Source organism: Sus scrofa, chromosome 3 (genome assembly GCF_000003025.6).
Source record: "Sus scrofa isolate TJ Tabasco breed Duroc chromosome 3, Sscrofa11.1, whole genome shotgun sequence".
NCBI classification, from domain to species: Eukaryota; Metazoa; Chordata; class Mammalia; order Artiodactyla; family Suidae; genus Sus; species Sus scrofa.
In genome coordinates, this window is record NC_010445.4 from 7,899,698 (window position 1) to 7,960,645 (window position 60,948).

Sequence of the window (60,948 nt, forward strand, 5' to 3'; positions counted from 1 at the left end):
CCACGACCAGTGAAATCATGGAGGTGAGGGAACGTGTTGCAGAGCCACTGAAGCTTTCCTTCCAAGTTCATTGGTCCCTGCCTCCTCCTGAGCTCAACTCCCTGCATTCAAAGCATGTCAGCTCAGGAGTTCCCATCATGGTGCAACAGAAACGAATCCACCTAAGAACCATGAAGTTGCGGGTTCGATCCCTGACCTCGCTCAGTGGTTGAAGGATCCGGCATTGCTGTTAGCTGTGGTGTAGGTCACAGGTGTGGCTCGGAGCCTGCGTTGCTGTGAGTATAGTGTAGGCCAGCAGCTGTAGCTCTGATTTGACCCCTAGCCTGGGAAACTCCACATGCCACAGGTGCGGCCCTAAAAAAGCAAAAAATAAAAAATAAATAAATCAAAGCATGTCCACCTGTAGCCACTACCTGAGTTCCAAGTCCTGTCCCAGCTACTTCTTTCCAATTCTTTATCCTCCTTTTTATAACCCAAACCCATCCAATAAGCATTCTTCCCAGCTTCTTCCCCTTTCTCTCTATATTTTTGTCCTTCAAGTCCAGCTCCCCCATTCCATCCAAATTGCTTTGACCTTGAGATTGATAGGAACTTCTCAGCTCTGCTCCTACTACCCTCGGCCCAGACTTAGCACCTGACCGCCTCGCCTCCTGGTCTTCCCCACCAATGTCAAATCCTATTTCCCCCTTCTTCTCCCCAGTCCGTCCTTCATTGACCACACTTTTATTAATTTATTTTTTATTGAAGTATAGTTGAATTACAATGTTGTGTTACTTTCTGGTGTACAGCAATGTGACTCAATTATATACATGTATACATTCTTTTTTATATTCTTTTTCATGATGATTTATCCTAGGATACTGAATATAGTTCCCTGTACTATACAGTAGGACGTTGTTTATCCATTCTATGTGCAATAGTTTGCATCTACTAATCCCAAACTCCCAGTCCATCCTACTCCCTACATTCTCCATGTTTGTTTCTGTTTTGTAGATAGATTCATTGATGTCATAAAATATTTGTCTTTCTCTTTGTGACTTACTTCACTTAGTGTGATAATATCTAGTTGCATACATGTTGCTACAAGTAGCATTTTTCATCCTTTTTCATGACTGAGTAATATTCCGTTGTATATACACACCACATCCTCTTTATCCATTCCTCTGTCAATGGACATTTATGTTGCTTCCATGTCTTGTCTTGTAAATGGTGCTGCTATGAACATAGGGGTGCATGTATCTTTTTGAATTATAGTTTTGTCTGAATATATGCCCAGGAGTAGGATTGCTATATCATATGGTAGTCCTCTATTTAGTTTTCTGAGGAACCTCCATTCTGCTTTTTGTAATGATTGCACCAATTTACATTCCCATCAAGAGTGTAGGACGGTTCCCTTTTCTTCAATCCCTCTCCAGCATTTGTTATTTGTAGGCTTTTTAATGGTGGCCTTTCTGACCAGTGTGAGGTGGTACCTCATTGTACTTTTGATTTGCATTTCTCTAATAATTAGCCATGTTAAGTTCCTTTTCATGTGCCTATGGGCCATCTGTATGTCTTATGTGGAGAAATGCAGTGACCACCTTTCTATGACAACAAATGTGCTACTGGGTTTTGTAGCTTGCAAAGTACCGTTGCATATGTGCATATCAACAAACATTCCTGCAGAGTCTCATTCAGCAGATAGCTTCTGGAGTTCTCATGGTGGCTCAGCAGAAAAGAATCTGACTAGCATCCATGTGGAAGCAGGTTCAATCCCTGGCCTCGTTCAGTGGGTTAAGGATCTGGCATTGCCATGAGCTGTGGTGTAGGTCGAAGATGTAGCTCCGATCCTGCTTTGCTGTGGCTCTGGCATAGGCTGGCAGCTATAGCTCCGATTCGACCCCTAGCCTGGGAACCTCCATATGCCAACAGTTTGGCCGTAAAAAGACAAAAGAAAAAAAACAGAAGAAGAGGAAGAAGAAAGCTTCTCCTCCCTACTGGATCTCTATTCATCTCCTGCCTAAACTAACACTGGTTGTGTGTGTGTGTGTGTCTGTGTCTTTGCCTTCAATGCACCTGAGCAATGCCTGCCATCACTCTTCTAACTAACCTACATTAAGCTCTTCCTACCTTCCTAGTAAATTGCTACTAATAAGCTTTCAAATATTCATCCTCATGTGAAGGCCTTGCTTCCCCGCCTCCAAAAATTCTATTTAGCCTTCTCCTGTCTCTTTCTTTCTTCTCCCTCAACATTCAGAGCTTGTTGTTGATTGCTCAAATCAGACTGGGACTCCTGGACCCAGCAGCTCTAAGGATCAGGTGGCCATAAATGACACTTCACCCCACGACCAGCCACCCCGTGCTCCATGGGTGTGTGTACACGTCCAGGCCACACTTCCTTACCCTGCAAGCTCCTTGCAGCAGTGACCACTCCCTTCCTTTATAAACTATGCAGATGTTTAGAGGAAACTCTAGGTCAGTTCAACTGCTCTCCAGGTCCCAGCCCAACTCAGATGTGTCCTGTACCTTGTGTCTATTGCCTATAGGTTAGGTGAACACCAAAGGCAATTTGGGGGACATGCCATGATAAGTGATTTCCGGTTTGCCTCCCAATTCTGGGGAGACACCATAACAAGTAACTCTGACAATCAGAGAAGCCTTAGTATCATGTCCTAAGGTTGAGTCATAGAATTTCAAAGAGGGTCCTGCAGAATTTGGACATTTGGACAAGTGGAGGCAAGAGCTAGGAACACTCAGGTTCACGCTGGTAGGACTTCCTCCTGACTAACTCAAAAATATATGCACCCCATGTCTATTGCAGCATTATTCACCATAGCCAAGATATAGAAACAACTTAAGTGTTTATCAATGAATGAATGGATAAAGAAAATGTGTGTAATGGAGTGTTGCTCAACCACAAAAAGGAGGAGTTCCCATCGTGGCTCAGCAGTTAATGAACCCGACTAGTATCCATGAGGGCACAGGTTCAATCCCTGGCCTCACTCAGTGGGTCAAGGATCCAGTGTTGCTGTGAGCTGTGGTGTAGGTTTCAGATGCAGCTCAGATCCAGCGTTGCTGTGGCTGTGGTGTAAGCCAGCAGCTACAGCTCCCATTCGACCCCTAGCCTGGGAACCTCCATATGCCGCAGGTGCGGCCCCCAAAAGACAAAAAAACAAAACAAAACAAAACCTCACAAAAAGAATGAAATCTTGGGGATTCCCTGATGGTCTAGTGGTTAGGATTTGTTGATTTCACTGCCGAGGCCCAGGTTCAGTCCCTAGTCTGGGAACTAAGATTCCAATCAAGCCGCTGAACACCATGGCAAAAAAAAAGAAAAAAAAAAAGAAAAAAAGAAATCTTGCCATTTGCAATAACAATAACATGGATGAAACTTGAGGGTATTATGCTAAGTGAAATAAATCAGAGAAGGAAAATACCATACAATCTCACGTACATGTGGAATCTAAACAAAACAAAACAAAAACCAGGCTCATGGGTACAGAGACCAGAATGGTGGTTGTCAGAGGCTGGGGTGTTGGAGTGTCAGGGGGTAGCAGTGGAGGGGGTCAGAAGGTACAAATTTTGGAGTTCCCTTGTGGCACAGTGGGTTAAGTATCCGGCATTGTCACTGCAGGGGCCTCATGGCATGGGTTCAATCCCTGGCCTGCGAACTTCCATGTGCCACAGGTGCAGCCAAAAGAAAAGGTACAAATGTCCAATTGTAAAATAAATAAGTCCTGGGGTTGTAATGTGCAGCATTACATATTTGACCATGATATTTAATGATGTCACACTTAGTATATTTATCCATATCTGTAACTATATTTAATAATACTGCATTGCATATTTGAAAGTTGCCAAGAGAGTAGATCTGAAAAGTTCTCATCATGAGAAAAGACCATTTGGTATCTGTGTGTGGTAACCGATGTTAACTAGTGCTTGTTTCACAGTATATATATAAATATCCAAACACCATGCTGTACACCTGAAACTAATGTACAATTATATGTCGATTACACCTCAAGTTGAAAAAAAATGTTAAGGACAGAAGAAATGGTACCCCATTTCAAAACCATGACTTGCCAGGTCTGGCCTTCTGTCATTAAAGGGCAACATAAGAGATATTTTTGCAATCGTGTACACTTGGCATCAAAGAACCGCAGGCTGATAGATGCATATTAAGGGATCGTCTCATCTGCCTTTTCTTAGATACAACTTTCCCAAAAAGAGACCACCCACCCTCTTTGTGGCCATCTTTTTTTTTTTTTTTTGTCTTTTTAGGGCCGCACCCACAGCATATGGAGGTTCCTAGGCTAGGGGTCGAATCAGAGCAGTAGCTACTGGCCTATGCCACAGCCACAGCCACAGCCACGCCAGATCCGAGCCATGTCTTTGACCTACACCGAAACTCATGGCAACGCTGGATCCTTAACCCACTGAGAGAGGCCAGGGATGGAACCTGAGTCCCCATGGATGCCAGTCAGATTCATTTGCCCTGAGCCACCACTTGAATTCCTTTTTGGCCATCTTTGAAACCATCCCTCCGAAGGCTGAGCGCTTATCTTTCTTAACACAGGTTTTTCCTGTTGTGAGTGAGAATTGGCCTCCTCCACAGGGTCTTTGCTTTGTCTGTTGGGGTCACAAAGGAGAAATCCATTTCCTTTTCTGCATGAGGAGACCAGAGCCAGTCACTGTTACAGGCTCAACTATGTTCTGCCCCTAAAATGCATGTGTTGAAGTCCTAACCCCTGGTATCTCAGCATGTGACTGTGTTTGGAGAGAAGCTCTCTAAAGAGGTCATTAAAATGAGGTCACTAGGGTAGGCCCTAGTCCCATAGGACCAGCTCCCTAAAAGAAGAGGAGATGAGGAGTCCCCATGTGGTGCAGCGGGTTAATATCTGGCGTTGACACTGCAGCAGCTTGGGTCGCTGCTGTGGCTCAGGTTCAATCCCTGGCACTGGAATTTCTGCATGGCAAGGGTGTGGCCAAAAAAAAAAAAGAAGAAGAAGAAGAAGAGGACATAAATGCAAAGAGGGAAGGCCATATGAGGACACAGGGAGAAGATGGCCATCTAGAATCCAAAGAGAGAGGCCTCAGAAGGAACCCACCCTGCAGACACCTTGATCTTGGACATTCCAGCCTCCTGACAACACACTGTTGTTATGGCAGCTCCGCAAAGCCCCCTCTTCAGCCTAAGCAGACCCTGCTCTTGCTGAACTCAGTGGATCTCCCATCTCTCCTTCCCCGAGTGACTGCCTCTCCCCTCGCTGCCCTCCTGTTGGTCTCCGTGCCCAGAGGCAAAGCCCTGCACCCAGTAGACCTGACCGTTTGCAGAGGGAGACACGCCTCTCTCTTCGTTTGGGCTCTGTGCTGCTGCTCACGGAGCCTGAGATTTATTTAATTTTGATCGACTCACTCATGAAGAGCCCCAGGCCTTGTTCACCTTGTTTTGCTGTCCGAAAGCCACATCCACCACTCGCAGTCCTTCTATATTTATTTTTTCCAGGCTTATGTTCCATCTTGGATGGTGGCACAGGGATATTTTGTAGACTTTTCCACCCACATGCAGAACACTTGGCCCTGTTATAGTTTAACTCATCCATTCCCTCTTTGTGGATTTTCAGGGGAGGTGGGGGAGAAGGGGCAGAAATTGCTCTTCTGCCTTCAGCGTGCTAGTTAACAGTGTGAGCTTGGGATCATGCGTTAATCTAACTTTATGACACCACCGTTCTCGAGTATGACATTGATAAAATAGGAAACGGGTCATTAAAAACACACATCAGAGGCTCTGCGTTGAACAGGAAAGAACAGTACAGAAGCCAGGAGTAGCTGGCTCTGCAGACTCCATTCAAAGTTGATACGAATTTGTTAATATTACTTGAGTCTGGTACTTCAACCAACTAAAAAGTCCATCCGACTCTGCCCTTTCCTGCTTCCCATTCATACAGCTGCACTTCTCCATCTTATTCCAGCCTATCCCCTGGAATAAGAGCTATAAAATCACTAGCTTCTTTACAGAGCACTGTCTCCAGGTGTTGGTCCCTTTGTACTTTGCACGAGCCTCTTCATTCCAGCGTTCCAATATTTAATGATGAAGCCTGTTTTATTCCTGCTACATGATCTATAGTTTTTCAGACTCAAGTCCTAATGTAACATCCTCCTGGACTTCTCTTCCTGTCCATATGGCAGACAAGATGATCAGAGACACTCCCCTTAAAGCATACTGGAAAATCATGGGTTCCGTGAAAAAGACATCTTTTATTAATGTGTGAATGAGCTGCTTGGAAAGTAAGGGAATTCCTTGGAAGCCAGGAATGACAATCCAGAGGGATAATCACACACTTAAAAGACTTCCCTTGAGTTCCCGTCATGGCTCTGTGGAAACGAATCCAACTAGGAACCATGGGGTTGCAGGTTCGATCCCTAACCTCGCTCAGTGGGTTAAGGATCCAGCGCTGCCGTGAGCTGTGGTGTAGGTCACAGATGCGGCTCAGATCTGGCATTGCTGTGGCTGTGGTGTAGGCTGGCAGCTACAGCTCTGATTAGACCCCTAGCCTAGAAACCTCCATATGCCGTGGGTGTGGTCCTAAAAAGACAAAAAAAAATTAAAAATAAAATAAAAAACTTCCCTGAAGTGTCTGTTGAAGTCTGGTGTCCAGAGCATGGGTTTTCACAGGCCACACATAAGAGGGACCGGAGACAAAGCTGGGGGCCCTAGACCTCTGCCTAAAGCTAGGCGCCTCAAGGGACAACATTCTGAAGAGGGAATAAGAATAAGTCCACACCAAAGAAGACGATGGGGATGTGGCTCCTTAGGCTTTGGAAAATTCCCAACAACAAGGCCACCCTCACAAAAGTTTGGGGCCTGAGGTCACACCATCTCAGTGGCCCAAAAGCTCTCTAGCTAAATACGGTCTATAGTGACTCTAACTTATTAATGTTCCTGGTACAAGACTGAGTCAAACACAGATTCTTACTATAAACCCAGGGCTCAAATTGCTCCCTCTGAGAGGTCCCTGGGGAACTCACAATGAAACACCCCAAGGTCCCTAATGTCTCATGTCGGGCGACCCCTTCTGGGATGCGCCCCTTCGGGATGCATTCCACCAGTTTTCACAGCCTGGAAGTCAAACGTGGAAGCCTTCAGAGACTTTTCTTTGCTCAGAGCAGCCTGACAGTCCTTAAGCACAGAACCTCTTTGCAAGAGTAAATCGTTCCACTGAGTGGTACTCTCATCACTTTTACCATTGCGTTCTTTCAAAACTCTTGGCAGATGCCAGCTGATCTCATTCGCTGAGTTTGTTTGCCAACACGTCTAGAACTTTGGGGCTACCAGCACTGTTATATACAAGCCCTCTGACTATCTGTGGGACCAGGAATCAAAGTTCTTAGACTCTGTCCTTAGAAAATAATCAGAGGTGCCTTTAATGGCTCTGCACTAAAATGTTTTCTTTGCTCATTGCACCCCCATAAAGCTATCTTGTTATTTACTCGTTGCTTTTGCCCCGTATGGATGTTTAAGTTCCATCATTTCCTCTTTTAATTCAGATTATGACAAGAATAATGATAATGAGGAATTCCCATCATGGCGCAGCAGAAACGAATCCGACTAGAAGCCATGAGGTTTCAGGTTTGATCCCTGGCCTCGCTCCGTGGGTTAAGGATCCGGCATTGCCGTGAGCTGTGGTGTAGGTCACAGACGTGGCTCAGATCCTCCGTTGCTGTGGCTGTGGTGTAGACCAGCAGCTGTAGCTCTGATTTGACCCCTCGCCTGGGAACCTCCATATGCCGCGGATGCGGCCCTAAAAAGCAAAAAAGAAGAAGAATGATACCGATATGTAACATGCCTCGAGTGTTGATTGTGCACCAAGTGTTTTGTTCTTCATACATTATTTGCATAATTAGTCATTTAACTCTCACACAGACTTTACAAGGTTAGTATCGTGACCATCATTGTCCATTATTATCACTAATGATCAATTATTAATTACCACCATTTACGTAGGAAGGAACTGAAGGCTTAGAGAGGTTTTTAAAAAGCCCCCAAGCATATAAGTAGTTCGGGGTGAAGTTGAGACTTGAACTCACCTCTGTTTGACCTAGTTTTATGCTTTGAGTAAGTACATTGTGATCAGAACATCATGAAGCTTAAAAGGAATTCACCAGCCTCTTCAGTCTTTCCGGGAAATAGGAAAAATATCTCAGAGACGAGTGTTCTAGATACTTAAGTTTTTTTGTCTAGCGTGGCAGAATTTGATGGTTTATCTACTCAAATCTCTCATCCTGCTGCCCCTAGGATCTCAGCTGTCCCATTTTTCCCCTGTCAGCAGAGCCCTGGTTTTGCTTAGGCGCTCACCTTACATAAAACCCACAGGTACCATATCCTAGGTAGTTGAGTCTTCATAAGTCTTAGCCAGTCTGGGTAATTTCATCCTTTATGCTCTGATGGCTGAAAAGATGTAAAAGTCAACTGGGCATGGAGGTGGGGACAAAGAGTTATGAACATTTTATTACTCTTAAAAGGGAACAGAAGACAGCCCAATTCCTTTTACATCCTCTGGATATGGTATGAGGAGATGATTGGAGCTGTGGCAACCACCTTGGGACCATGAGGGGGAAATAGCAAAAAGTAACTCTCATCTATCTTGTCAATTTTTCTCACCAGTCTTTCAATTTTATAAGTATTTATTTCTGTTTAAAAAACTGATTTCGCACAGAACTGCTGTGTATGCAGTCTTTTAATTAGAAAAAAATAAAGAAAATAGCTTTCCCAATTGAAAGAAAGCCCCTGATTTTAACAGGATTTAATTATTTTTTAAAAAGCCTACCATTTTTATGATTCCTATTTCAGGAATCGTTTGGGTTGTAACTGACAGAAATCAAGTTAAAATAAGCTTAGGCAGAAAAAGAGAATTTTACTAATTCACATGACTGCAAAGGACAAGGGTGTGACCACATGACAGGAGGCAGGAGCTACGTAGGCACCACCTCTTTGCCTCTCAACCTGCTTTTCTCTCCTTATCGACTTTATTTTCTCATGATGGCTATATATCTATTTTCTCATAGAAGGCTAGAATCACCTCCAAAGGCAGTGCCAGAACACACATCTCCTCAGTTTCATTAACAAAGAGGGATATTCAAAGAATCTCAAGGCGACTCAGATTGGTGACCGGGGGAGTGATTAACCCAGCTTGGATAAGGAGCTCGCCTCTTGGCCAGCAACTCTGTCACATAAGGAGAGGATTCACATAAGGAGAGGATATCTGTTCCAACCGTATGTTGATGGCGGGGCAGGATGAGGTCAGGAATAGGGAGTGGGAGAATGGGGGGTGGTCCTCAGAGGAGGGGATGCTGCTGGGCAGACAGGTCAATGGCTGCCTACCTCAGGTGCCATGCTTAGTAATCTCCCACTCCCCACAGTGTACAAATAATCATACCTCTTTTCTTCTATTACTCATATGATTTTGTATTTTACATTTAAACTTCTAATCCATCTGGAGTTTTTTATTTTATTTTATTTTATTTTTTGTCTTTTCTAGGGCTGCACTCGCGGCACCTGGAGGTTCCCAGCCTAGGGGTCTAATCAGAGCTGTAGCTGCTGGCCTACACTAGAGCCACAGTAATGCCAGATCCAAGCCGCGTCTGCAACCCACACCAGAGCTCACGGCAACGCCGGATCCTTAACTCACTGAGCGAGGCCAGGGATCGAACCCTCAACCTCACGGTTCCTAGTTGGATTCGTTAACCACTGAGCCACGACAGGAGCTCCCTGGAGTTTATTTTGTTGTAAGTATAAAGTATCCACCTAATGTTTGATGTTTTCCAAATCGATAGCCAGTTGCCCCCCGACACAGTCATGCAATGAGCTATAGAAATTAGACTTATAGCAACTATGCATATTTTCTTCCCTGTTTGTATTATGTGTTTATTTCTGTGTATTCACTAATCATGGATCAAACCCATGTCCTCATGGGTACGAGTCAGGTTCTTTACCACTGAGCCACAACGGGAACTCCTAATCTGCCTTTTTTCTTCTGGGTCTCTTATTATTTTATGTAAAGAGTGTTATTCATTTTACATCAGAAATGGTTAACTTAAACAATTTAGATTTTGGGTTATGGACGTTACAGGTGAGATTGGAACTGAACGAGAAATTCACCCCCCCATGGTGAATGCAGTGACAGGTGGAGCTTTGTGGAAAAGGGGCGAAAGCATCTCATTTGTATCAGGGTTTGCATTGTCTTCAGAGAAAGCATACTGTGTTTTTGTTGTTGCTGTTGTTGCGTGGAAGTTAAACCTAGATGAATGGTGAGAATGGGTGCAGTGGACTTTGCCTGTCTGCTCTCAGCTCCCAACTTGTTTCTGTCCCTTCTGGGATCCATTCTGTGCTGAAGCTAAGACCATGTAAATTGCACTTTCTAGACTCCTTTGCCAACAGGTGGCTCTGGTGTCATTTCCTGTGGGGGTAGTGGCAATAGCAGGAGCTTTGGTGGTGGTGAAGTGATGGCCTGGGGGCTGCAGGTTGGTAGGTGCCCAGGATCTGGGAGCTGTATGTACAGCCTACAGGAAGGGTTTGAAGGATTCTTCCCTTAGGAAACCGGTGAGCAGAATAATCCCTACTCCCCCAGATATCTATGTCCTCATCCCCAAACCTGTAAATATGTTGTCTTTCATGATTAAAAAGGACTTAAATTTAGGATCTCAAGATGAGGAGGTCCCGATGTAATCATAAGGTCCTTATAAGAAGGAGGCAGAAGGAGAGTTCCCTGGTGGCCTAGTGGTTAAGGACCCAGCATTGTCAGTGCGGTGGCTCAGGTTTGACCCCTGGCCTGGGAACTTTTGCATGCCCCAGGCATGGCCAAAAAATAAAGAAAAAGAGTTCCATCGTGGCTCAGTGGTTAATGAACCCCACTAGCATCCATGAGGACACGGGTTCGATCCCTGGCGTCCCTTAGTGGGTTAAAGATCCAGTGTTGCCGTGAGCTGTGGTGTAGGTCACAGACACAGCTCACATCCTGAGTTGCTGTGGCTGTGGTGTAGGCCAGAAGCTGAGCTCCTATTCGACCCCTCGCCTGGGAACTTCCATATGCCACAGGTGCAGCCCAAAAAAAAAAAACAAATAATAATAATAATAATAATAAAAGAGATTTTTTTCTAGAGTCTCCAGAAGGAATGCAGCCCTTATGGCATCTTGATTTTAGCCCTACAAGACCCAATTCAGACTTCATACCTCCAGAACACGTGGACGTTCCTGGGCCAGGCATCAAACCTGCGCCACAGCTGCAGTCTTAACCCAGCTGACAACACCAGCTCCTTAACCTGCCATACCACAAGGAAACTCCAACTTGTCTTTTCTAAATCACTAAATTTGCCGTTATTTTTTACAGCAGTAATAGGAAACTAACACAGAAAACAGCCCCAGAGAAAAGTCTTCTATAGGAGCTCTTTTGTGGCTCAGTAGGTTAAGGATCTGGAGTTGTCACTGCAGCAGCCTGGGTGGCTGCTGTGTCCCAGCTTCGATCCTAGGAACTTCCACATGTCACAGGTGTAGCCAAAAAAGAAAGAAAGAAAGGAAACGCCTCTAGAAACTACCTCTGGAGATGTGCCAGCAGGAAACATTGGCTGACAGGCCAGTCACACTTTGGTGACAGCCACTAGCATTCAGTGAAACTGCTTTATCTAGTTTTATTTATACGTACATGCCCCAAGCGCTGTGAGACTGCAACAGGAGGCCACAGGGAGCCAGATCAAGGAATAAATCTGAGAGGCCATGTCACTCAGTGCTCAAAAGTGCAGTCCCCTCTGATGACTAAAGCTTTGTCACTGAGCCACTGAGCACGACCTGTCTGCCTGCCTCTCCGGTGATGTGGGCTCTGTCTCAGGAGGCTTTCTCAGGACAAAACGAGGAGGACACATTCCTCCAGCGCTAAAGGGCCATTCATGCCTGAACCCCGAGATGGATTCAGGTGAGACTCAAGGTGTTCCCTCCTCACCACCTGTACCCACGTTATCCTCATGATCACAAATAAGAACCACGGACCCCAGAACTGTATTTGGTATGGTTGCCATGACAAAGTACCACACACTAGGGGGACTTAACGATAGAAATTGATTATCTCTGGAGAACAGACCTGTGGTTGCTGAGGGGGAGGGGGAGGGGGAGGGAATGGGATGGATGGGAAGTTTGGAGTTAATAGATCCAAACTATTGCCTTTGGAGTGGATAAGCAATGGGGTCCTGCTGTATAGCGCAGGGAACAACATCCCATCACTTCTGATAGAACATGATGGAAGATAATAGAAGAAAAAGAATGGGAGTTCCCTTCATGGCTCAGCTGCTCATGATCCTGACTAGGATCCATGAGGATCCAGGTTCGATCCCAGGCCTCACTCAGCAGGTTAAGGATCCGGCATTGCTGTGAGCTGTGGTGTAGGCTGGCAGCTGCTGCTCTGATTCGACTCCTAGCCTGGGAACCTCCACATGCCATGGGTGCAGCCTTTAAAAAAGCAAAAAATAGGGAGTTCCCATCGTGGCGCAGTGGTTAACGAATCCCACTAGGAACCATGAGGTTGCGGGTTTGATCCCTGCCCTTGCTCAGTGGGTTAAGGATCCAGCGTTGCCATGAGCTGTGGTGTAGGTCGCAGACACGGCTCGGATCCCGCGTTGCTGTGGCTCTGGCATAGGCTGGTGGCTACAGCTCCGATTTGACCCCTAGCCTGGGAACCTCCATATGCCGTGGGAGTGGCCCAAGAAATGGCAAAAAGACAAAATAATAACAATAATAAAAAAAATTTTTAAATAAAAAAGCAAAAAATAAAAATAAAGAATACACACACACACACGTTTGATATGTATGACTGGCTCACTTTGCTGTACAGCAGAAATTGTACCGTCTCAAGGTGTCTGCAGGATTGGTTCCTTCTGAGGCGTCTCTCCTTGACTTGTAAATGGGCATCTTCTCTCCACATCCTCACGTGGTCTTCTCTTTGTATGTTTGTGTCCTAATCTCCTCTTTTTTTTAAGGACACTAGTCCTATTGGATTAGGTCCACCCCCAATGACTTCATTTCAATTTGATTTCCTCTGTGAAGACCCTACCTCCAAATAATATCACCTTCTAAGGTACTGGGGGTTAAGTACCAACATATCTTTTTCGGAGGACACAAGACAACCCACTGCAGAAACAGAGACTCAGAGAAGTTAACTAACTTGCCCAAATTCATACAGAAAGTTAGTATTTCAAAGATTCAAACCCTAGTCTGACCCTAAGAATTGGAATGCCTTGGTGGTTCAGCAGGTTAAGGATCTGGTGTCATTACTGTGGCGTGGGTTTGATCCCTGGCCCTGGAATTTCTGCATGCTGTGAGTGCAGCCAAAAACAAATTTTAAAGGAAGGATGAATCGAGCAGATTGTACACTGTGCTGCCTTCCATGTGCTACCACCAGACGTAACAGGAAAAAAAAAAAGTCATAGCTTATGTGTTTTTGCCTTCCAAGCTGGGGTTCTTAATTCCCTGTGGTTTCTGAGTAAGTTTTCCCATATCCTCAGGAAGGAGAAAGGTTTTTCTGTTTTCCACCAACCTGACTCCACCCTTCCCCTCATCAAACCCCCCGACAGGTGCTTCTTGGAGGCCTTTCTCAGTGAAACCAACATTGCCATGGTACAAATCAGTATTTGAGGCTTTTCCAGATGTTGGTTCATCTTGTCCTGAGTGGTGGCAAAGGGACTATGATATTTTTCTCATTTTTCAGTAACCCACTGCAGCCGGGAGACATGAAGGGATTGGGGAAAGACTTACAAATCAGAAAGGAGGGCCCCAATGAGGTCTCCTCAAATAAACCCCGGGCTTTGTCTGCTGTCTGGATGGCACATCCAAGGGCACCTTCTATGGCTTCCCCCTGCCCCAGCCACCGGCCTTGCTTGGGGAGCACCAGCCTTCTCAAAAGCAGGGCCAGGGGGCAGCTTACAGACTCCACAAGAGTATGTTCACAGCCATCACCCTCCCATGTGCTGAGGGCCACACAAAGAGTTAGAAATGTTGTTTCTATTCTAAGGCTGTGATGCTGCGGAATAAGAACACCAGCCGCATCCATCAATATCCTTCACAGAGGGCCTGATGGGCCCACCTTTGGGATGCACAGTTTCCTATGCAATGCAAAGGAAGACCATTCTTTGTTTTGGTTTGGTTTGGTTTGGTTTGGTTTGGTTTGGTTTGGTTAGGTTTTTGGCTGTACCCATGACATGTGGAAGTTCCTGGGCTAGGAATGGAACCTTCACCACAGCAGTGACAATGATGGATCCTTAACCTGCTGAGCCACCAGGGAACTCCAAAAGAGTATTTTTGGAAAGGGAAGGCATTGCAAGTGTTTCCACATTGTTGGGGAGAATAAGCATTCACTTCACCAGGAGAGAGCTCTTTGTTTAGAAAAACACCTTGAGAGAACTTAAGAAAGGGGAGGCCCTGGAGTTGCCTTGTGGCTCAGCAGGTTAAGGATCCAGTGTTGTCAATACTGTAACTCTGGTTACAGGTACGGTGAGGGTTCAATCCCTGGCTGGGGAACTTCCACATCCTGCAGCTGTGACCAAAAAGACAAAGAAAGAAAGGGGAGGTCCCTTGGCCATGGGACTCCTTAAACAAGGAGTAGCCCTCGGCCACCTACCAGCAATCTGTCTGCACTCAACTCAGAGGGCGAGATATGTGTGCCCAGCCTATGCAAGCACGCTCCTCGTTTGCTGAGCACCATGTAAGAATTAAGGAACTTCATCTAAAACTCCCAATGCTAAGAGTTCCCATTGTGGGGCAGCGGAAAAGAATCCAACTAGTAACCATGAGGTTGCGGGTTCAATTCCCGGCCTTGCTCAGTGGGTTAAGGATCCGGCGTTGCTGTGAGCTGTGGTGTAGGTCGCAGGCTTGGGTCAGATCCTGTGTTGCTGTGGCTGTGGTGTAGGCTGGCAGCTGTAGCTCCAATTCTACTCAGCCTAGGAACCTCTATATGCTGCAGGTGCGGCCCTAAAAAGCAAAAAAAAAAAAAAAAAAAAAAAAAAAAATCCCAATTCTCTTTTCGCCTTGGAAAATTTAGGCTTTCTGGAAATTCAGAGTCCACACATGGCTTAGCAACAAAGGCCTGAATAGTGACTGCCTCCCTTGGGCAGGCCATGTGTCTCCCTACACACTCAGGTAACAATTACATTTATCCCAGCCATTGGCTGCCTGGCCCCTGTGGGCACTTGAGGGTGGTAAGAATGGATGTACATAAAGAAAAATCTGGAGTTCCCTTTGTAGCTTAGCAGGTTAAGGACCTGTAGCCTAGCAGGTTAAGGACCTGATGTAGTCTCTGTGAGAAGCCTTGGCCTTGCTCATTGCGTTAAGGGTCTGCTGCTTCCATGAGCTGCAGCTTAGGTTACAGATGCAGCTCTGATTTGATTCTTTTGCCTGGGAACTTCCATATGCCGCAGGTGCAGGCTTAAAAAAAAAAGAAGAAGAAGAAGAAAAAAAAATCAGTGTTCAACAGAAGAGAAGCTCCAAGAGATTGTTTCATTTCTAGAAGAAAGATGATGTGAGTGGGAGTTCCCTGGTGGTCTAGTGGTTGGGATTTGGCATTTTCACTGCTGTAGCCCATGTTCAATTCCTGGTCTGGGAACTGAGACTCCACATCAAGCCGATGTGCCTCTTGGCAAACAAACAAATAAACAAACAAACAAATAAATAAACAGATAAGGAAGCCTCTGCACGAAGCTCAGCATTAGAGAGCTAGGCAGGCAGAAATGCCTGAGAGCTGAGATGGCTGCAAATATTGGACCAATGTTGAATATTCACCTTGAGTTTGACTCTAGTCTGCAAGTGATAATCTTCCTCCTTGATTCAGAAACTGAGGATTAAATCCATTGTGCACAACATTCTTGTGTTATGGACCTTTCCTAAGTCCAGAAACTGAAGATGAGGCTGTTCCAAGCCAGGGGACCCAGAGTAGACAGGAGCAAGCAGTGGCACTTAGGGGCAGCAGGAGAAGAAGCTGCAACACAGCTGACCTTGGAGCAAGCTAGAGACAATCCCTTTTTCTACTACTGGACCGTATCTTTCAGAAGAGGGGCCCCACAGTACCCTTAATTCTGCCCTGGGAAACCCCAAACCAGACCAGAGAAGTGTATTTATGCGGCCCTGGATAGACACATGATTTTACTTGTATTTTGGTGACCCGTGCATTGATCTAATATCCCACCAGACTAAACTTTTTTTTTTTTTTTTGGTCTTTTTGCCTTTTCTAGGGCTGCTCCTGCAGCACACGGAGATTCCCAGGCTAGGGGTTCAGTCGGAGCTGGGATCTGAGCCACGGCTGCAACCTACACCACAGCTCATGGCAAGGCCGGATCCTTAACCCACTGAGCAAGGGCAGGGATCGAACCCGAAACTCATGGTTCCTAGTCGGATTCGTTAACCACTGCGCCACGATGGGAACTCCCAGACTGTAAACTTCTTGAGGACCTGTGCAATGTCACTTTCGTATCCTCTGAAATCAAGCATAAGCCCTGATATATACGGGATTATGTACAGATATATATGATAAATGGCTATGAATAAATAAATACGTTTTGCCATAGCTGATGTGACAATAAATTAAGCTAGATGAATGGAAGGACATTTGCCACCCTCCTGGTATAAGAAACTTTCCTGCAAGACAAAGATAAGAATTGAATTTCTTTGAGGAAGAAATATGGTGTGTGTATATATATATAGAGAGAGTTGATACATAATGTTATATGTTACAGTATATAGTATAGTGATTCACAATTTTTAAAGGTTACACTCTGTTTATAGTCATTATAAAATATTGCCTATATTCTGTTTTACAGCATATCTTTGTAGCTTATTTTATACATAATAGTTTGTACCTTTTACTCTTCAATCTTATAGTTCCCCTCCCCCTTTCCCTCTCACCACTGATCACCTCTAGTTTGTTCTCTGTATCTGTGAATCTGTTTCTTTTTTGTTACCTTCACTAGTTTGTTGTATTTTTTATATTTTTTTTCCCTAGGGCCACACCCACAGCACATGACGTTCTCAGGCTAGGTGTCAGATTAGAGCTGCAGCTGCCAGCCTATGCCACAGCCACAGCCACACCAGATCTGAGTTGCATCTGTGACCTACACCAGAGCTCACGGCAACGACGGATCCTTAACTCACTGAACAGGGCCAGAGATCAAACCTGAGTCCTCATGGATACGAGTCACATTCATTTCTGCTGCAACACAATGAGAAATCCCTGTTGTATTTTTTTAGATTCCACATATCATACAGAATTTGTCTTTTTCTGCCCAACTTATTTCACTTAGCCTGATACCCCCCAAGTCCATTCACGTTGTTCCAAACATCAAAATTTCATTCTCTTTTATGACTGAGTCATTTTCCATTGTATATATACCACATGTTCTTAATGCATTCATCTCTTGATGAACACTTAAGGTTGCTTCCATATCTCAGCAATTGTAAATAATGGTCATATTTTTACTTTATTTTTATTATTTATTTTATTTTATTTGGCCATGGCATGTAGCGACTTGATATAGGATCTCAGATTCCAGGCCAGGGATTGAACCTGGGTGGCAGAGAGAAGATGCTGAGTCCTAACCTCTAGACCACCAGGGAACTCCCTAAATATGTATATTTTTTAAGTTAATACCTATTAACTCAGTGAACCCACTTGTCAAAATCTGTCCTAATTAAATAATCCAAAAGACAGTTGCACAAAAATCTTCATTTAATTTTTTTTTTCTCTTTTTAGGGCCGCACCTTCGGCATGTGGAGGTTCCCAGTCTACGGGTCGAATTGGAGCTGCAGCTGCTGCCTACACCACAGCCACAGCAATGCTGAATCCAAGCCATGTCTGAAAGCTACACCACAGCTCACGGCAGCACCAGATCCTTAATCCACTGAGCGAGGCCAGGAATCAAACCCTCATCCCCATGGATACTAGTCGTGTTCATTACTGCTGAGCCATGACTGGAACTCCCCTAAATATTTAACCTAACAAAACTTTGAGAGAATTTGGCATGTCTAGAAATAGAGGCATTATTAATTAATGGTACAGCTCCTCAGTGGAATACTATATAGCTATTAAAATGATAATTATCCAGGAGTTCCCGATGTAGCACAGTGGATTAATGATCTGGCTTGTCTCTGTGGAGGTGTTGGTTTGATCTCCCACCTGGTATGCAGTGGGTGAAGAATCCAGCGCTGCTGCAGCTTGGATTCGAACCCTGGCCCCAAAACGTCCATATGCCTCAAGTGCAGCCAGAAAAAAAAAAAGATAATTATCTACTCTGTGTAGCAAATTTTAAATGTTAATGACATGGTATTAAGTGTTTTTAAGTAGTACACATGATTTCACATCTATCGCATCAGGCTTTTCCATATGGCAAGGAACAAAGAGACCCTCTTTTTTTGTTTTTGTTTTTGTTTTGTTTTGCTTTTTGGGGCTGCACCTGGGTCATACGGAAGTTCCCAGGCTAGGAGTCAAATCGGAGCTACAGCTGCCAGCCTATACACAGCCACAGCAATGCCAGATCCGAGCTAGGTCTTTGACCTACACCACAGTTCCTGGCAACGCCAGATCCTTAACCCACTGAGTGAGGCCAGGGACAGAACCTTCGTCCTCATGGATGCAGCCTTCACCCTCATGGATGCTAGTCAGATTTGTTTCCGCCGTGCCATGACGGGAACTCCAAAACGGGATTCTTGTTGGCGAAGGATTTATTGTGAGAACACTCAGGGAAGTAGAGAGACAGGATGCAACAGCATCTGCAGCAAAATCAAGCAACACAGAGAATAAAACTTCGTTTGGAGCCCGAAGGTTATTCAGGCAGTCGCCTCCCTTGGCTGTAGGCCCTCAGTGCTAAGTGGCTGGGCCCCCTTCTGTGAGCTCTGCCATGTGGTGTATCAGCGCCTGGTGGTCTGTTTCTATAGCTCTGTTCGTTTTTCTCTGCTGAAGCCTCTGCTTACTCATACCACCCACAGCTTCATGGCTTCTATCACCCAATGCCTTCTGCAGACTTACTTCTGCTTGGCCCCAGTTTTCTCTATCTCACATTTGAACTCCCAAAGGAAGGTGATCTAATTGCTTGAGTTGCCTACTGTTCCATTTGCCAGAGCTCTCAGACCAGGCCCCTTCCATACTTCCACGGGCCAGCATAAGCATAAGATGTGCTTTCATCAAGTGCCCAGTTCTGATCCCACCAGCCTGGGTCCAAAAAGGGTCACACACTATGAATGTGACAAGTACTTCAAGCAAACCAGCCACCTGTCCAGTACAATCATAGTTTCAAACCATGTTTAACACAATAAATAAAAACATATACATAAGAAAACAGATAAGAAAGGGATAAATTAAAGCCATCACAGCTGGGTTAATATGGAAAGATTATAGGTGATTTTTTTCTCTGTTTTGCAATTTTCATTTAGTGATATTGTAATTGCCTTTTACTTTCCAAGTTTGTTTTTTTGGCCACAGCTTTGGCACGTGGAAGTTCCCCGGGGCAAGGGATTGAACCTGCTGCAGTGACAACGCCAGATCCTTAACCCTTTGTGCCACAAGGGAACTCCTCCAAGTATGTTTTAATTTTTTTAATTCAGTGCATTTTTATTATAATTGTACAGCCATCACCACAACCTAATTTTAGAATAGTTCCATCCCAAACCCCAGTCCATCCCTTCTCCCCAGTCTGTCCCCTTTGGTAACCGTAAGTTTTTCAAAGTCTGTGAGTCTGTTTCTGTTCTGCAAATAAGTTCATTTGTATCCTTTTTTAAGATGCCACATATAAGTGATGGCATATGATGTTTGTCTCTCATTGTCTAACTTAGCATGATCATTTCTAGGTCCATTCATGTTGCTGCAAATGGCATTATTTCATTCTTTTTTATGGCTAATATTCCATTGTATACATGTACCACATCTTCTTCATCCACTCCTCTGTTGATGGACATTCAGGTTGCTTCCACATCTTGGCTATTGTATGTGGTGCTGCAATGAACACTGGTGTTCATTGTACCTTTTCAAGTCAAGGTTTTCTCCGGATAGATGCCCAGAAGTGGGATTGCTGGATCTTACGGTAATTCTATTTTTAGTTTTTTGAAGAGTCGCCATCCTGCTTTCCATAGTGGTGGCACCAATTTATTTTTTAAAAAGTAATCTCCAAGCAATAGGAATCATGTAACCCAGATACTAAGTTCAGCCTCTCCCCTGAACTTGCCTTGGAATGTGAGCAAAGTCACAATCATTAAAGACGGTGGTCACTCTTGCACAGCAAGTGGAATATTATTTCTGCCTTATCTTGCCAGGTGAAGGTGAAGGCCCTAATTGCAGCTTGTGAGAGCACCTTGAAGGCAAAAAATGTCAGTTATTATTCTGAAATCTACTTCTAAACTGCTATAAGAGCATATGCCACATGAACAGAACACAGAATCTTATAACTAGCTTGGTTGCAGAAAGACGTCCTTTGTCTACAGGCCAAGTGTTTTGAAAATACCACCCACTCAACTGGCAGATTATCTCCAGGGCGTGAGAGAGTCTACCACGGTAGTTTTGTGAAACCAGCCATCCCTGGCTTCGCTTTGATCTTTCTCTGTCTACACCCTTCTTTCAGCTCCTCCGCCTCAGACATACAATTACTAAGTATTATTATTGTTTGATAATAACTATAATTACTACAAGCGCTGCCTGAGGTGGAAGAGGAGAAATCGAATTATCAGATGGACGGGTGTCAGAGCTGAACAGTATCCCGTAAAGCCTGAATCCCCTTCCCCTTGGTCCCAGCCTTAATTCGGGGCGCGCAGGCTGAGGGCGAGAACCCCCAGGCGGGAGGCTGGACCGCTGCAGGGCAGGGGCCGGGTCCAGCTTTCGGGCACCGAGATGCCAAATCCTCCCGCGCTCCTAGAGAGGACCCGGAAGCGCGGCGCAGTCCCGGAAGGCGAGGTGCTGACACACTTCCGGCCTTTGTGACTCATTGTGTCTGTGTCGAGGCGTCAGGAGGGCCTAGGTCCGTGTGCGGCGCCCTTCGGCCGGCCTGAGCCCCAGAGTCAGCTCCCCTTGCTCGCCCAGCGCCCCCAGGCCGCTCCCGGGGCTCACGGTGAGACTTGGGGCCGGCCTCTGGGGGGCGGGCGGGGCCGCAGGGGTGTGCATGGGGGTGGGCTCCGCAGCTGCGGCCCCCGGGTCCCCTCCGGGCTGCCAGGGCGCAGCGTGAAGCGGGTCCGTGCCCCCGTCCCCTTTCCAGGCCCAGCCGTAGGCAGCGCCGTCCCCCGGGGGAGACGTCCTCGCCCTACCCCGGATCCAGGCGGGAAGGGGGCGACGGTCCTTGGCCGGGGTTCCTGGGAGACCTGGGGAGCTGCTGTCTGCGGGCCCCTTCTGGGCCGCCCGCCTGCAGTGTCGTCATCGTCGTTTGACGTTTCTGAGAACCAGGTCGCGAGCGAACCGACCCCTGTCTGATTTTTCCCTGCTCTGCTTTCGTCGCCATTTGCTTTGATTCCAGTGAGAGACTTTTTTTTTTTTTTTTCGGGGTCCTTGCAGGATCTCGAGGTGAAAAATGCGGAAGTCCGAGAAATGGACACGTTTCGAGGTGCCGCATATGTGTTTCCAGATCACCTGCATCTCTGCACCCCACCCCCACCCCCGAGCGGTGATTAAAGAGTCTTTGAAGCCTAGTCAGAGGGGATGAAGATGTGATTCGGATCTGGTAGGGATTATGGCCATCCCACTCTCAGCTTTGTGGAAATATTTCGAAGGCTGAAAGATTAGGTGGATTTTTCATTTCTGGGTCGTAGTCACTCTGCTTGACTTGGAATGAGAATTTGTGGAAATTGCGCTGGGCCATTAGGAGACTGTTTAACTGAATGACCTTGGATAAGACCAGACACGTCCCCCACCTGTTTTGTCATTGATAAAATCCACTAGGTTTTCTCAAAAGGCCTTTCCAGCTTTGAAGTTCTTTGATTTTGGTCCGAGTAGTTGAAAGATTCAGCTACATTTCAGCCTGACACTGCCCCCCTCCCCTCCCTCCAGTACACAATACGGTACTTTCATTATAGAGAGTGGCTGTTACATGGCCTGGGACCAAAGAAAGCATTTATTGTACAGGCCAGTGCTAGGCGGATTGGAGGTGGTCAATAAATACTTGTTGAACTGAATTGTGGAGGATTCATTTTAACCAGTCAACAAAGCCCTGTTACTGTATTGGGTGGCCAAATGTGGAGAAATAGCTTTATTATTTAGGGAACCGAAATGATAATTTGCCCCAGAATGTTTCTCCAAGTTTGTATTGTCTTCTGGTTACTATGCAAGGTTCTTGTTCATTATTTGGGCAGTTTTCACCAAAATTAAAATACAGAGAAGCTAACTACTTCATGCCATAGTCTTTTGCTGATTCTCTGCCTGATCTAAGCACTGACGGTTTTCTAACTTTATATCGTATCTAAATACAGGTGAACGTTATGTGAAGTCGTACCTTTTCATTCTGAGAGAGTGTCATCATCTTTGGGTAGCTACATGTCTTTTAAAGGTAGCTTTCGGAGTTCCAGTTGTGGCTCAGCAGGTTTAGGACACCACGTTGTCTCTGTGAGGATGCAGGTTCAATCCCTGGCCTCCCTCTGGGGGTTAAGGATCCGGCACTGGGGCAAGCTGTGGCGTAGGTCACAGATGCAGCTTGGATCCGGTGTTGCCTTGGCTGAGGCATAGGCTGGCACCTACACCTCGGATTGGACCCCTAGCCCGGGAACTTCCATATGCCCGCAGGTGTGGCCCTTAAAGAAAAAAAAAAAAAAAAGGTAGCTTCTTCATGTTTTAAAACCTTTTAGAACTCTGTTGAAAAATGGGAGGAGGGCAGTTTGTTTAAACTTTCAAGACTCTGGCTTGGAAAAGATACTGGCCTATTTAGAAGATAGCCTTTGGAATAAACTGAGCTCGTAGCTCCAGGCCTTTTTTGTAAGAAAATCTTTGGTATTTATCTTTAGTAACAATAAGTTACTGGAGGTGATCTTATCTCACTGGGAGAGTGTGTCTGAATGGTTCTCAGCTCAAAGGGACCCCAGAGGTAGTTTCCTGCTCCCCTGTGCCTGACCTCCTTCCCTCCAAGCGTCATTTGACAGATAAGGATACTAGGGGTCAGAGAGGTTAAATAACTCACCGAGGGATGTGTAACTTATTCATGAGAGACTAGAATTCAGGTGTTCCAAGCTGTGCTGCTTTCCCTATTTCAACATTTCTCCCATTGCTTAATCTCTTAAGTAGGCTGCAAATTGGGAAGCACAGTTACAATCTTAAGATGACTGAAAAAAATGAACACTTCTCTAGTGCCTGCTAGATGCCAGATGCTGTTTTAAGTGCTTCCTATATGTTAACTCATTTAATCCTCACAACAACTCTGTGAGACAGGTACTGTTTTTTATCCCCATTGTACAGATGAGAAAATATCTGTACATAGATTAACTAGCCTAAAATCAGCTGGTAGCTGATAGTGCAGCTTAATGAAACTCTTTCGACTTGCCTGTTTATTATAATTCATACAACACTGATTGGCTTATGAATGGGCAAAAAGACTAAATAATATTGTAAATTCAGCCAAGTATTTAAAAAAAACAAAAACAAAAACTAGGGCTTGCAAAGAGGTCCTATTAAGTGGTCTAAGAGATGCAAAGGTGCATACCCTTAACAATTGTCCAGTCGGAAGAGGACAGCATGAAATATTAAATTACAAAGAAAGAAAGATGGTAACAGCGTGCACAGCAAAAGCTTGGAGGAGACCATTAGGGCTGCGTGTTTAGAGAGGAGGAAAGGTTGTGTGTTCAGATTGACTGAAACCTAAACTAAAACCCAGTCTGTCGGCTGCTGTTGGGCCTTTTCTCCTGCCCAGAGCAGGAGCAGAGAAATGTTTGGGGCGGGGGGTACCTGTCACAGTTGGAAGAAGAGAAGCGTCCATGCCTTCATCGCTCCCTTTGGGTCTCAGGTCCTCCTCAGAATCTCTTCTTTGTGAGTCCCACTGACCCAGGGAGTATCCAGCTCCTGAAAACCAGCCGAGGTGTGGGCACAGATCGAGATTCCTCTCCTTTATCCTCCTTGGTTTACCTGAGACACAGTAGCGCCTGCCTAAAAGAGATTTCTGTCACTAGGCTCGTCGGTGCTCCGGCTCTGCTCCGTTGTCCTATTTGCTGGTCCCCCTGGTAGAGTCTAGATGATTCCCACTTGTGTCTCCTGCCGTGTCTCCTTAGTCACACAGCTCCCCAGTGAAAACAGTGGCTGACAGGTGAGCCCCCCCACCCGCCAATAGGTTTTCCTCTTAGAAAGAATCTGTGTGTCCACGGAAGCGCTTCCTTCCCCACATGTTGGGACAGAGCACGTTTGCTGTGATGGTTGGAGGCTGAAGAGAGGAGTCCCATGGACCTAATTCAAATCCTGGCTCTGCCATTATAATTGCCATTTGACCTTGGGGACATAGATATGATCCTTGATATCTGTAAACTTTAGTGTCGTCACCATAAAGTGAGGCAGTAATTGTACCTACCTCCCGAGGGTGCTTTGCGAAATGCCTCGTACATAGAAAGCACTCAGTTAACCTCAGTCTTACTGTTATGCCTCCTAGAGACTTCATCAACAGATGACGGGCAAGTGGCATTTGAGCTTAGCTCTGAATAGTAAGTAGGATTTGAAAAGGCAGAGAAGACTGGGAAGGAAGCCCCAGGTATTGAGTATGATGTGAGATCAGGATGGCAATCGCTATACAAGGCTTATTTAGGAAATATTAAGTCGACTCATTTTGCTGGATGGAAGAGCTTCATGCAGGGAGAGGGAGAAATCCATGGGCAATGGCGCTTGAGGGGAAACTGGGACCCGGGGCTGGGGGTTGATGACTGCAAGGCTGTAGAGTTTCAGGAAGAAGCATCTGAGAGTAAGGTGGGAGATGCGGAGTTCCCATTGTGGCTCAGTGGTTAACGAATCCGACTAGGAACCATGAGGTTGTGGGTTCCATCCCTGGCCTTGCTCACTGGGTTGAGGATCCAGAGTTGCCATGAGCTGTGATGTAGCTCTGGCGTAGGCTGGCGGCTACAGCTCTGATTCACCCCCTAGCCTGGGAATCTCCATATGCCGAGAGTGTGGCCCTAAAAAGACAAAAGGATTTAAAAAAAAAAAAAAAAAAGGTGGGAGATGCACCATGAGGGGGAGGGGAGGGAGAAAAGACGGCAGATGAACCAAGAGAGAAGAAGCTGGACTTCACGAAACTAGACAGAAAAATGAGTGTGAACAAAGGCTTGCTTCACCCTGGTGCTTGGAGAATGAAAGCACGTAGGGGGAGCAGAGAGGAGGAAGGCGAGATCCTGAGCCTGCGTGAGATATCAGTGGGCTCTCTAACCACTAATTGCCACCAAAGGCTGAAAGAAGGTGGCAGGGGGGGCTGTCACAGTTTGAGTTGTTGTTATTTCTTCTATTCTGTTTAACAGAACTAAAGTCTGCGCAGTTCTCTAGGAGGTAAGTGCAAGGAGGACGAGAGTCCTTGTCCCTGAATTAAAATGTAGTTGGGAGGCGGAAACAGGAGCTGCCCCTCAAGTGATGATGATGAGGGCGAGTAGACGTGTCATAAGGCAGGAACAGAGAAGGCACTCGGGTGTTCATGGGAGGACAGGGTCCATCCTGAAGGGTGAGTGGGGGGAACATTAACGGGCCAGGGAGGCTGAAATACGGGAATCACCACTAAGGAAAGTAACGGAGGTGAAACTGGAAAAGTAGAGCGGGATGTGTTGCTTGAAGACTGAGTCATTGGATGTCAAGGACTCCTTGACACTGAGGACAAAGAGGGTGAGCAGAGCAGACCGTGGCAAGACTCATTGACTACGGTACGCTTGTCTCAGAAGGGGGAGGGATGGGAGCCAGAGAACCAACTGTGTGGGGCTGTGGCACTAGTTAGGCGGGAGATGTGGAGGCTGAATTAAGGTGATAAAAAAATAGTTGTGGGCAGCATAGCAGGAAAAGGTAGTCCAGGAGTTCCCATCATGGCGCAGTGGTTAACGAATCCGACTAGAAACCATAAGGTTGTGTGTTCGATCCCTGGCCTTGCTCCGTGGGTTAAGGATCCGGCATTGCCGTGAGCTGTGGCGTAGGTCACAGATGCGGTTCAGATCCCTCATTGCTGTGGCTGTGGCATAGGCAGGTGGCTACAGCTCCAATTCGACCCCTAGCTTGGGAACTTCCATATGCCGCCGGAGCGGCCCTAGAAAAGGCAAAAAGACAAAAAATAAAAAGGAAAAGGTAGTCTTTCTTTTGACGTTTCAGAATGAAATGAAAGAAACTAATGCTTACAGGAATTATTTGGCCTCCACTTGGGAGAAGGCTAACCAAAGGACTGATCTCCTGGACCCACTGCCTCTTCCTAGGAGGTCGTGGCTCTCCTGATGCCCCAGTTCAAGGGGGACCCTTTCCTCTAAGCTGCCTTGTTGTCACTTACTCAGAGCGCCTCCAGAATTTGAGTTGAAATCTCTTGGATCGATTGGCACATCTGCTTTGTACTATATTGGTGTAAAAATGGGAATCGTGCGTCTCATCTTTTTACTCCCCTCAGTCTAATGGGACACCTTGCAAACTGTAGATCTGCAGAAATGCTTAGGAAGCTGACTACTTGTAACCGTAAGGACTTTACAGGTAAGGCTGCTCTGAAGTTGAAAAGCAGAATATACTTCCTGCAGCCGGGAGGGTGCGGTGCAAAACAGCTGAAGGAATCAAGGGGAAGGGCTAGGTGATTTGCAAATGACTTAATTTTCACATTCTTATGATGTTTACAGGGAAAGTCTTTGGGGATGTCTTGGGGGTTTTTTGGTTGTTGTGGGTGGCGGCTTGGCAGGGGGTGCTTGTTTTGTTTTTTTGTTTTTTGGCCACTGTGCAGCAGCTTAATGTGGGATTTCAGTTCCCAGACCAAGGAGTGAACCCAGGGCTTCAGCAGTGAAAGAGCCGTATCTCTAAAACTTGAATTTGATCCTTACTTTTGATGGTTCTAGAAGTGAAAAAGACGCTTCACAAAGATTTGTCATTTCAGAAGGAAGAAAAGCATTGTTGACTCTGCTTATTAGCGAGGGGAACGGGATAACCGCTACAGAGCGGAAACTTTGCTTATTAGTGAATCATGATTGATCCTATCCACCAGCCATGCTGAATTTTTGTTGCTAAAATTCAACTAGTACATTTCCATTTTCCATGCCTTTAAATCACCTGTTCTTACAAACTAATCAAAAGTTGTTTTATAATTTTAGTGAACAGGCTTAAGACCAGCCAAAATTTATTTAGAAGATTTTTAAACAGATTGGGAAATATTTCCAAGTTTTTTTAATGTGTAGACAGCGAGGATTTTCCAGGATACTGAGTATCAGTTTGGCAGTTAAAGTTATGTAACAAGGCACATCTGTTCTCATAATAGTTCTTTCCTCACTCTTTTTTTTTTTTTTTTTTTTTTTTTTTTTTTTTTTTTTTTAAAGCAGCTATTTTCTCACTTATCGGCTGACTTCCTGTTTTGAGTTAGATCAACATTGGCTTTTACCTTCTTTTTTTTTTTTTTTTGTCTTTTTAGGGCTGTACCTGCGGCATATGGAGGTTCCCAAGCTAGGGGTCAAATCGGAGCTGTAGCCGCTGGCCTACACCAGAGCCACAGCAACGCTGGATCTCAGCCGCATCTGCGACCTACACCACAGCTCACGGCAACGCCAGATCCTTAACCCACTGAGGGAGGCCAGGAATCAAACTCACAACCTCATGATTCCTAGTCAGATTGTTTCCTCTGCGCCATGACGGGAACTCCAGTTTTTACCTTCTAATCTGGCTGAGTACAAAATTGCTCTAGGAGTTCCCTCCCGTTTAAGGATCCAGTGTTGTCACTGCTGTGGCTCAGGTTCAGTCCTTGGCCCAGGAGCTGCCACGTGCCATGGGCACGGCCAAAAATTTTTTTAAATTGCTCTAGGTAGAAGCTTCAGCTGTGCCATTTTCTTGTTTGTGAATGTTTGCATCGTTAGTATTTCCCCTAATTATAGTTTCTCTACAAGAATCTTAAAAGCTATTTGTCTTTCTCTCTCTTTTTCGTTTTTGTTTGTTTGTTTATTTTAGGTATATTCGACATATATTAGTTTTGGGTGTACAGTATAGTGATTCAGTATTTGTATATATTGCAGAGCTTTTGGGTTTTGTTTTGTTTGTTTGCTTTTGGCCCCTCCACAGCATATAGAGTTTCCTGGCCAGGCATCCAAGCTGCAGTTGCAGCAGTGCTGGATCCTTTAACTCACTGTACGGCCAGGAACCAAACCCGCATCCTGACACTGCAGAGACACCGCGCCATAATGGGAACTCCTATGTTGCAAAGTGATCAACATAATAAGCCTAGTTAACATCTGTCACCATAGCTACAAAAATTTTTTTGATGAGAATTTTTAATAACTGTTCTCTTAGAAACTTGCAAATATGCAGTACAGTTTCATTATTAATTATAGTCCCCATGCTGTATGTTACATCCCCAGGACTTATTTTACAACTGGAAGTTGGTGTTACTTGACCCATTTTGCCCCCCCATGCCTGTCTCTTGTGTGACATGTGACAGTTCAGCATTTTAGACCAAGTGAGCTTGTTAGTGTCAATTCGTATATTAAATATGGTTTATTTTCTCTCACTCTTGAAATAAACATTCTGATATTTTCTTTCTTTATCCAAAGTGGATCATTTTGTACTGTCCATGGCACCCATAAAATAGAAAATAGAAATAGCTAGATGGTGAATTAGCAAGTCGGGGCCTTCAAATCTGGCTTGAGTGTTGACTTCACTAGGTAGGTAGCCACCTGCTCCTGGCACATCACCTAGGTCATTCCCCTCGGGGTCGTGTCATCTGTGAAACGGTGCTGCTGCTCGAAGTTGCATCTTCCTGCCAGGGTTGTTCTGGGAGGAAGGAAGTGCTGCTCCAGGCTGGTGCCTGGCACCCCGCTGACATTGACTCTCCTTGGGCTGGGCGGGTAAACACATGATGTCAGAACCTGCTTCCTCCCCAGACTCAGGCAAACACCCCGAGGGTGGAACTCACCAGTTGGGGGTTTGTTTGCCAGCCTTAATATCCGAAGGACAGGGCAGCTCTGGAGGTTTTTTTTTTTCCTTTACTGTTTGGAGGCATTTTTCGTGCCTGTTTGTAGCCTTGTATGAACTGTTAGCAACACGTTAGCAAAGGTACGAACAACTCTTTCTTTCTTTCTTTCTTTCTTTCTTTTTTTTTTTACTGCTTCAGGATCAGTACTGAACCAGATATCAGAAAACATCTCCGAGGACAGAAGGGAGAGCACAGACTCTGTTCGGAACAAGTCAGGTTCCTGAGCCTGAATAATGACCGCTGAGTCGAGGGAAGCCACGGGTCTGTCCCCCCAGGCTGCCCAGGAGAAGGACGGCATCGTGATAGTGAAGGTGGAGGAGGAAGATGAGGAGGAGCACATGTGGGGGCAGGACACCAGCCTGCAGGAGTCCCCTCCTCCCGACCCAGAGATATTCCGCCAGCGCTTCCGGCACTTCTGCTACCAGAACACCTTTGGGCCTCGAGAGGCCCTTAGTCGATTAAAGGAACTTTGTCACCAGTGGCTACGGCCAGAAATAAACACCAAGGAGCAGATCCTGGAGCTGCTGGTGCTGGAGCAGTTCCTCTCCATTCTGCCCAAGGAGCTGCAGGTCTGGCTGCAGGAATACCGTCCTGATAGTGGGGAGGAGGCCGTGACCCTTCTGGAAGATTTGGAGCTTGATTTATCGGGACAGCAGGTGAGAAGGGGTGAAACCTAGCATGTGTGAGCAGCTGGGGGACTTTGAGACTGGAGCAAAGAAAACATTGCTGATTTAAAGCTGGTATGATAGTCTTTGTGGCGCTTTTATCCGCGCTGCTTGGCTCTTAAGCATTCCGACCCTCTCCCTCCTGCATCCACAGGTGTACTGACTGTCTTTTCGTTTGTTTAAATTCCTGTTTAAAAAGTGGTTTACCCACAAGTCCAACCTATTTGTCCTCAGGTCCCAGGTCAGGTTCATGGACCTGAGATGCTCGCAAGGGGGATGGTGCCTCTGGATCCAGTACAGGAGTCTTCGAGCTTTGACCTTCATCACGAGGCCACCCCGTCCCATTTCAAGCATTCATCTCGGAAACCCCGCCTCTCACAACCACGAGGTGAGAAGCAGGGTTTTCATGTGGCGGGGGGAGGAAACAAACTGTTCTGGCTGGGAGCGGCCTCTCTGTGTTGCTAAAGGCCTGTAATAAAGAAGCATGTTCGTTTCTGTTGTCATCAGTATTGACAGAGGAATTATAACTAAATGTCAAAGGAAATATGATTTACCAATCTCAGGAGTTAAATAATGTGACTGAGGAGGGAAATGAAATGTGCATAGTCAACTTGTGTGGACGTTACATATTGGATCGTGTTAGCATTCTGGACATCTAGCAGATTTTTTTTTTTTATAGGGAGGTGCTGAGAAGAGGTGCCATATATCCAACACTCTGGTGTGTTGTAAATTATCTTTAAAAGGGTCATTTAAAAATTCATTTTGTTGGAGTTCCCGTCGTGGTGCAGTGTTTAATGAATCCGACTAGGAACCATGAGGTTGCGGGTTCGATCCCTCGCCTTGCTCAGTGGGTTAAGGATCTGGTGTTGCCGTGAGCTGTGGTATAGGTTGCAGACTCAGCTCGGATCCCGCATTGCTGTGGCTCTGGTTTAGGCTGGCGGCTACCGCTCTGATTCGACCCCTAGCCTGGCAACCTCCATATGTCGCTGGTGTGGCCCTAAAAAAAGGCAACAGCAACAAAAAAAGAGTTGATAAAGGCACATTCCTTAACCATTGCGTTTATTTGTGATGACACTTAGGGTAGGAACATTAGAGCTTAAGGCAGCGTTCTGGAGGGTAGGCAGCATCCGCATGCTGGAGAAACCTCTGTAAACCAGCTCGCCATAATGTTGAATCCACCACTGCTGGAGTTCCCGCTGTGGCTCCGTGGTAAACGAATCCGACTAAGAACCATGAGGTTGCGGGTTCGATCCCTGGCCTTGCTCAGTGGGTTAAGGATTGGGCATTGCAGAGAGCTGTGGTGTAGGTCGCAGACACGACTTGGATCCCCCATTGTTGTGGCTGTGGCCTAGGTGTAGGCCGGCGGCTACAGCTCCGAGTTGATTCAACCCCTAGCCTGGGAATCTCCATATGCCACAGGAGCGGCCCTAGAAAAGGCAAAAAGACACAAAAAAACGAATCCACCACTGCCCACCAGCCCCAGTTGTCCTCCGAGGGCTTGTGAGCCCCCGCCACACTCCCCGGGGTGAAATCAGGAGATTGAAGAGGATGTTCCTGGTTTTAAGTGCCAGGTTAGGGCCTCAGGTTGTCAGAGTAACAGCCTTCGAGACCCTGGTGTGTAGTGGGGTCGTCACCCAGTAAACAGCTCTTCACGGAATCGGGGCGCTCGCCCTCCTCTCAGTTTCTTCTCGGTGCTCTTCAGCTTCCAGGGTGTTTCCTGACTCTCAGGCGGTTCGCGTGCTCGGTGCTTGACCTGTGCACCTTTTGCTTTAGCTTACCTTTTTCCTGTAGGGTCTGGAATCGTTGCAAGATGTAGTCATTTCGTTTCAAATTCGTTTTTCTAGTATCTTTGCAGCACAGTAATGTCATCTGTTTACCAGTAACGCTTCCAAATGTAACATGACTTGGGAAGGGGAGGTTTTAATTTTGCAGCTCAAAATTTTTCCAGTTTTTCTTATACATTGCAGTTAGTGAGATCCTATCCTGTAGATGTCTTTTATTAGAGGAGTGTCAGCTCCTGCCTTTATTTATACACTTGTGTCTCATTATCCTTTGAACCATGTACATATTTTATCAAAACACCGTTGCTACGTGAGGGAGAAACGTAGAGGGACAAAACATGGCCAGAACTTACCCAGAAGCAAGAAGAGCCCCTTCCTGCCCCGTGTTTCAAGATATTACTACTAAAGATTTTTAAGACTGTTTCATTTTTCACAACTAAATAGGATTCTGATGTCCTGGTACACTGTTCCTTGGACTGGAGAAAATTAAATTATGACCCAGACTCAAATCATGGCCTGAATCTTACCCTAACCCTAAGCCCTCGTGTCTGTGGCCGAGAATAGGAAGTTGTAGTTCTGGCTCTGCCGTTCTTAACAGTGTGACAGTAGGCAAGTCATTTACCCTCTTGGGGCCTCAGTTTCCCCTTCTTTTAAACCAGCTGTTTTTAAGAACCTTTTTATGACTCCTGGTTACTCCTGCTTAAGAACAGAAGTCTTGAGAAGATGCAGTTCGTGCTTTGTCTTTGCTGTAGTGTCTGTAGTTATCAGTTCTGTAGCTGAACATCAAACATCAGACATGCTGGTTCAGGAAAGAGGGTGCCCCTGGGCCCTTCTTTGAGGAGAGGCCCAGGGCAGAGCTGGCTTTACTCACAGCTCCTTTCTCCTCCCCCAGCTCTCCCTGCCACCCATGTTCCTGCCCCTCCTCAGGAGGGGAGTCCCAGAGACCAGGCGATGGCGTCTTCACTGCTCACGGCAGATTCCCAGGTGAGCTGTGGGCCCCTCCGCCCTCCTGAGGCCCTCGTGTCTGCCTCTCTTCCCGGAGCTTTTCCAGCAGCCGCAGCCCCGGACACTGGCTTTTCATGCCCCTGCCCACAGAGCAGCCCACTCCCCGCCTGCCCCCCAGAGTCTGGCATGGTCCCCTCTTCTTTACCAGCCTCCTGGAGGTTCGTAGTCACCTCCATCGTCGACTCCCCATTCGGGCAGTGGGACTGTCCCTGAGCCTGGGGGAACTGAGTGTGGGGCTCTCCTGTTATTTCAGGCAATGGTGAAGATCGAGGACATGGCCGTGTCCCTCATCCTGGAGGAGTGGGGATGTCAGAACCTGGCTCGGAGGAATCTCAGTAGGGACAGCAGGCAGGAGAACTATGGGAACGTGATTTCCCAGGGTAAGACTGATGCAGGATGATTGTCTGATGAGATTGTGTTGCCTCTTTTTCGGTTAGTTGCGGGATCTCTGCCCTCAGAGCCCACTGAGCCCCTTTCTCCAGACAGAGAATGAGAACAGTTGTGCTTATTTAACCCTGAAAGTCTGGCCCTGGGACTTCCTCATTCAGGGTGGATTTTTTACCTCTGGGTGGTTTTTGCTGTTTGAAAGCAGAAATACTCTTGGATTCTGAATCCCCACCTCTTTAACCACTCCATCGCCGGGACACCTTCTGCTTCATTCCCTGTGGACTTAGGTGCTTCTGTTGTGGGGGCGGGTGTCTCTATGTCCCGGCGTAGAGGGCCAGGCGAGAGCCGATCATCGGTGTGCTCCTAGCCTGGGACCCCATTCCCGAACTGACCAGGCATCTTTCCCTAGGCTTTCAGTCTTGCCTCCTGTGAGTGCTGCTTGGCACCAGCTTTGTCTGATGCCAGGAGCCTGCGCCGGTACCTCCCTTAGGGTCAGGATTCCCAGGTTCCAAACCTCATGATCTTCCAGGAAGAGCTCTGGCTCCTGGGTGTGTAGTCAGAACAAAGACATTCTGAGAGGCACCAGCCAGATAAGGTGACACAGTTGACAGTCCCATCTGTCTCTCTTAGACCCCACCCCCTGGGAGACGTTAGTGCAGGAGGCTCTCCAGTCAGTCCTGACAAGGGAAGGCCGCTTCCTGAGACCTCTGCTGGGGGAGGGCGCAGGAGGGGGAACTGCAGAGAGGCTGTTACTCCAGAAACCTCGGGTTTGTTTGGACCCATAGGCAGAACTGGAGTTTGTGGTTTCTTACTAGTTACTCTTTGGATGAGGTGAAAATTAAGCCAAAATTCTGACCTGTGTTTGCGAGCCAGGTAGTACCCACCCCGCACTAGGTTAAAACAGAGCAGAACATTGGAAACAGCCAGGGAGCTTTGCAGATCGTCCAGGACCTCGGCTTGGAATCCAAAAGAAAGGGACTGATTCCCTCTTCCTTACCAAGGGGTCAGTATTTATGTGATTTCATCACTAAAGTCGGGGGGGTTAGCTGTTCCCCTCACTCAGTGGTTGCATATTTGGGATAGTGCAGACTACTTGGGAAGGTTTCTGAAGGCCAAGTAAATGAAGAATAGATTGGGGATGATGTTTCTTCCATAGATATGTAAACATATATAAAATAGGGTATGTTACTAAACAGTCCTCAGTCTCTGCTTAAAAACTGACACACAAGGAGTTCCCGTCATGGTGCAGTGGTTAACGAATCCGACTAGGAACCATGAGGTTGCAGGTTCAATCCCTGGCCTTGCTCAGTGGGTTAAGGATCCAGCGTTGCCGTGAGCTGTGGTATAGGTTGCAGATGCGGCTCAGATCCTGAGTTGCTGTGGCTCTGGCGTAGGCTTGGCAGCTACAGCTCCGATTGGACCCCTAGCCTGGGAACCTCCATATGCCACGGGAGGGACCCAAGAAATGGCAAAAAGACAAAACCAAAAAAAAACTGGCACACAGAATATTGCAGTCCACAATAAAAAGAATATCCCAGTGTTTTTGTGTGCAGATTACCAAAGTGAGAGGATCAGCTCACATTTGTACAATTTTACTTTCTTCTGTTACCTCCTTCGTGTGCTGTCTCTGGAATTGTTAACATCTTCTTCTCTGTTCCCAGTAATACTCAGTCTTCTGTCAGTGAAGGACTTAATTACATGTACTAATGCCCCAACCAGCTTCTTCATCTCATCCCCGTGACCTGAGCACTGTCAGCTCTGTGCAGCTCTCGCTGGTGGAGAGAAGCTCTTCGCGGTGTCCGAAGGGCTGCCTGACCTTCCAGGTTCAGCACTCACTTTGCCCGTGAACTCTCGCCTTGTCAATAGATCTCACAGAACTGGCAGAGTGACTGCTTTCCCTTTATTAAGTCTTCCTTTCTTTCTGCTAATGCCACTTACCATTTTCTAGGAAAGACTTGTCCACTCTCTGTTGTTAACTATAAATACTTAGATTAGAACTGCAACGTAATTTTTTAGTTTTTTTTTCCAGCCACACTCGAGGCATTAGGGACGTTCCCAGGCTAGGATCAAACCTGAGCTGCAGCTGGGACCTACACCACAGCTGCAGCAACGCCAGACCCTTAACCCACTGCACGGCAGCGGGAACTCCTAGAACATGATTTTTTTTTTTTAATGTGTACTTATTTGCTTCAAATTAATTACCAAGTGATCAGATTATAGAACCATGGGTTGGGGCCTCTTGTGTTCCTTAGCAACTCATCCCTTCCTGTCCTGCCTGGCTCTGTCCCCTCGGCTCCCTCTCCTCCTCCCTGCACACTCCCTCTGTTCTCCTTTCCACTGTCACCTGCCCTCTCATTTCCCAGCTGTGCTCCCTGTTGTCCCTGTGCTTTTCCCCTTGTTTTTCTGCTGTCTTGTAGCCAGTTCACACTGTGAGGTCCTTCTGCATGCATGTAGGGAAACACCATCGCTTGGCGAGCTGAGATATTCGAAAGGGAAGGGTGCTATTTGTGTTTTCTATTTATCGTGTCAGGTGGTGAAAACAGGACTGAGAAGGAAGAGTCCACCTCAAAGGCCGAAAGTGCAGAAGACGCAGCATCCCATGGGGAGACCGCAGGAAAATTCCAGAAGGATTTCGGAGAAAAACGTGAGCAGCAGGGCAGGGTAGCCGAAAGGCAGCAGAGAAACGCTGAGGAGAAAACTGGCAAAGAAAAGAGAGATCCGGGGCCAGCTGCAGCCAAGGAGAAAAAGCCCAGCCCAGGCGAGAGAGGCCCGCGGGAGAAGGGTAAAGGGCTGGGAAGGAGCTTCAGCCTGAGCTCAAACTTTACCACCCCCGAAGAAGCCCCCACGGGCGCCAAGTCCCACAGATGCGATGAATGTGGTAAATGCTTCACACGGAGTTCAAGCCTTATTCGCCATAAAATAATCCACACTGGAGAGAAGCCCTATGAATGTAGCGAGTGCGGGAAAGCCTTCAGTCTCAACTCGAACCTTGTCCTGCATCAGCGAATCCACACGGGAGAGAAGCCTCATGAATGTAACGAGTGCGGCAAAGCCTTCAGTCACAGCTCCAATCTCATCCTGCATCAGCGAATCCACTCGGGGGAGAAGCCCTATGAATGTAACGAGTGCGGGAAGGCCTTCAGCCAGAGCTCAGACCTCACCAAGCATCAGAGAATCCACACCGGGGAGAAACCCTATGAATGTAGCGAATGTGGAAAAGCTTTCAACCGAAACTCCTACCTTATTTTGCATCGGAGGATCCACACCCGAGAAAAGCCGTACAAGTGCACCAAGTGCGGCAAGGCCTTCACCCGGAGCTCCACGCTCACTCTGCATCACAGAATCCACACGCGCGAGAGAGCCTCCGAGTACAGCCCGGCCTCCCTCGATGCTTTTGGAGCCTTCCTGAAGAGCTGTGTGTAAAGGAGCCCTTGTCCACAAGCCGTTTCCCCCTTTTGTTGCTAAAACTATTTCAGAGATGGGTGCCCACGGAGGAGGGAAAAAAAAAAAAAACCAGCCTCAACAGGTTACAAAAACAAGAAAAATCACACTTAAGGATCCTTCCAGTTAGGTCAGCAGTGTTCTGCCTTTGCCTCGTCTGTGGGCAGGTGATTCTTCCTTCCCCTCAGCCCCTGCAGGGAGAAGCTGGTCATGTAAATAGCCCACGTGCTGTGTCCACGCAGGACAGACGCGCACCCGTGGGAAAACATCAGGCTTTCCAGGAACGAGGCTCCCTTGAGGGCGCTCTTGGCCAACCACGAAACACAATTGAGAGATTAAGATGGGCTCTGTCAAAATGAAACCCGCTCGCCTCACACAAGCCCTGCTTGGCCAGCCGTACCTTGCTGAACCTTACTTCTCAAAAAAGGCACAGTTCAAACAGAAACGACATTGGGACATGCTGCTCAAACTAGTTATATATATATATATGGTTATATATATATATATATATGGTAAGTTATATACGGTCACTGGTAGCCTACCAAAGCTATAGAAATCTCGGACTCTGCTCATCAGTATCAAACCAAAGATTTCTATCTCTTCTCGAAAGAGAGGGTACGTGCACCAGTCTGCAGTTCCAAAGGAAGGCCACACATGTGGATGGTTCTGTCCTCACCCCTGAGAGAAATTCTACTGAAAGTGGCAACAGCAATTCAAAAACACGTCTCTCCCTTCCCTTGGTGAAACCCCGCAAGCACCATGGCACTCCTAGATGCATTTCTCCACAAGGTAGCACTTGATTGTGTACTGTCTCTTAATCCGTCACTGTTTCGTGTGTGAAAGTTGGCATCACTCCCCCAGAGATGCTTCTGTCGTCTGTCGTCACAGGATGTGTTTGGATCCCAACAGCGCTATAGCCAGTGCTGAACACATAGGAAGTGCTCCTTATGTCTCATGTCCAGCAGGACTTTGACCTTTATGACAAAGCCTGTGGGTCCCGGGTACCGAGATACGGGGACCTCGGCCCGCTTGGGGAGAGGACTTCCAGAGCCCAGGGCGTGCTCACGCTCCAGGGTCGGATGCTATTTCGGTCCTAAATATCAAAGAAAAAAGAAAAGGCGCTGGTAAGCCGCCTGCATGGACTCTCTCTAAACACAAACCAGAGAGTAAATACCATGGAATGTCAGAAACTGTGTCCGCATCCTCTTAAGAAAAACGGGGCGTTCTCGTGTGGTTCAGCGGCTTAAGGATCCAGCGCCGTCCCTGCGGCGGCCGGGGCGGGTTTGATCCCTAGCCCCGGAACGTCCGCATGCGGCGGGTGTGACCAAAAATAATAATAAAAAAAAATACGAACACTTAACCAAGGCCAGTGCTTGACGTCTTTCTGTGGCGAAGATCTTACAGAATTTCTTCAGTCAGCTTCTGAACAGTGATGCTTGGGCACTTTCTGAATCCACTTGTAACTGTAAATAAGAAAGTTCAGAAGGTGTGATTTTTGTTGTTTTTCCGAAGAAGGAACGTAGGAGGGAGCATTTTTTCCCCCCACACCTTCCAGAAACTTCGAAAACACATTTGACATCATTAGCTGGCAATTACTAAACGTGTCTGTTTCGCTGGAAATTCACCCACCTGCGGGGATGTGGTTGTATCACAGGCGCACACACCGCACAGTCTTCTCTGTTTCTCCTCGCTGAGGACTGAGGGGAGCTTATGAAACTCTGATCTTTCCCGTCACCTGTGCAGGAGGATGTGTCAGCTTCTGCATGGAAGCTCATGACACCATTTTCAGATACACATACAAGAGACCCAGGTATCGAGGCGGCATACGAAGCCGTCAGGGCCTCGGCTAGAGATGACTGCTCGTGAGAGCATGTGATTGCTTGCAACAGCCTTGCGGGAGCTTAGAAACAGGCCAACCAACCACACCCCTGAAGACTGTCCCCATAACTGGAGACACCCCCCCTCTTCCTCCCCCGCAAGGAGTTTGAGAGTTTTCTGTCAATAAAACTGGTCATTCGTCACTCCATGGGGAGCCGAGGAGGTGAGGGCCACTGTGGCCTCTTGCTCCCGTCCAGGCTGACATTCTGCACAGAACTAATTCTCCGGCCTCTCTCTATACCTGGGACCAACTTCAGCTTCCCTGTGGCTTCTAAGCCCTTGTATCAAGCACCGCCTGCGGGAACTTCGGGAAGTCAGCTGATGACAAGAGTATTTCTATCCAATTTAAGAAAAACAGGAGAGGTACTCCAGAAGAGCAAACCTAAGTAACTTTTATAGCAAAGTAAAAGTAGAGTAAATGCTTTGAGGGATTTTCTTCAAAGTAAGACACAGTGATGGTTGCGCAGAAAGCTGCTGGTGCTTTTGAGCGAAGACTTTTGCTTCCAGGAAACCACTAGAAGCAGTGAGGTGCTTAATTCCAGATGCTGATCAAAGCATCGACTGTTCGGAAGAGGGAAAACATTGGTTAGTTCCACATTGGCCTTTTTGAGCAGCAACTACATGCCAATATAATTCAGCCATCATTTTTGTTTTGGGGGTTTTTTTTTAATGGAAATGACGTAGAACCTGTGCCCCACATTTAATTCCCATTTTACTGCAACATCGTCCTGAGGCTGTGGCACGGCTCCTGGGGTTGCTTCAGATCCTCAGCAGAAGCAGCTTTTTGAAGGCATGTCTTCTGAAGAAAACAGGCTACCGCTGTTGTATTAAAACCATTTGCACCGCGTTCACGTCTTTTATCAGCTGCTCCGTGCACCGCGTGACTGGGTCATGGTCCAAAAGGTTTATAGCATCTAATTCATGTTCAGGAGAGTCATTCAGAAGTTCTTGACTGGCTGAAGTCTGTTTACAGTTTAAGTACTCTATAGTTAACTGTTGGCATGCTAATTGACCCCATAGACATTTTTGAGAGGTTTTTAAAAATATACTTTAACCTTGCCAGGAAGAGAAGAAAAATTCTTTAAGCTGGTGGGGTATTTGTTCCTACTTCTTCCCATTAGGCAAAGCTAAATAAAGCCTAAGGCTATAGATGGATGAGGCATCTTGATTATGTAGGGCACTTAGCGTTTTCTTAAAGGCGTAAGAGTGAAACTGCTACATATGCACAGAGAGGTTGACACCTCTGATATGTGAGACAGCTCACATCTTACATACAGCAGAGAATTCATTCCAGGAAGGAGCCTCTTGAATGTGATACATACGGCAAAGCCTTTCATCCCATCTCAGCCCTGAGCAGCAGAAAGCTGACACTGTACATAAACGTTATGAATATTCTGTGTGAGGAGAACTTTTCTTGTATAGCACTCACTGCTTTGGGCAGAAAGTGAATTCCGTCAGTATGTTCCGATCATGTAATGAATTTCAGAAACACTGCAGAAGCTCAATCTTAACTCCAGAGGATCCATGGAAGACAAAAAAAAAAAAAAAGTGGGGAAATGCTAAAGAAATAGCAAAATGTACAACTTCTTACAAAGATTGTCAACATTGGGTACTTCTATATATTTTGTACGACTGTACCGTCGGTGTCTGTGTTTTGTACCTCTAGCCCCTGTTATTCTGTATATTCCCTGTAAACAGATAATGTATTTTATTTTAATCTATTTGACAGAAGACATCACTCCAAGAGAGCAAAGATCTGGAGTGAGTCATGAAGTTGATGTGGTTATGGACGAAACGCCAGTTCACAGAACTGAGAAGGGAGAAGAGGAGAAGAAATCTTCATAGTTTGGTGCTTATCATGTCCAGAGAGGAGATGAGTAGATTCGTTAGGAGAGACAGGTTAATCGGGCACTAAAATGGAACAGTTCCTATAAACATTAGCGGCTTCCTGAGAGCTTTCTCCGCAAAGCCAGGAAGTTGACCTCCTAGCTGCCGGATCACCACGTCAGGCAATGAGAATGGGTTCTCTGAGCTCGTTGCGGGGGGAGTAAGGTCTGCTCCATGACCTGGGAGAAGGGAGTGTCCTGGGAAGGCCAGTGGGACCACTTAACCTTGACCGGATGCTCTAAACCGTAGTCCCGCTTCCCCCACTAACTCGTAAATCTTTGTGCTTCGAAAAATGGGGGTAGGAGAGCACCACGATGGGCTCTTTCCTGGAAAATAGGCACAGATGCATCCCATTCGTGGCATTGCAGGAAGGCTTAAGAAGCATTTTGAGATTCTCCTCTTGACCGGCTCCTGTGTACCTCCCCTGCCCCCGCTTCCTTCCCCAGGCTTGTGATTAGGAGGAGAGAGGGCTTGTGAAGAGACTTGGCTGTGAAAGAACTTTTTTCCTAATTTCTGTCCTCGAGTTAATCACCTTTTCTTGCAGGGTCTGGTCACCCTGATGTACTCATCTAAAGTGAGCCAGCCGGGTTCATCCTGCCATCTTCCCGGAAGAGTCCTTGTGCGAACTGGAGTCACAGTATTAAGACGTAGTCAAACAGCGACAGCAATACTGGCCAGAGGAGGCATCTTTTTGCGTGTTCTGCTCTGTGCAACTTCTCAGAAATATTTACACGGGGGCTGTGGTTCCCCAGCTGGGAAACCAGAGGAAGGTCTGCAGATCGCAAAGCGAAATAGAGAATCAGAGAAAAGGCAATTAAGTGGTATAAATAGATGTTTTCGTAGAAGTTAGAGTAGATTTTTATTTCAGCTACTACTGGAGAATATAATAAAATTATTTGAAAAGGTTCCCTAACATTTAGGTTTCGTTTTTAGAGTGGACATACTACTGTACATTTAAAAGTAGTTACTTATTTTGCTATTCAAATTAATTTTTTATTATATCTCAAAGTGAAATTATCCGTTTCACTTTTCCAAGCTTTGTAGAACAAACTTGAAGTTACAGGGAGGTAAGCCATCTCCAATTCTGCAGGTCAAACAAACGTTTGGGAAATATTTTAAACATCTCATAATGCGGAGTGTCTTAACATGAGTTTCACGTTGTCTGGTTCTGTTTAATAGTAGATGCCATAAACCTCATGTCTCTCTCTTAAAAACAGTGGAAGGTAACAAGTGGAATTCGGTTGACTTCTAAACAGTGATCTGCTGTCATTTTAACAGGTTTCTTTTCCTTTTCATCTTTGAGATTCTCACCTCCTTTTACAAAAGAATCATGAGTCACTTCAGATTACACCATAATGAGGAATGTTCATCGGTCTTAAAATCGCATTTGCTCCCTTCAGCAAGGGCTCACTAGGCGGTCAGGCTGAGTGTTTTGAGATACGGAAAATAAGGTCTGTGAGTGATGGGAAGATGGTATGGAAACTGGGGATTTCGTTCTAGTTTCTCATTTGGGTTTCAAGTGTCTTTAGTCCAGGGTAAGGGACTGGGCAGCTGCCATGGCCCCAAGTCGCTATCAGTTAGTCTCCAGACAAGGTCAGGGAGGAGAGTGGGGAGGAGGGGTTTCAGGGCCGGCCTCCCAGCTGAGGAAGAGTATGAGGCCTGGGCGGGGGAAGAGTGTTGTCGGGAGCCACGGCCACGGCCTGCCCGCCCCCCACCCCCACCCCAGCCCTTTGCACCATTTACCAGTTGCAGGAAGGTTTCCGTCTGCCCAGGCAAGGACAAAGCATATTTGACTTGGAGGTGCTTCTGCTGGTTGCAGGGGTTCTTACTGTGAAAAGCCACGTGAGGGGGGCTGGGTGGGAGGAGGCGGGTGGTGATTGTGCAGGAAGATCTTGTACTAAAAATACATGAGCTTAGGGGCACAGGGTGGGATGTGCAAGCAAAATCTGCGGTTATTTTAAAATGAACATATGTATTTTTATTAACTTTGAGTTAAATATAGATTATTACAACCAGGTCAACATGATAAGCCTAAATCTATATAGAGAGCTAACTCAGGCATTGTCTTGTTCATCTGTACACAGAATGAAACAGACCTTTTCCTGTTTTGTCAGGTCCTAGTTTCTTTTAGTTTAAAATAAATTAGACCAAAAGGAGAAACTTGTTTGTCTTTGTATACCTGCAGAAGTAAGTTATTGCTGTTAAAACCTGGCCTTTTCGTTTCTCTGGGTCTTTGAAGAATCCAGCTGCTTGTCTCTGTTCAGTAAGTGGTTTGTAAATTGCATCTGTTCATTTAAAAATCCTCATTAACATTTCTAGAAAGGCTTCTTTTAATAAATAATGGAGTCTTCGAGAAAAAGAGATATTCTTATTTTTTAAAGCTAGGAACCTCCTCCATTGAAAATAATAACTTGAACATTGATCGAAGGCTAAAGTTTCAATCACAAGCAATGGCAGCAAAGTAAAATTTATATGCATATATAGTCCATTTTAGGAGGCCGGTGGTGTCGGACAAAAAAAAAAAAATGTTAGGGTAGTGAGGTCGGGGAAGGAAATTGGGGGGATTTGTAATAAATATTCTCTATGTTGTTTCTCTACTGGGTCATGGTAAAACAATAAATTATCATCTCTAGGTGGCAGTAGTTGTGATGTTTGTTTTTTGTTGTCCTTTGTTGTGTAAAATTCATATTTTGGGTAAAAGTACAATTTCAAAGTCAAAACCTAGAACTAGGAGTTCCCACTGTGACTCAGCGGTAAGAACCCGACTAGTATCCATGAGGATTCGGGTTCGATCGCTGGCCTCGCTCAGTGGGTTAAGGATCGAGCATTGCCATAAACTGGTGTAGGTCACAGGTGGGGTTCGAATCCCGAGTGGCTGCGGCTGTGGCGTAGGCTGGTAGCTGCGACTCCAATTTGACCCCTAGCCTGGGAATTTGCATATGCCACGGATGCGGCCTTAACAAGCCAAAAAAAAAAAAAAAAAAAGAAAGAAAACAGGAGTTCCCCTCGTGGCGCAGTGGTTAACGAATCCAACTAGGAACCATGAGGTTGCGGGTTCGGTCCCTGCCCTTGCTCAGTGGGTTAACGATCCGGCGTTGCCGTGAGCTGTGGTGTAGGTTGCAGACAAGGCTCGGGTCCTGAGTGGCTGTAGCTCTGGCGTAGGCCGGTGGCTACAGCTCCCATTCGACCCCTAGCCTGAGAACCTCCATGTGCCGCGGGAGGGAGTGGCCCAAGAAATAGCAAAAAGACAAAAAAGAAAACAAAACTAGAACTGTGATCCACAAACAGTCTTCACCCAGTGGCATGTTCTGCATAGTCTCACAAGAGCTTAGAGCTCTAGGCAGCTTCTTAGAGGACTACAGAATGAAAACACATGGAATAAAGTTTCTTTTTAACGATTCCCCAGAATGTAATTTTCTCATAAGATGGAACCATTAAAATAACTTTGACCACTATGAAACTTAGGAAACTGAACATCCTAATGGTAGAAGCAGCAGGTAAAGCTGATGGTTGAGACCAAACCATGAGCTCTAACCCAATAATGTAATTGTGTAACCTACTGAAACAAATACATATGGAAAAAAAATGTTTTTCTTTGTCTCATTTAAATAATTGGTTTGGGGGGGGGAGTTCCCGTTGTGGCTCAGTGGAAACGCATCTGACTAGTATCCATGAGATCACAGGTTCAATCCCTGGCCCCTCTCAGTGGGTTAAGGATCCGGTGTTGGCGGTAAGCTGTGGTGTAGACCAGCAGCTACAGCTCTGATTGGACCCCTAGCATGGAAACCTCCATGTGCCGTGGGTCCGGCCCTAAAAAGACAAAAAAGAACTGATTTTTTTCTCCCCCACCCTATTTAGAAACCAGAGGGAGGTGCCGAGTGTTCTGTTTTCCTCTGGCTTCAGTGGAATCTCCTTAAGGAGTACTCACCCCTGCCCTCCTGCTTTCCAGGGCTATGATGAGATAGACAAAAAAATTTTTAAAGTTCTTCCTGAGCTCAGTTATTCTGTATTCATCACCTGCATGACCCCACAACTGTTTATGAGCAGCCCAGCACGGCGGTTACACATGCAGGCATTAGAGCCATTCCGCCCAAGATCAAGTCCTTCATCTACCACTTGCTGTACCTTAGTTTCCTCATTGGCAAAAATGGGCAGAGAGTAATTATAAGCACTAGGTGAGCCATGACTATGTGGAGGAGCTACAACATACATGTTCCAGAAATACTAGCTATGGAGTTCCCGTCGTGGCTCAGTGGTTAACGAATCCGACTAGGAACCATGAGGTTTTGAGTTCGATCCCTGGCCTCGCTCAGTGAGTTAAGGATCCGGCGTTGCCGTGAGCTGTGGTGTGGGTTGCAGACGCGGCTCGGATCTGGCGTGGCTGTGGCTCTGGTGTAGGTCGGCGGCTACAGCTCCGATTTGACCCCCAGCCTGGGAACCTCCATATGCCGCGGGGAGCAGCCCTAGAAAAGGCAAAAAGACAAAACAGAAGAAAAAAACAGAAAAACTAGCTATTCTTTCCTCCACTGGCCTCTCTTTCCTGAATATTCATTTACCCCTCACAAAATCTTCCTTTTTCAAATAGAACGTGCTGGCTGTGTTCTCCCTTCCCTGAGTCTCTAAAAGATGTAACGTTGAAATCAGGTCTTTGTGAAAATTGGGGCCCTGTGACAGTCCAAGGATTTCACATGGCTTCTGTGATTCTCTCCAACTGCCCCAGTCCCTAGTCAGTTCTTTCTCCTGCCCTAAGCCTTTGGTTCTTGCAATTCAAAATCCTCTGAGGAACGGTATTTTCTCTGGAATGATGAAAATTGCTGCACAGGTTCAAGAGGACTTTATTTTATTTTATTTATTTATTTTCATTTTAGGACCACACCTGTGGCATACGGAAGTTCCCGGGCCAGAGGTCAAATTGGAGCTCCAACTGCAGGCCTGTGCCACAGCCACAGCAATACTGGATCCAAGCTGTATCTGCAACCCACACTGCAGCTTGCAGCAATGCCAGATCTTTAACCCACTGAGTAAGGCCAGGGATCAAACCCACATCTTCATGGATGCTCTCAGGTTCTTAACCCACTGAGCCACCACAGGAATTCCAACAGGCCTTTCTTGTCCCAAAATATGCATGTCCCTTTGCCAGTAGTCCCCACCGTGGCCTTCCAGTCCCATGTCTTCGGCACCACCTCCACTCCAGATGCCTGAACACAGGGAATGCTAGCCTGACTACCCTACCAGGGTTATCTGTCACCATGTACCCTGCATTTAGTACTGGACTCCAAATTTTAAAGGAGAGACAGACCACTGGCAGAGTGGTAAAAGCAAAACCACCCTGTGCAATAAAGGGTTTCACTTGGTGAGGAAAAAAACTCAGAAGAATTTGGCCTCTGCCCTTAAGTATCTAAGGCCTGTCATGGAGTTCCCTAGTCGCCTAGAAGTTAAGGATCTGGCCTCGTCACTGCTGTGGCGCAGGTTCGATCCCTGGCCTGGGAACTTCCACGTGCCGTGGGTGTGGGGGGAAAAAGAGGTACTGCAATGGATAAGGCAGATGAATAAAGCCAGCTCTGCTCAGCTGATACGCCAGACGTGTGACCGCCCTCTGCTGGCACGTTGTGGTAACTACACAACACATGATAAGAAGAACCTCGGTCCCCGGTGCTTTGCGGAGCCCAACCAGGGGGAGTGGCCCCAGTGAGAGCCGCGGGGAGAGGAAAACTCGTTGCAGAGGGACAGGTCAGGTATGACACCCAGGGGCCCTGGGCAGGAAGGGATTGTGCCAGATGCCCTTCGTGATCAGACTATGCAATTTTTTTCTGGGTTCAGAATTTTTTCAGTATTTTTTTCTGAGTTCCACCAACAAGAAGGAGCAAGCTGGCAACCACCTGCTCTTGTAAAAGTCTTGCCAGGAAAATTTACCTTCTCATGTTAAGAAGGCAAGTGGCCCTTTCCAGAGAGGGCAGGACGACAACAAAAAAAGAATCTGCGATAGGCAGAACTACATCTATTCCCTCGTGCATGGAGGGAGTGAGTAGGGGAGGCTGGGGGCATTGCTGAGATGAAAACCTAGGAGATCAGAAATAATATTGCAGACAAGAGTTTTGAAGATTAAAGCGTCCTTACTATTGGTATAGCTAATTACAAAGCTGGCTCACTCTCCTGTGATCCAAATCCTTGAATGTAGTCAGAGCTGGTTATCATTATGCTTACTTTCCAGATAATTAAGTTGCATATCTAAATCCCTCAAGGCTCATTAGCAACAGAACCTCAGCTCTAAGCGATGGGACTAATGTCATCACATTCATTCTCATTTTCTTCAGCTGAATGACTGTCTCTGCAGCTTTCCAGGAGGCTGCACATGTGGACTTCCTCTGGGAAGAAAAAAGGGATTTTTTTTTCAGAGCTGTAATGGGAAAGGATCTTGCCATGTTCTAAGAGAAACCACGGTTTGGTCATCCTCTACTGGCCAAGCTTGGTGAGGGCAGCAAAAATAAGTGATGGGAGCCTGAGCAGGAAGATGCAGAAAGCAACCATTTTAGAGAGAACAATGACCACCTTGCTGGAAGAGGAAGGAGACAGGACCTACAGTAACTGACAGTTGATTTCCTCCTTGCTGATCTCTGCTACAAGGCCCGGAGGGGCCGGGGGGATCCCTTGTCCTTTTCAAGCCAAATAATCAAGACAAAAGAACTGAGCGGTGTAGAGAAAGTAAAGTGGGAGCGTATGGAGGTCCTTTAGATGAGGAACCACGAACCCTCAGAGGGTCATTTTATGTTTTACATTCCAAGATTCAGAAGTAACTTTCAGACAAGATCGTGGAACTGTTGCAGTTGATCTTCAAGACAATCGTATGGGGTAGTCTCCAAATATTTTGAAGAGCTGACAAGAACAACTACATGCATTTTCTGAGAGAAAAGAATCAATCAAGACTAGGATCAGGAGTTCCTGTCCTGGCTCAGTGGTTAACGAACCCAACTAGTACCCGTGCGGACACAGGTTCAATCCCTGGCCTTGCTCAGTGGGTTAAGGATCTGGCCTTGCCATGAGCGATGGTGTAGGTCGCAGATGCGGCTCAGATCCTGCATTGCCGTGGCTGTCCTGTAGGCCAGCAGTCGTGGCTGTGATTCAACCCCTAGCCTGGGAAGCTACATTTGCCACGGGTGTGGCCCTAAAAAGCCAAAATAAATACATAAATAAAATTAAAATTAAAAAGAAAGAACTTTCAGCAGTCAGACCTCTCCCAAAGAATAGAATTGTCCTCTAAACTAGTAAGTTCCCTGCCACCAAAGCAGTTATAAGCAGAGGACTGTCCCAGAAAGGATGTTTGCAATGTTAGGAGACATCAGACTGTGCACCGCCAAGATGACACATTCACCCGGTCACATTTATTGGTCTCGTCTGTATTACTGACTACGTCCATAATCGTTTGTTCACGTTATCTGCCAAGAACTCCATGTATTTTTCATTTTCTTTTTGTGCCTTAACACAATGTGTGACACACTGTTGAACTGAAAGAATATGAGGTTCTTATAAGTCAAAACCATTCTGAAGAGGAAAGGCAGGTGACACATCACAGTGGACCACCAGTCACACTAGCTTCGTGAGTTACGCGGAGGAGTCCATATCCATAAACGCGGACCAGGCTCTCATGCGGTGACCAGCCTGAGGGTCACAGGCAGACCAGCCTCTGCACCGAGCCCACACCTCTCCCTGGCCCAGAGCGTCGGCTGCGGGGTGCGAGAACGGCCCAAGCCGTCATCTGGTCGGCCCTTCCTTGGTTTAAAAAAAAAAAAAAGAGCAGGACAAGGTCCCCGCCTGTTCACGTTGCAGGGCGGGGCGCCTCCACTAGTCGGTGAAGAGCCTCAATCTCCCGCGTACCGGAGACACCGAGACGCGGAGTCGACTTCCAAAAAGTCTAGAGAGGACGCCGGGGCCTGCACAGCTTCCTGTGGGCGGGGTTATGACGCACTTCCGGTTGCGCCAGCCCCTGTGAGTAGCCAGGCGTCCCAGCCCGCGAGCGGTTCTGACTCACCGTGAGTGTCCTGGCCCAAGGTTCGCGTGGCGGGCGGAAGGGGGAGTTTCCGCGGAAAGGGTGCGGGCGGGAGGAGTAGCTTAGGCAGCTGTGGCCTCTGGAGACTCCACAGACCGGTCCTGGGAGGCCGGCGGGAGGAGCACCCCCTCCCTGCCCAGCTCCAGACGGCGGAGGCATTCCCTCCCTTGAAAGCATTTTCCTCCTCCGCAGGGTTTTAGCAAGTGAAAGTCGGTCTCTTTCGCTTTCCAGAGCCAAGCCGTCCGCCTGTCTGAACGGGGCTACCCTCTTTTTTCCTGGCTCTCTATAGGCGGTCTGAATTCAATGCTGATTGATAAGAATTCGCCTGAGGGGGTTGGGAACCTCTCGAGAGAAACAGCCTCAGAAGTCCTGGGTAGTGTCTGGTCCCAAGGAGGGAATAGTCCGTTGGGCTTTGTTCAGATCAGAAAGCACATAACAGGGATCTGCTCAAGTTTGGACACGCATTTTTAGAGAACTGTTTATTTATAGTTTGTCGAGACAAAGATGTTCTGGTGAGTGAGGTACTTCTGAATCTTGTTACTTAAGGCACCGTTGTGAAGAAAAAGTTAAGAAGCAAGACAGTTGTTTTCAGGTATTGGAAGGCTACTATGGAAAAAGTAAGTTTTGGTCTAGGATCGAACTAGAATCAGTGAAGAAGATAAAAAGTCATGCAGAATTTGGTGCGGTTTAAACAAAACCTTGTAGGGAGTTCCCGTCGTGGCCCAGCGGAAACAAATCTGATGAGCATCCCTGAGGACGAAGGTTCCATCCCTGGGCTCTCTCAGTAGGTTAAGGATCCGGTGTTGCAGTGAGCTTTGGTGTAGGTTACAGACACGGCTCGGATCTCACGGTGCACGTTGCTGTGGTTGTGGTCTAGGCCAACGGCTACAGCTCCAGTTCGACCAATTCGACCCCTAGCCTGGAACCTCCATATGCCAAGGGTGCGGTCCTAAAAAAAAAAGAAAGAAAGAAAGAAAATCTTGTAACAATTAGAATTTGTATCTCAAGAATGATTAAATTTGCCTGCGTAGGAGTTTTCCAGTACAGAATGAGTGTGATAAAAGCATACAAGCATTGGAGTTCCTGTTGTGGTGCAGCAAAAACAAATCTGACTAGTATCAATGAATGTGGGTTCAATCCCTGGTCTCACTCAGTGGTCAGGGATCTGGCGTTGCCACCTCAAGCTGTGGTGTAGGTCACAGATACGGCTCAGATCTGGCGTGGCTGAGGTGTAGACCAGCAGCTGAAGCTCCATTTCGACGTACTGGCTTTGGAACGTCCATATGCCATGGGTGTGACCCTAAAAAGCAAAAAAGTAAAAGAAAAATTGGGAAGCCAAGACCTGGAGGGCATCCCTAAAAGAGCCTTTAGACAAACTGAACATGAACAGATGTGGTCATGACCAGACACTGGCTTTGCTTGGGTGGGGAGGGGGAATAGAACATTATCAGATTCTTTTTTGTTTAATCTTTGCCAGTTTGATATGTGGAAGAGAGACAGACAGACGAGACAAGGAAATCCAAGAGGCAACAGGGGCCGAAATCTTTGAGGCCTGTTGGCCTTGTGATGATTTTGGCTTTTATTCTGTATGAGACAGGAAGCCTTGGAAGGTGTGAGTAGAGGAATTATGTGATCTGACTTGTATTTAACAGGCAGCTCGATCAGCAGTGTTGGAGGCAGTGAGACATGGTTGAACTCTGTCTGTCTTCGATATAGAGCTAGTGAGATTTGCTCCTGAATTGTGTGTAGAATGAGAAGGAGTTAGGGTGACCAGGGTTTTATTTATCTGGAAAACCGAATGATGGGTTTGCCATTAATTGAGATGAGCAGCTTTGGGGGAAAGATGGGAAGTGCAGGCATGTTAAGCTTGAGAGGCCACTGGTCATGGTGGCAGCGTCAAGTGGGCAGTTGCTCATATGAGTCTGGAGTTCAGAAGAGAGGTTCAGGCTGGAGATAAGTTGGCGGTTTTGAGTATATAAATGGTAATTAAAGCCATGTGACTGGGTGAACGCTCCAAGGAGGGTGATGCCAGGAGGAAGAAAGGTCCAAGGGCCCAGCCCTCCATTTGTTTGTGGGCTTGCTGAGGCAGGAATTTGAATTGTGCTGGAGTGAATCACTGAGCTAGGAGCCAGCCCAGCCAGTTGCCCAGCAGCACCATCTAGAGAAACTTTCTTCTCTAATTGTGACTATATGTGTTTTGCAGAGACAATGGTGTGATGTAGTGGCCTCTGTGAGTGTGGACTCACCAGGTTCTGAGAAGGGATCCCATATGAATGTGATTTAGGACACTCCCTGTTTAATGCTGCCAGTGCTGCATTATGATTCCTAGTGTCTTGATGAGTTTCCCAGGTTGGGTCCCAGAAGTTGATCAGCCCAAACAAGTCTTTCCTGTTCTTGGGGTGCCCTCCTCTGGATAGAGTGGGAAATTCTGTAACCAGTTATATAAAAGTTACCCCAACACTTAGGAGGTCCACTTGTAAGGTTTTTGATTTGGGTTTTGGTTTTTTCACCACCTGGCAGCATATGGAGTTCCTGGGCCACGGATCAGATCCCATCCACCTACACTGCAGTTTCGGCAATGCCAGATCCTTTAACCCACTGTGCCAGGCCAGGAATCAAACCTGCATTCTGAAGCACTGCCATTGTGCCACAGCGGGATCTCCTGTAAGCATTTTTAAGGAATGCTGTCAGCACTGCTCCATCTGTATTTAGGTTATTTTAGCCTTTGGTACTAGTGCCTTTATTTTGAGAGACTAGATGGCAGTGTTTCTCCTTTGGCTCAATTTCAAGTAACCCTAAACATGAGAGCTTCAGCAGTGTGTTTGGTGCAGAAGGCAGCATAAAGGAGTGTTTGGTGCTGATTCTGTTTGGTACCTCATAGGATACTTCAGAATTGGTACTGCGGAGGGGAGTCCCAACTAGCATTCCTAGAGTTCTTGAAATAATCAGTAGCTGATAATTAGTGACTTTCTCATAAAAGCAAGGTTATGTATCGTGGTTTTATTCCTGGAACACCATTTCATTTTTTTTTTTTTTTTGATTACCAGAATTGGTCTCAAAAATAAACAGTAACGGTCATGTAAATGTCCTCTGGTGGTTCAGTGGGTTAAGGATCCAACATTGTCACGGCTGTAGCTTGGGTCACTGCTGTAGTGTGGGTTTAATCCCTAGCCCAGGAACTTTCAAAAGCCTTTGGCAAGCCCCCCCCCCCGCAAATACATGTTTAATATATATTTACTAAATATGTGAAACTAAACACCTGCTATTGAAGCTGTAATGTAATTGTACCTTTGTTGGAATGTTCTGCATGGGCTGAAATTGCTGCTTTTTTGGTTTCCTGGGGATTTTCGTGGGGAGGAGAGGAAATGCCTGGAGTTTGGGCATTAGAAGTAAAATCTATTTTGTTTGTTAAAAACTACTTAAGAGAGTTCCCGTTGTGGCTCAGTGGTAATGAAGCCAACCAGCATCTATGAGGATGTGTGTTCCATCTCTGGCCTAGCTCAGTGGGTTAAGGATTCAGCATTTCTGTGAGCTGTGGTGTAGGTTGCAGGTACGGCTAGGATCCTTTGTTGCTGTGGCTGTGGCATAAGCCAGCAGCTGCAGCTCTGATTCGACCCCTAGCCTGGGGACTTCCATATGCCGCAGGTGTGGCCTTAAAAAGCAAAAAAAAACCAACAAAGCAAAAACAAAACTGCTTATGATCCCTTTAAAGATTTTATGATTTCCTGGTTATTAGAGTAATAATGCCCATTATAGGAGTTCCCTTTGTGGCGCTGCGGAAACAAATCCGACTAGGAACCATGAGGTTGTGGGTTTGATCCCTGGCCTCGTTCAGTGGGTGAAGGATCTGGCACTGCCGTGAGCTGTGGTATAGATTGCAGACGGGGCTCAGATCCTGCTTTGCTGTAGCTCTGATTTGACCCCTAGCCTGGGAATCTCCATATGCAGCGGATGCGGCCCTAAAAAGCAAAATGATAATGATAATAATAATAATGCCTATTATAGAAAATCTAGGAATTCAAAATAAGAATTTAAGAAATTGAATTCATCCATGATTCTCTAGCCCAGAAATATCACTGTTAGTGTTTTCCCTTTTTCCTTACTTGTGATTGTGTGTTTATTAAGAGTGTGTGTGAGGGAGTTCCCATCGTGGCTCAGCGGTAATGAACCAGACTAGTATGCACGACGATACAGGTTCAATTCCTGGCCTCACTTAGCAGATCCAGGATTCAGCATTGCCATGAGCTGTGGTATAAGTCGAAGAGGAGCCTTGCATCCCACATTGCTGCGACTGAGGCATAGGCCTGCAGCTTATAGCTCCAATTAGGCCTCTAGCCTGGGAACTTCCATATGCCGTGGGTGAGGCTCTAAAAAAAAAAAGTGTGTGTGTGTGAGACTTGGTATTTCAGGTGCTGTGAAGACAGGTCCGTAGAGATGGTCATACATGTTAGAAATTAGCATACTCAGCTTTTTGAATGCCTTAGATTTAGATTATCTGCAACTCCTGTTCCCTCATCTCCAGCTTTCATAAGCCATTTATACATCCTTTTTATGGTCACTACCATTGTTAGCAGTATAATTTCATGTTATAAACACCCACGTAGATTTTTTTTGTTTTTTAGGGCCGCAGCTGCGGCTTATGGAAGTTCCCAGGCTAGGGGTCAAATTGGAGCAATAGCTGCGGGCCTGCACAACAGCCACAGCAATTCAGGATTCGAGCCACGTCAGCGACCTACACCACAGTTCACAGCAACGCCGGATCCTTAATCCACTAAATGAGGCCAGGGATGGAACCCGCATCCTCATGGATACTAGTCAGATTCGTTTCCACCGCACCACAACAGGAACTCGCCACATAGATTTTTATATCTTTGGCTCTTTATTGAGACTGCTGGAGTTTTCCTGCCCTAGACCGCTCAAATCCAGTACGGGGACACCTGAATGACAGGAAGGATGCTGCCTAGGGTTTGATAACATGCTCATCAGGAAGGCCAGTTACAATTAACAGTTAATTATGTTGTTTCCTTTCAGGATACATTTAATGAATGCCGGTAATGATAGGCTAATTCTCTTTGTTTACTCACTTCTTTTCCATCTCCCCACCAACCTGAAAGCTCTGTGAGGTGGGCGTGTGTCTGTCTTATGCCTCCCCACAGTCCTGGCATCCAGCCCATGGCAGGTGGTCAGCAAATGTTGAATGAATGGATTTTACTGTTTTGGCAGAAAAAAAAAAATGCCAAAGAAAGTAGCATGAAGAAAATGGAAGTAATTGTATTTGCTACAGATGTAACCAGTCTTCTAATGTATCAACTGACTGAAACATCTAGAATATTTAAAGTTTAAAAGAAAAAAACAGGAGTTCCCATCATGGCGCAGCAGAAACGAATCCGACTAGGAACCATGAGGTTTGGGGTTCCCCCTGGCCTCGCTCAGTGGGTTAAGGATCTGATGTTGCTGTGGCTGTGGTGTAGGCCAGCAGCTACAGCTCTGATTGGACCCCTAGCCTGGGAACATCCCCATGCCACGGCTATACAAAAAAAAAAATAAAAAGAAGAAAAAATAGTTTTAAACATTATTTGTATTGTCTACTGTGATTTAGCTTGTCCCTTCACTTTCTTTTCAGCAGTGTATATCTCATCAAAAGAAAGACCTGAGGGAGTTCCTTTTGTCTCTCAGTGGTTAACAAATCTGACTAGAAACCATGAGGTTTCGGGTTTGATCCCTGGCCTCGCTTAGTGGGTTAAGGATCTGGCGTTGCCGTGAGCTGTGATGTGGGTTGCAGACGGGGCTTGGATCTGGCGTTGCTGTGGCTATGGTGTAGGCCGGTGGCTATAGCTCCGATTCGACACCTAGCCTGGCAACCTCCATGTGCTGCCAGAGCAGCCCTAGAAAAGGCAAAAAGACAAAACAAAACAAAACAAAAAAGGAAAGAAAGACCTGAAAGAACGTAGGTTACTTTTAATCTAACCTCTGTCATTCCGCTTGCTTTTCTGTGAAAGCTAAACATAGAGGGCATTTTAAAACATGAGTATGCATGGATCAAGTGAAGCTCAAATTACATCATTAATTATGTTTAACCATTAGTTTGTTTTTGTTTGTTTGTTTGTTTTTTGCTTTTTAGGGCCCCACCTGCAGCATATGGAGGTTCTCAGGCTAGGGATCTAATCAGAGCTCTAGCTGCGGACCTACACCACAGCCGCAGCAACTCTGGATCCCGAACCGCGTCTGTGACCTATACCACAGCTCACAGCAGCATGCATCCTTAACCCATTGAGCGAGGCCAGGCATCAAACCCTGGACTTCACGGTTCCTGGTCGGATTCACTTCAGCTGTGCCACAAAGGGAACTCCTGACTATTGAATTTTTAATGCTGAAGCTAAAAGTTATAGGTTTAGACAGACTCCATTTGGCCAGTAGGTGGCCTGTTGAAATCTCAGGAGTTGTAAGATTCTGAAACAGTTTTTTTGGAGCAAAGTCAATTTAAATTTTTTTTTTTTTTTTTTTTTTTTTTTAAATAGTTTTTTTTTTTTTTTTTTTTTTTTTTTTTTTTTTTTTTGTCTTTTTGTCTTTTTGTCTTTTGTTGTTGTTGTTGTTGTTGTTGCTATTTCTTGGGCCGCTCCCACGGCATATGGAGGTTCCCAGGCTAGGGGTTGAATCGGAGCTGTAGCCACCGGCCTACGCCAGAGCCACAGCAACGCGGGATCCGAGCCGCGTCTGCAACCTACACCACAGCTCACGGCAACGCCGGATCGTTAACCCGCTGAGCAAGGGCAGGGACCGAACCCGCAACCACATGGTTCCTAGTCGGATTCGTTAACCACTGCGCCACGACGGGAACTCCTAAATTTTGTTTATTTATTTATTTTTAGCCAGGACCACAGACAGCATGTGGACGTTCCCAGGCCAAGGATCAAACCTGCGCCACAGCTGCAGCAATGCTGGATCCTCAACCTACTGTGCCATAAGAGAGAGAACTTCCTAAATTTAATTTTAAACTTATGCTGTAGTACATTTTTTTTAATCGCGGTATATTTAATTTACAATGTTATGTAAGATACAGGTGTACAACATGGTGATTTCCAATTTTTAAAGATTATACTCCATTTATAGTTATTACAAAATATTTTTTAGATTTCACATATAAGCGATAACATATACTATTTGTCTTTGACTTATTTCACTACACACAATACCCTCCAAGTCCATTTGCGTTGTTGCAGGTGGCAAAATTTTGTTCACTTTTATGGCTGAGTAGTGTGTGTGTGTGTCTGTGTATGCACGTGTGTACCACATCTTCCTTATCCATTCATTTGTTGACAGACACTTAAGTTGCTTCCACGTCTTAATTTATTTGCTTTTTAGGGCTGCCCCCACAGCATATGGAGGTTCCCAGGCTAGGGATCGAATTGGAGCTGTGCTGGTGGCCTACATCACAGCCACAGACGAGATCCAGATCCGAGCCTCATCTGCGACCTACACCACAGCTCATAGCAACGCCATATCCTTAACCCACTGAGTGAGGCTCGGGATCGAACCTGCATCCTTGTGGATACTAATCAGGTTTGTAACCTGCTGAGGCACAGCAAGAACTCCCCAGAAAGATTTTGACAGTCATTGTTTTGTGGTTGCCATAAATTTCCATTCTTTTATGCTAAAGGTGTGGCTGTGAAGACCAGAAAGCATACTTTCTCTTCTAGTAATTTTATGGCAACTGTATTTTCATAGGTTTAACCTGAGGCCCTAGAGAACCAGAAACCCAGAGGAACCGATACTCCTGGCACACAGAGCCCCATATTTAGTGACACTGTTTTGGAGTACCTGAATGATGACCAAGGTCCTGGGCATGGCCACGGTCCTGGGCCCGAGGCCGCCACAGGAACAGGGGCCCGTGATTGTGAAAGTCGAGGAGGAAGAGAAAGGGAAGCGCTTGGAGATGTTCCGCCAGCGCTTCAGGCAGTTCGGGTACCATGACACACCTGGGCCCCGGGAGGCCCTCAGCCAGCTCCGGGTGCTCTGCTGTGAGTGGCTGAGGCCCGAGATCCACACCAAGGAGCAGATCCTGGAGCTGCTGGTGCTGGAGCAGTTCCTGACCATCCTGCCCCAGGAGCTCCAGGCCTGGGTGCAGGAGCACTGCCCAGAGAGTGCTGAAGAGGCCGTCACTCTCCTGGAAGATCTGGAGCGAGAACTGGATGAACCAGCACAGCAGGTAGGCGGGGGGACCTCTATCCCGGGAGCTTGGGAGCGAAGTGTTCCAGGCAGGAGTGGGTGTGCCCGCACAGTCAGAACATCGAGCGGGCCTTCTGCTGAGTTAGACCAGCTTTCCTCCTCTTCTCCTGCTGGCCTCGATGGAACGGGGGAGTTACCCTTGGCAGTTGAGTGCAGTGATGTTTTTCTTTTCCTAGAGGTTCTCCGCCTTCCTCCTGAGATGTTCTTTCATTCTGGCTCTAAAGTGAGCTGTGCACAGACCCAGCAATTCCTAATTGTCTCTAGGCCTCACCGCCTCCGCGTGAACAGAGCCAGTCGTGGGAGACGATGTCCTCAGGAATGACCAAGGAGTCCCTGAGCAGCCCGCAGCCCCAGGCTCTGGAGACCGGGCACCAGTACGAGTCTTGGGGGCCCCTCTACATCCAAGAGACTGGCGAGGAGCAGGGTTTCACGCCAGAGCTAAGAAAGATTCAAGGTAGGGACCATCTGTCAGGCCTCGCTCCGTCCGCAGGTCTTCGTGGTTGAAGAAACACTCGTTCTAGTTCCTGACGGGTCTGGCTGACGAGGCAGAATGAGTTCCTTTGCTCCATCAGGTGTGCCTCTGTCCCACCGTGGGAACAGAGAACGCACTCAGGAAGGGAGAATCGAAGTGAATTTCATAAGGGGCCGCCACGGAGGTGAGGACAGGTTGAATGAACCAGTAAGAGGTGGTGCTGGTTCATTTGCTAGTGCTGTGGTGAACCTGTTGGAATCACTTTGGGGTTATGCAGACACCGTCCCTGATACATTTTCTCAGCCTTCTGCCTCATTAGGCTATTGCATATGCTTAACCTCTACTAAGTTACTTCCCACGCGTAGTTCACAGCAACCTGAAGGGAAGTCTGTATGTGTCGCCCAGTGATTGATTGCTCATCATGGAGATGGCAGGGGACTTTAGCTGCTGTTCCTGTCACCGGCGGTCAGTGAGGAGGGGGTGAGCCTGAAAGCAGCTGATGGCACAGGAAGGAAGTGGGTGGTCTGGGTGGAGAGAGAATGAGTGACAAGGAGAAAGCAGCTCAGAGGACAGTACCTGGTTGATGGAGACATCTGGACTCAGAGGGATGACATGTCACAGAGGCAGCCCGTCTTTCAGTGTGAATTTCTCGTAACTCCCCTTTTTCTGTGTATGGAAGATTAGGTGGACTTTTAAGAAGTGTAACTGCCTAGTGAGATGCTCTAAAAAGGAGAAACTGCTTCAATCTGATTCAGCAGCTGCTTTGTAACTAAGAGAATGACTGGATGTAGCCAATGTAGGTTAAATGGTGAGAGTTAAACCCTCCTGAGAGTTCAGTACTGTCGTTCAAATTAATAGGGACCTGGGACTAGAATGATAATAAATAGACCAAATGTTCTCTTTTATTACTTCTATATTTTAACTTCTCTGCAAATATGGATTTTGTGAGTTTGCCTCTAGCCTCTTCTCCCTTAATTGTTCATTTTATTTTCTTTAATCAACTCTGACGCTTCCACGGTCTTTCTTTCTTTCTCTTTCTGCCTGAGCATAACCCATCCCCTTTGCTGCTGTCCCAGTGTGCGTGGTCTTGCATAATTGCCTCCTATATGTGACGTTCCCCAACAGAGAAAGCCATGTACTCCTCGTACCGTAATAGCTTCTGGTAGGGGCCTTGTGGGAAAGTTTGGCCTTGTAAACTAGATTTGATAATGACTTATCTGAACCGGTGTGATAGTGTGACTTCTTAGAGTGGTATTCGGCTATCCCTTAGAATTTATCAATGCCACCTGGTGATTCTGTGGTTTTTTTGTTTGTTTTTTAGGGCCACACCCGAGGCATGTGGAGGTTCCCAGGCTAGGGGTCTAATCAGAGCTACATCTGCCAGCCTACACCACAGCTACAGCAATGCCAGATCTGAGCCACATCTGTGACCTACATCACAGCTTACGGCAACGCTGGATCCTTAACCCACTGAGCGAGGCCATGGATCAAACCCGTGACCTCATGGTTCCTAGTCAGATTCGTTTCCACTGGGCCACGATGTGAACTCCTGAGTCTGTTTTTTATTTAACACTTTCTACTCAGAACAGGAAATAACTGACCTGTCTTTATTCTACTTATGGTTTCAGATCATAAATCGAACACCCAGCATGAGGAAACAACAGATAAGCAGGAAGGTTCTAAAGAATCTCATGCAGAAGAATTCAGAAGGGATACTGTTCCCATGATTATTGCCAGTAAATGTGAGGCCAGGTTAGAAAGGCAGAGAGTAAACCTTGAAAAGGAAAGAGGAACAAAAACCCCTCTCCAAGGCAAAGGTTCCCCCAAACGTAGGGAGTTAATTACTAAACCTGCCCCAGGAGAGAGACGTTACATATGTGCTGAGTGTGGGAAAGCCTTTAGTAATAGCTCCAATCTCACCAAACACCGGAGAACACACACTGGGGAGAAACCGTACGTGTGCACCAAGTGTGGGAAAGCTTTCAGCCACAGCTCAAACCTGACCCTTCACTACCGAACACACTTGGTGGACCGGCCCTACGACTGCAAGTGCGGAAAAGCCTTCGGTCAGAGCTCAGACCTCCTGAAACATCAGCGCATGCACACCGAAGAGGCCCCTTATCAGTGTAAAGATTGCGGAAAAGCCTTCAGCGGCAAAGGCAGCCTCATTCGACACTATCGAATACACACTGGAGAGAAGCCGTATCAGTGTAACGAGTGTGGGAAGAGCTTTAGTCAGCATGCGGGTCTGAGCTCCCACCAGAGACTCCACACGGGAGAGAAGCCATATAAATGTACGGAGTGTGGGAAAGCCTTCAACCACAGCTCAAATTTTAATAAACACCACAGAATCCACACTGGGGAAAAGCCCTACTGGTGTAGTAATTGTGGGAAGACCTTCTGTAGTAAGTCCAACCTCTCCAAACATCAGAGGGTCCACACGGCAGAGAGAGAAGGGCCTTAGCTGTCGAGTTGGCTCGCTTGGTGATTTGGGGTTTTTTACCTTTAAAACATGAATGCGAGGGAGAAAACCTAGTAATTGGAATGGAAACTCTGGAGTAGATTTTGTTTCACTCAACATCACAGGGTGCCAAGGAGTGAGCTCAGGCGGGCACATGGTGGGCTCCTCGCCCGCCAGCCCTCGAGGGCAGGATCCCCTCACCACATTTCATGTCCCGTAAACCCAGCCGGCATTGCCTCTTGTGTCATTCACCTGCTGTGTATCCAGTGTCATTAAGGAGGAAACATTAAAACCGTTTAGCTGTTTAACATGTATTCAAGAATTACGATTTGTAAAGAATTGAACTACATTGAACACAGTTTAATCTGATTTGAAATAAATCTATAACATCTCGTCATGCCTCAGGATTGTTATTATAAAAAATTGTGTCTTCTTTATTCAACACTAGTCTAGAATGAGAAAACTACTGGTTTTGCTTTTGGAATTTGGGGGGTAAATAGAACTTCGAGCCCTTGTGAAGGTGCGCCTCAAGAAACTGTGCAAGAGTGTGGAGAGTAGCTGCATCTTGGTCTCCGCCGTGCTTTTTTAGCTATATACCAAACACAGTTTTGTCATCATTGGGAACATTCTGTCAGCCTCATGTGCTTTTTGGTCGTGTGTACTCTGTCTCCACCCAAGTCTGTGAAAATCGGACTCTCCTGAGAAGCTTCCTTCTAAATTCTGGAAGCCGTTACACACAATACAGTTACCTTCAATCCATCCTGTCTTTTCCCTCTCACTGCACACTCTGATTTAAGGCACTTCTGTCTTACAGTGGTGTTTGGCCAGTTGGTCCTGTGTTACCTGGAAATGAAAAAACTTGGTTGTTTTCTCCCATCATCTGCTTACCTCTTTTTTTTTTTTTTTTTTTTTTTTTGTCTTTTTGCAATTTCTTGGGCCGCTCCCGCAGCACATGGCGGTTCCCAGGCTAGGGGTCAAATCGGAGCTGTAGCTGCCAGCCTACCCCAGAGCCACAGCAATGTGGGATCTGAGCCGCATGTGCGAACTACACCACAGCTTACAGTAATGCCAGGTCCTAACCCTCTGAGCAAGGCCAGGGATCGAACCCGCAACCTCATGGTTCCTAGTCGAATTCATTAACCACTGAGCCATGACAGGAACTCCGCTTATCTCTTATTGTGAGTTTTCTGCCTCTTACTAGTTGTCACCAAAATATCTCTTTGTCTACTGCTGCAGTGGTGGTGATCAGGCAAACTGTGTTGATGTGCCAGGATTGGGGACAGCAAGGAAATGTCATGTCTAGTGCCAGTTCTGATTGCTAGAAACTGCCTTGTATGCTGTCTTGTGATCATATTAAACTACAGATAATGAGTCTGCACCGGCCAAATAGACTTGGTCAGGGGAGGTGGGGGTGGTCATTACTGAAAAGCAATTAACAGTGCTTAGAACCCAAAATGTTCTTTTTTTTTTTGTCTTTTTTTGAGCCGCTCCCGCGGCACATGGAGGTTCCCAGGCTAGGGGTCTAATCGGAGCTGTAGCCACCAGCCTACGCCAGAGCCTCAGCAACGTGGGATCCAAGC

The 60,948-nt window shown here is 46.6% G+C and overlaps 1 protein-coding gene across 8 annotated transcripts; it reads left to right on the plus strand.

Annotated features, from left to right (window-relative positions):
* ZKSCAN1 (zinc finger with KRAB and SCAN domains 1) lies at window positions 20,943-59,765 on the plus strand. 8 transcript variants are annotated; one of them, XM_021086191.1, is made up of 7 exons: window positions 20,944-21,099; window positions 29,260-29,777; window positions 30,021-30,174; window positions 32,460-32,551; window positions 32,826-32,952; window positions 35,490-36,311; window positions 58,767-59,765. In XM_021086191.1, exons 2-7 carry the CDS (start codon window positions 29,355-29,357, stop codon window positions 59,369-59,371), a joined length of 2,223 nt encoding a protein of 740 aa, XP_020941850.1. In that variant the 5' UTR covers window positions 20,944-21,099; window positions 29,260-29,354; the 3' UTR covers window positions 59,372-59,765. The 8 variants fall into 8 exon arrangements, with proteins under 8 accessions (XP_005661943.1, XP_020941850.1, XP_013850863.1 ...); XM_005661886.3 differs by lacking the exon at window positions 58,767-59,765 and having other exon boundaries at window positions 20,943-21,099; window positions 35,490-42,804; XM_021086188.1 differs by lacking the exons at window positions 20,944-21,099; window positions 29,260-29,777; window positions 30,021-30,174; ... (1 more) ...; window positions 32,826-32,952; window positions 35,490-36,311 and adding exons at window positions 48,130-48,211; window positions 49,687-49,819; window positions 55,935-56,415; window positions 56,700-56,889 and having other exon boundaries at window positions 58,536-59,765.

What these genes read in the sequence shown, in the direction of transcription:
- ZKSCAN1 (XM_021086191.1), top strand. Translation starts at nt 29,355, where the DNA reads ATGACCGCTGAGTCGAGGGAAGCCACGGGTCTGTCCCCCCAGGCTGCC. An exon ending in TGGGAACGTGATTTCCCAGG is followed by an intron (nt 32,953 to 35,489) that starts GTAAGACTGATG and finishes TTATCGTGTCAG; the next exon opens with GTGGTGAAAACAGGACTGAG. An exon ending in GCATCACAGAATCCACACGC is followed by an intron (nt 36,312 to 58,766) that starts GCGAGAGAGCCT and finishes AACCTGCCCCAG; the next exon opens with GAGAGAGACGTTACATATGT.